This window comes from Durio zibethinus, chromosome 20 (assembly GCF_047325235.1).
Source record: "Durio zibethinus cultivar Kanyao isolate XHJ-2024 chromosome 20, ASM4732523v1, whole genome shotgun sequence".
In the NCBI taxonomy this organism is placed as follows: Eukaryota; Viridiplantae; Streptophyta; class Magnoliopsida; order Malvales; family Malvaceae; genus Durio; species Durio zibethinus.
In genome coordinates this window covers 7,501,861-7,567,415 of record NC_143181.1, presented here as the reverse complement: position 1 = coordinate 7,567,415, position 65,555 = coordinate 7,501,861, and the positions used below count along the sequence as shown (strand labels likewise).

The window sequence follows — 65,555 nt, the reverse complement described above, 5'->3', positions numbered from 1 at the left end:
TCTCCAAAATTAACTCACAAGATTCGTCACTGATTATGAGGATCAAAGTACTAATTATGAGGATTAGAGTGCTAGGTATAATTGAAGAATGAAGATGCATGGTTGGATTTGATTTTTCTTTATTTTCATCCATCAATCAACTGCTTTTGGCATGTAGCACTTATCATATCTAAATTGGATTTTATTTATTTATCTCTTTATGCTTGTAATGGTTACGTGTCCAATTTACCTAGTGAAAAAAACACTCATTAAGAATTTATTATTATATTATAACTTGTAATAAAATAGCCATATAATATCTCATTAAAATCTATATGGTGTCATATTAAAAAACATATATTAAAAACACATGTATATGTAAGCATTGGACCTACCCATTGATCAGAAGATCACACTCGAGGGCTCGAGTCTTTACAATAATTTTCAAGTTTAGATATAGTCCGTTGGAATATGTTATTATAAGATCATTATTTTTATTTAATTTTAAAATATATTTAATAATATGTTTTTAATATTTTAATAATAAATATAGTTAATTTCAACAGACGAATGAAATAAACTTTGAGAAGTATCAATCGAATAAGATTTGATTCAGCTAAATTCATGAACAAATTTAATATGTATGTATGTATATACGTGTGCACACATCATCTAAATTAAGTTAATTTACTTTTTATTTTTAATTAGATATATATTTTTTAAAAAAATATTAAGTTATACCAATAATTAAGTAGCAAACACGCAGCTGATTTTGTCAAAAACATTAAAAGATATCTCCACTTGGATTAATGCTGATCCAAAACAGAAAATAATTGAAATGAAAATGGTTTTTCTTGCTTAAACACCTAGTCACCCCAAAGTCCAAGCAATCTAAGTATGTTAATCTTTGTAAAGAAATCACACTTCTTGATAATTACTATATAATCTTTGGATTTATATTTAATATACTGTCAATATATATATATATATTTTATATACTGTCAGTTAATAAAATACTATCATTTTATTAATAAAATGATCAGATGATTTCATTTCATTAATGAATAAATTTTTAAAAAAATATTAATTTTTATATATTTATTTTAAGAATTAATATTTACTCATTAATAAAGAGATATCATCTAATTTATTAACAATATATAAATTTTATATATTGATAATATATCAAATATAAACTCATAATCTTCTCACCACATATTACTACTACTTTCCAAGCTGTATCTAGCTAGCTTTTGGGTATTTAATTCCTCTTATGATTTTTTGAATATTATATGAAGAAAAAATTATTAGCATCTCTTTGCTTGGCAGGTAAGCTAACATATATAGGAAAGATAATGTTCATTTAAATGAGAATTTTTGTCCTTGAAGTTATTAATATTTAAAATTTAAATTATTAAAATTAAAAATTTAATATTTTATCGATAATATCTATATTACTGTTGACATTTATATGTGAAATTGAAATGTATATAAATAAATACATAAAAAACAAAGCTCGCATGATTAATGTTAGGATATCAACTTGTCTGATATTTTTATGTTCAACCTTCTCAATGACATCATTTTCCATGTTCTCACTCATAAATAAAGTAACCAAATATGTAAAATGAAGAACCCCATGTTTCTTTTTGGGTGAAAATTTCATAAGCACGATTGATATACATGTTTAGGCAGAGATCAATTTGGAAGATGACACGTACGACCAATGACCAATCAAAAGGTGGCACGTAAGGTTTAAGTGGGATTTTTGGTTTCTCATTGAAAATACTTGTAATCCAATCATAAAATGATTCTTATGGTTATGGTATACTGAAATCCTTTCATCTATTTAAATCAAGCTTGAATTTTGTGGAAGCTGGCCAATGAGTGAATAAAGAAAAAGAATTAACCTTTTAAAAATAAAAAATTATTAGATATATTGATAATGATATTTTTTAATTTTATAAATAAAATTAAAATAATAAAATATATCTTTTATGTATTTAAAAAAATAATTAAAAAATAAAATATTTATCATCATCTTAACTTTATTTATAAATTAAAAAGCTTCACTATAAATATATTAAATGTCGTCTAACTCGATTTGATTAAAATATCAATTTAAACGTGTTCTATTAAATAATTAAAATTTAAAATAATTTTAATTTAAACAACTTAAAAAATTAATTTAAATTTAAATTAATTAAATTTTAAAATTCAATAATTTAAATTCGAAGTAATGTGAATTCAAATAACTTAGAATACCAAATATGAGTGATTTAATTGAAAAAAAACCAGAATATCCTTCAAACTGAAATAATCCAGCCGATTTGTTTAATTGACACCTCAAATGTATACTATATGGTATCTAAAAATCTAATAGTTTTGGATTGATCTGGTAATCTCCACATACATCGAGACAAACCAAACATATGGTTTGATTTGCCTTTAAAAAATATGATTGGCCAAAACCAAACTTGAGGTTTGATTGCAAAATCAATTTCAAACTAACTAAACCAAATTGAGCCATGCATGCTCCTAGCAAACGAATAAGGAGACAGAAAGGAAGGAATATATTATATGTAAAATATAGAAAGTCAATATTTCTTTAAAATGATATTAATGTAGCGGCATGTGGCATGCCCATATCCTTAGGCATTAATTCTTTACTTGATTTGTTTCTCTGTCAAATAAATTTGCGTCTACAACAAAAATCATGTAATGGAAATTTATCCACGTTGAGACAAATTGATTTTATTATGTATGGTTGCCTTGATTCCACGAAAGCCACGTCAAAGTTTTGAAAAAAAGATTTGGAAAAAATAAAGTGAGAAATACACCTCTTGCAATATAAATAAAAAATTAAAAATTTTTTTTGTTTGAAATCTCTTAATGTTTAATAATCATTTTAAATTTTAATTAATATAAAATTAAATCTAATCAAATCTCATAAAAAAAAATAAGTTCTTCCGACGCTTATTTTTTTTTATTTATAAAACTCAAAATTAAAACATTACTTAAAAAAAATTAAATTTCTTAATCACTTAAATAAGTCATTTGTTTAACGGACAATATTTTTTAATTTACAACAAGAGCATTCGAATACCTAAGTCATGATATTCAAATGCTATAGGTAAATTTTCGCATTAACTGTCCATCTCATAGCATTGGGATGTCCAAGATAAATTTTCAGACATTGATTTTAAATTTAATCATTCAAATTCCTTTGTTTATTTTTTGTTTCAAAGACTATTTATTAACTTTTAATCATCATTCTTCAGTATTTATACATACTACCTAATTATAAACTTTATTTTCATAGAAGTCATTCAAGAATATTTAAGAGAAATGAATTTATACAAACGTAAAATTTTTTAGTTTTACATATTTTTTAATGATTAATTTTAATAAATTTAAAAAATATGAAAACCAAGTAAAAAAATTAATTTTATCTTTTAAATTTATTAAAATCAATAATAAAAAAAATATGATTCTTTTTATGTAACTTAATCTCTTCCCTTCATTCTTTGCTAAAATATATACATATATATATATATATATAACAAAAAAAATATATATATTTATATATATATAACAGAAACAATAGTGGGAAAGTTTCTTGGGCCGTTCAATTTTTGGGCTCTTCATGAAATCTACTTTCTCATTGTATTTATAAATCAATTGTAATAAAATGATAGAGATTTCTAATCAGAGTTAAAATTGATAAAATTAAATGATTAAAAACTTAACTTATTGTAATAAAACGATAGAGATTTGGATTATTATTAAATTTTTGTTTGAAAATTTTTAAACTTTTTAGCGAATAACTTATTGTATTATACCAAAATTTGGTATCAAATTAAAGAAAATTCCACACTAAATTCATTGCAATAACAGGCAGACTCTTATATAATTTTTAGACTGATTGAGCAATTTGTTGGAAGTTGAGTTAGTTAGCAAACAAGCTGAAAAAAAAAAAAAAAAATCAGAAAGTGTCGAAGATAATTTTTCGAGACACGTTACTCAATTCAACAAAGCCATACCCTTTCTGTGGTATAGTTCTCAATCTTTGTTTGGTCATTGGTGTGTGCGTCATATTGTTTCTGGTTGAATCAAATATATACAAGTAGGTTAACTTAATTAGCTCTCGGGTTGTGCCAGGGTTCGATTTTGCTCTCAGATCTTTTTCAAATTTCCTCAAATAAAACAATAAAAAAAATGTAAGAAATTGTAAAAATTATAATGATTGAATTTTATAATCATGTCTCTCTGTCTCTCCCTTCTAATCTATTTGACAGTGGATTGAATTTTGTGTTTCGTGTGTTATGTTCCATTATCAAGGCCACCCCCATAAATGGATTTAGCTGATGTAGCTGTCACTAGCAATTGTTCTTTGCATTTCATTTCTATTACAATTAGGATAAAATCATTATCATATTTTTTCACACTTTACTTAGTCATGAATGGTTGGACTAGTTGGACATAAAATGTTCGACAATCCAACGTTGGCCTGTGTAAAAGTGGGTGTGCTTGGTGAAATGGAAGGGCCTCCCATTGTTACAAACAGAAATCTCAAAGGAATTTCTCTATGGAGATGCATGGAAAGAGAAAACATGGAGGAGAAATTTTCACTGTACAAGGAGCAAGCCAATTCCTTTTCAATTGTTTTTACCTACCAAAATCACACTAATGATAACAGCTATCCCTGAATTATGGTGACATGAACAAGATGGCCTGAAGTGATCAATATTCAGTGGAGTCAAACTCTGACCATTTTATTTCTACTTACAGCTAATGGTATAAATTATTTGATCTGATGATAGTATGATATTTCATCCACTGAAGAATTAGTGAAAACCTTGCAATTATACATTTGGATTGAAATTTGAAGACATAGCAAAGTTAATATACAAATACCTAGTTCTTCGGAATATAAAGAAGTTGGAATAAAGACAGAAGAGAAGCTACAAATAGCAGGGAAAAAAGAAAGAGATATGTTGGATGAATCCAGCGTGGTATTATCTTCCTGAGGATTCTCATTGCGAAATTTCATCATCAAAGGGCCAAAGCCACTTGCTGCAATTTCAGTCCCATCAATTACTGATGTGTAATGCACTCCAGTACAATTTCTTCTTTATTAGTATCTGCATTTTGTTCATTTGTTACCACTTTTCCATCTTCTCTCTTCTTCCCCCACAACACACTATAAAGACCTCCAACCAGCAGGACAACCCCACCAACACTGCAATATCAATGATATTCAAAAAAATATGGACCTTTCTCAATTTTTATATGCTAGCCGTTGCTGATATGAAATAAAATCAAATATTTGGAAAATGTCACCAAATGAACGGTCATGCTTTCATAATCACATGTTAATATGCATATATATATATATATATTAATTTAGACTAAATAATATTATTTGTGTGCACTTACATGTCTTCATACGTGTTGTATGCATGCATGCATGTACAAGAAAAAGAGAGAGTAATAGTATGCACCTTCCCCAGTGAAGGGTTTCCTTCCACAAGAATGCAGAGACGATTGCTGTTATTACAAGAGCTAATGGAGTGAAAATTGCTGTGAAAACTGGACCTTTCTTCTCTATAGTCCAGACTTGCAGCCAGTATGTTATGCCAGTGACAATTACACCCTGCCATGATCATTTTACAGTCAGCTAAAGAGGCTCATCTATACGATCAACCCTGTGTTTGCATAGATGTGTACGAGTTCATCAACGTAAATTCATGTATATATGTTGAAAAGGCCATGGTCTAGTGACAAAAGGATAGGCAGAGGCTCTGGGAGACCAAATTTCCGATCTAGATAAGCAACTATAATGTAGAATTTACTTTTGAAGGTATATGGAGGTAATATAATCACTATAGTTTGATTTGATAGGCTCAAATTAAAAGGATTTCCACCATCTAGTGCGACAAATTTGCACTGATAGGTTAAAGGACTTCTTTTCCAGGACATGCCATTGAAAGAGACTTGAAGAAATACTTGATTTTTCTACCTTTAGGGTGCTGGAAAAGGTAAATAACAATTGGTTCGATGACATTCAAGTTTATTCAATAAATTTAATGAAGCCTTCATGATTTTTATAGAGAAGAATTTGATCGTTGTTTCTCGTTTCTAAAGACTATGTTAATTTGATGGATTCAGTAATTATTTTCATATGCACATGAATACAAGTGATAATGCTTGAGATTAACATACACAATAGGCTACAGAGAGAAGATGAACATCCCATCCAAGCTTCCAGGCTGATGGATTTCTCTCTGCTGCAATGGCCCAAAATGTGGATTGTATGCAGCTAAAGAAGCATTGTAGAGCAGTAAGACGTATTTTGGCTGGATATTGCTTGACTATGCGACCCTAAGATCAAAAACATATTGTCAAAGGAAAAATAAGAAGGCATAGGAGAAAAAAAAACATGGGGGAGAAAAGGCATAATGAATGAAAAAGAGAGTATTGCTAATTCAGATCAACCTGTAACACAAGCCAAAAGGACCAAGCTGTATTGGCTGAAATCATGATAAGAGAACCTTTTATCCACTCTCCAACGGAGTAACTCTTAATCAGAGAGTCTGAAGTTTGCTTTTGAGTTGCTGGATACCAGTTCATGAAATTTATAGGTGGCCCCTTAACAAAAGCAAACACCAAGGCTCCAGATAGACTGATTACTGAACCTAACACCTTGGAGATTCCTGGCAGTCGTCTTATGGATATACTTTCCATCCTGAAATATTCAAAGTCAGTCCTGGAAGAGATCTTAAACATATTTTCTTCTTTGTCAGAAATAATATCTTGTTGTGCTGGCATGTTTTTTTCTTATTATACCTTAAGCAAACAGCAATGATAAAGGTAAGGACAGGAATGGTATTGGTGGTGGCAGCTGCAAATGTTGCAGTGGTGTAGTTGATTGCAACATAGTAGAGATTTAAACTCAAGGTGAGCCTGAATTTTCATTTATAAGGGACTGTTAGAAGATTCAAATATGCATCGATATTGAAATATAACATCAACTAAGATCCGGTTCACATACCCACATAAGGAAACTAAGAAGATCTTGCAGAGTAAATTGTATGATAGAGAGGTCTGCTTACTGCAAATCAGAAGTTTCCCAAACTATAAATAAGAAAAATGCGAGAGACTGAGGGTTAATGTAAGTATGAAATATTAGGTACTTCAAGTAACCTTTCAAGGAAGAAAGCAAATGGAGCTAAGGCGACAGTGGCAAAGGCTTGTCGGTATACCACGAAAACATAAGGGTTCATTCCTTTGGCAATTGCTGCTTTTGAAAACAGGGCCATGCCTGCATAGATACACTGCACAAAGAGCATAGAAATGTAAGGCTTTTGGTTCTCCATAGCCATTGCACCTCTAAGTAAACTCTTCATGTTTTGCAATGTCTCTTAAGCCTCTTTTTTGTGTGTATCTTCAATTGATAAGCTCTTCAATATATAGAGAAACCAAGCACTCAGCAGTCTCTCCTTGGCACTATTTTATTTTTTTCTATATTTTTTTCCTCCTAAATGTCAATTGTTATTTAGATTAAAGTGGAATGGGCTTTCTGCTTCAACCAACTACTAAAAATTTCTAAAAAAGTCATTTGAGCCTTATCACAGTGGCATGGAGGACCACTAGAAAAACACTTTTTGCCCTACGTTTCATGATTCAAAGGAGACAGGAGCAGGGGTTAGTGAACAGTAGATTGAAAACATACCTTTCCTTGGTATCTGCCATCAGCAATTCGAATGACTAGCATCTTATTTTTTTCGGGCAACATAAAATCTTGCTTAATAACAATTACGCATGTCTTTTACCTATAGAACTCCCCCCAAAACCTTGATTGGAGGTAACGGACTGTCATCCAAAGGCATATGACTAAAAGCACCAACACGTTTATTATTATTTGGAGCACCATAGATTTATGAATGTTTGTATTCTCAAATGAGCAGTTTTTTCCATTTTAATTAGTTTGAAACCCTCTCTAAGTCATATGCGTAGTTTCTCTAAGGAAAACAATACACCAACCAATCACATCATTATTAGTGCTAATAAGAACCACTAACAAGGTTGAGTGGACATGCACTAGACCAAAAATCAGGCCAACTCGGATTCTTGTAGCATAGTACAACATTCCATTACACAGAAAAGTCTACTGGAGATTAAAGTCTCCGGGGGGCAGATGTTGAGTTTTATTATGTCAGTGCAGAAATCAAGGAAATATGAAGTTAAATTTAGATAAACTGATAAAGTACTTTTACAATTGCAAGATCTGTTAAGATATGTTATTGCTTTTGCTTTTAGATCCTGTTCATAGGCTAGGCTATCCGTAATTGCTTATTGAAGGCTGCTCGGCAAGAACCGATTCCAATGGCTTTCGGAGATCCTTTTCCATGACAAGAGAAGCAAAGGACAGATTGCAAAGTTGAAACTGTGGTAATTGGTCATGCACCTTTGAGCTCAATGGATTTCTCTCAAATTTCAATGACAAAAATATTTCTCCTGAGTTTCTTTCAGGATAAGGCATACAAGCATTTGTTAACACAGAGTTCTCCCCACATGACATTTCTGACATATTCAACACATTCTTCAACTAGCAAGGTTGCAGCTTTTGAGTCTAGTTCAGAGTTCACCTTGGCATGACCTTGTCTGTTTTCACTATTTAGCTTCATGGAGTTGATCCTGCCGTGCCATACGTCTACTTCCAAGGCCCGTACCCCCCAAATCTCAGTAGTGATGCACCATAAAAGGTACAATATGATCCATAACTAGCTAATCTTGCTTGATAGCTGCCCACCATGAGACACCACGGAACAAGCAGCCTTGTTGCTATTGAAGAATAGAACAATCACTTAATCTGATTAATCATCACAAGCTTTATCCTGTTAGTTTTGAGTATATCTTACCACAGCGTGAACCATTGCAATATTTACTAGTCAACAGAAAAATCATGAATAAGAAACATGCTGTTTTCTGGTGAGTATGACTAGCTGATGCTTCCACGCATATCCTCTTCTAAAAAATGAGCATGTGACCTTATCGCAAAGAGACCATAAAGAGATTCCTGAAATGAAAGCTGGTTTCATGTCCTTTTCCAGAAATTAGACATGTGTTCTTTTAATTTGATAAAAGTAGAAACACAGAACAACTCTTTAAAGACAAGAATGGAACAACTTCATTAGAAACCACCAGCGAAATGGTAAAGCACGTCCCACCTTATGATTCTCGCCACTTGCTACAGCAACAACATTCTTGTCCTTGAAGTGTTTTCTAGGTTCCTAATAATAGTATTATCCATTGATCATTTTTAACAAATTCTTTAATGTGGAGAATCATTTGAGAATGCTGTGTCTGGAGACACTAAAGAGCTCAAAATTTATCAGTCTAAACTGTGGAATGAACGTCAAGATTGGTGAAAATCGACAACCTCCTTTAATAACTTGAATGGAAGACCAAACACCAATGTATGGTGGTCTAATCAATAGCATATACTTGAATCCAGGGGCAAATTTTGAGCCAGATTTTGTTTTTTAAAAAAATACATCACAAAGAATAAAAAGCTTGTCTGGTATCACATGGACATTTTAACGTGAAATATTTGAAGTTTTCTCAAACTATATGTTATTTCTATCTCTATGAAGTGTGATAGAAAGGTTCAATAATGGCATTTGAAAATAGAATTAAGCTCTCTTCCTCCAATAATGCAACTTCAACATTTCAATCCTTTCTCCATTTTTCTTTCCATTTCGAGTACTATTTCAACATGTTATGTTCTTCTTTTGCTTCATCAACTCTTCTTTTGATGAATTCACACTTTAGCATCTCTTTTGTGAGTGCATTTACCTTTAGAAGTTCTTGTAATAAACAGAAAAAGGTTGGAAATGAAATTCTTGTACTAAACTGATCTTTCTTAAGACCATATCAGATAAACTAATGTTTCATTTTTGAAAATTTTGAAGGTAATTATCATTACCGAACTGCAGTTCCTTGCTTTTGGCAGCTCAAACACTACTTATAGCCCTCTTATATTAAAATTCATTCAATCCTTACCTCAATAACCCAATGGACATCAATTCAGGGATAAAAGCAACCAACAATAGAACTAGTAATAGTCTGAATTCCCTGGAAGAAAGAAAATTAAAAACTCTTGAATTGTATATTAAGTAACTTAGACGTACAAGATGATATCATTCTGCAATAATATGTGTAGGGACAGTTTTGTGTAAAGAGATGTATGCTTGCCACAAAATACACGTGGATGAGAATTTTAGACAAATGTGGTGAAGAGTCAGTTTCAGGAACAACATTCCTTTGAAAGAACTAAGCACGTGTTCCTATTTCGATACTTTTGCTCGATAGCAACTCCCTTTTCAAGAGTGTTTACTTATCAGGCCTACCATTATTTTTTTTTCTTCAAAATGTCCTTAGAAATTGACTATCAATACAATCTTTAGACACCGAGGGATAAAGGGATTGCAGAGACATGGATTTGAATCCGAACCTATTAGATATCACCTTTTAAAATTGAATGACTGTATGGATAAACTGAACTACATTTTAGGTTCACCAATGTGCGACACAATTCATCCCCTAGTCCCAACTCCCAATCATCTCCACTCTGTCCAATAGAGCAGTTCTTAGACTTCATCAGATGATAAAGTACACCAGTGTCTCAATGTAGTGTGTTGAGACTTGAATCATTATTGGTCAGTGATTTGAGTTTTTCTTCTGAATGGACGGAAATGCATCGTGGGTTTTAGATGCAGAAGGAAAACAAACAATTAAAAAAATGAGAAGGAACTTGAAATTTGGTTCAACTCCATTGCGCAATGTTCCAGGATTGGGGTATCATGTTTAATCTTGGAGGACTGCAGGAAGTGCTTGCCAACGAGATATGATATGTCTCTGTCAAGTGTACAATCTCTGATCTAGCAAATTTACGTGGATACTGTTGGGAGTTTTTAGTGATGCAAAAGGTATAATGATCTTTTTCTTCGTTAGAGGCCCCTGACAGAAAATCAAAGGATATTTGGGACATTTGTATCGACATAATATATCAGGTTTACCTGATACATTTAATGTCATATCAGCTCGGCCGCATCATTATTGTCCCTCATTGACCCACTAACTCTCATCTATAAATATGAACATCCGGGTAGTATTATGATAGGTTCCTTTTTACCTTAATCTCTTATCTTTCTCCCTTTTTGACAAGGATTCAAATAGCGGTCGGATAGCGGTGTCGCGGCCGCTATTTCGCGGTCGCGCCACTATCCGCCACCGTTATTGGAGAAAAACGGGGGAGAATTTGAATTTCGTCTATAGCAGTTGAATCGCGGCCGTGAATTGCGATATAACGGTGAATAGCGGCAATAGCGGTCCGTTATTGCCCGCTATTACCGCTATTGCCACTATTCCTATTTTCATTCAAAAATTCAAAAAAAATATCATTTGATTTTCTTTAAAAACTTAAAATAAAAACAACAAGAAAGAAAATAAACATTAATTTACAAATTCAGCAAAAAAAACCCGCAAAACTTAAACTTTCAAAAAAATCAATTCTCTCAAGTTCAATTTCAATCAAAATCAAATATATGCAATTTAAAATAAACAATTAATTCAACACTCAATTTATCTTTTTTTTTTAATTTCCAAATTTGTCATGATTTTGTGTGTTTGGGATTAGATTGGGCTATGTTACATTAATAAAAGGAGGCAAGAGTTACTGAGACTTGAAATAAGAGACAAGAGATGAGAGTGAAACTTGAGATTTATAGAAGCAAGCAGATAGCACACACCACATAAAAAGAGAACTGAGAGATGGGGATGAGGATAAAGGTTTGGAGAAAAAAAATTATTGAATGCAAAGTGAAGGGATGAAAAGTTGTGTGGATCTATGCAATTTAGTCAAGAGACAGGAGAAATAGACTTGAGGTTATTATTGTTGAAAATCGTCCATAACATGGAGGCTGTCAAGTTTGATTTACTGTAAGGTCATAAAAAACGATTCTTTTGATTCATAAATAATAATGCTCTTACTTAATTTATGAATACCTAATCACTTATTATTTGATTTATACATAATATAGTTCGATAATAATTTGATGAATACGATAATTAAATAATTAAATATATTATTCGTTATGATTATTTATTTTTTACATATTTATTTATCTCTTTTTATTTTTTAATTATCATATAAATAATTTTTTAAATATGAATATTTTACTATAAATATATTTTTTTAAATAAATAAAACACATGATATGATATAAATTACTTTTAAAATTATAAAATAAGAGGTTTTATGATTAATAATTAAAATTATTATATTTTATAGCAAATTGAGCAAAATTTAAAAAAATTCACGACCGCAATAGCCGCAATGACCGCGAAGGTCTCCGTTATATCCGCAACCGTGACAAATGCGATGCGACCGAAAACGTGACCGCTACCGTAATTTAAATCCCTGCTTTTTGACCTATTTCACATTGATTTTTAACTTACGTGTCGAAATGCAAACGTAGATATAACACACTGCCTTTGTCTCTTACCACTTTTTCTATTCTCTTGTCCTTTCAAGAACAACCCTACATTAGAACTCAATATAGACATTTGATGCGTCAGGTAGGGGGCTTTTCCATTAATTAGTCAAGCATGAAACAATGCCTCATAAGAAGAGAACTTTGGAGGAAAGAGAGAAGGCTGTTCTGGCCGGAACAAAGACACTCAATAACTAGCATTCGGACCAACCTACCCCACAACAAGTTGGTTTCGACCATAGAGCAATTCTAGGCCCTGATCAAGCAGATACAAACTCTTAAACAGATGTTACAGACTATAGCCCCACCCTAGGCCGAGAAGCTGTGAAAAGGTAGCTGACTTTTGAAGAGATGAGAGCCTCTTTGGCCTCCAGAGAAGAAGAGCTTGACACCTCTACTCGCTATCATCCTAGTCCTAACTTAACATATGCCACAACCCAAAAAATCAAAACAAACTAACCCAAAGCCCTAGCCAAATAAGGACTTAGAAGCTCGGATACAGGCTATAAAAAAAGAGCTAGAGGTGAAGGCAGTGGTTTTTAAAGACGAGCTCAAATTTTTAAAGACCTTACCCTTCACTAAAGAGATCGATAGAGCAATACCTCTCAAAGGGTTCAAAATGCCAACCTTAGAAACTTATGATGGTACTTCTAATCTTTTTGATTATTTGAACTCTATAGAACTAACATAATGATGCAAGATGCAGATGAAACTTTGATGTGTAAGGGTTTCACCAAGACCCATAAGGGCGCAGCTCGATCCTGGTATAATAGTGTGAAACCAAGATCAATTACAACATTCAAAGACCTCAGCCACTCTTTTCTATCCAGATTTGTGAGTAGCCGAAAACTAAAAAGGATGACGTTAAGCTTGATGTCGATCCACCAAGGCCATAATGAATCCCTAAAAAATTATGTCACGCATTTTAACGTGGAAGCTTTACAAGTAAAAGAGCTAGAATAAACTACCGTTATAGCTACCTTGACAAGTGGACTCAATGATAGATAGTACCATCTAAAGCTGACCTTATATTAGAACTGCTTAAGACTTTGGTCAACTTCCTATTTGTAGCAAAAAGTTACATAAATGCTAAAGCTACAATGAGAAATAACCAAAGTAAAAGAGGCTTATCCCTTTTGTTTGATTGTAAAAAAGATAAATATTTCTATGATCCTCCTCCGAGAGGAATATGACATAAGGCCCAAAGCCCCAGTGGAAAAAAAAATTATACTACATTGAATACCTTTTGGGAAAAGATTTTGACGCAAATTGAGAAAAATTCAAAGCTCAAATGGTTGAAGCCATTGAAGCAGAATACGAGGAAGAATCCTACCAAAAGATGTGCCTTTCATAAAGATATAGGCCATAACACCTAAAACTATGTCGACCTAAAAAATGAGATCGAAGCTTTAATTACAATAGGTCAACTAAGAAAGTTTGTAGACCAAAGAAAATAATAGTAGAATAAATTATATTAGAGATAAGAAGGAAGGGCACCAGCAAGGGACAGGGAAGGCAGGCCAGGGACAAATAGAAGAGGGAAAGCTCAAAGAAATAAACAAAGACAAGAAGATGGCTGACCTAACAATAATAAAAAGAAAACTTTTGAGGAAGGAGAGAAGGTTGCTTTGGCCAAAACAGAGACACATAATAACCAGCATTCGGACCAACCTACCCCACAATAAGTTGGTTCGACCATAAAGCAATTCTAGGCCCTAATCAAGCAGATACAAACTCTTAAACAGATGTTACAGACTATAACCCCACCTTAGGCTGAGAAGCTATGAAAATGTAGCTAACCTATGAAGAGGTGAGAGCCTCTTTGGCCTCAAGAGAAGAAGAGCTTGACACATCTACTCGCTATCATCCTATCCTAACTTAACATATGCCACAACCCAAAAAATCAAAATAAACTAACCAAGAGCCCTAGCCAAATAAAGACTTAGAAGCTCGAATACATGCTATGAAAAAAGAGCTAGAGGTGAAGGCAGTGGTTTTTAAAGAGGAGCTCAAATTTTTGAAGACCTTGCCCTTCACTAAAGAGATCGATAGAGTAATACCTCTCAAAGGGTTCAAAATGCCAACCTTAGAAACTTATGACGGTACTTCTAATCTTTTTGATTATTTGAAACTTTATAGAACTAACATAATGATGTAGGATGCAAATAAAACTTTGATGTGTAAGGGTTTCACCAAGACCCATAAGGGCGCAGCTCGATCCTGGTATAATAGTGTGAAACCAAGATCAATTACAACATTTAAAGACCTCAGCCACTCTTTTCTGTCCAGATTTATGAGCAGCTGAAGATTAAAAAAGATGACATTAAGCTTGATGTCGATCCACCAAGGTCATAATGAATCCTTAAAAAATTATGTCACGCATTTTAACGTGAAAGCTTTACAAGTAAAAGAGCTAGAATAAATGATCGTTATAGCTACCTTGACAGGTGGACTCAATGATAGATAGTACCATCTAAAGCTGACCTTATATTAGAACTGCTTAAGACTTTGGTCGACTTTTTATTTGTAGCTAAAAATACATAAATGCTAAAACTACAATGAGAAATAACCAAAGTAAAAGAGGCTTATCCCCTCTGTTTGGTTGTAAAAAAGATAAATATTTCTATGATCCTTCTTCGAGAAGAATATGACATAAGGCCCAAAGCCCCAGTGGAGAAAAAAATTATACTACATTGAATACCTTTTGGGAAAAGATTTTGACGCAAATTGAGAAAAATCCAAAGCTCAAATGGTTGAAGCCATTGAAGTAGAATATGAGGAAGAATCCTACCAAAAGATGTACCTTTCATAAAAATATAGGCCATAACACTTAGAACTATGTCGACCTAAAAAATAAGATCAAAGCTTTAATTAGAATAGGTCAACTAAGAAAGTTTATAGACCAAAAAAAATAAGAGTAGAATAAATTAGATTATAGATAAGATCGAAAGGTGCCAATAAAAGACAGGGAAGGTAGGCCAGAGACAAATAGAAGAGGAAAAACTTGAAGAAATAAACAAAGATAAGAAGATGGCTGACCTAACAATAATAGGTTAATAGCTAGGGTAATTAATGTGATAACTAAGAAAGTTCAAACTCGACCAAAAGAAAGTTTAAACTAGGTACGATCAAGGCCATTGGCTCTTTAATAAAAAAAGAAAAAGATTGGAAATATGAGCTAATCTCTTTTAGCTCGGAGGATTTGTAATGAATCTAACATTTCTATAATGATGCTATAGTTATCACGATCATGGTATATAATTATGTGGTCAAGAGGATCCTATTTAAAAATGAGAGTTTAACCAAATTCATGTACTACACCATCATGAAAAAAATAAAAATTAAGAAAGATCAATTGCAACCGATTACCACAACTCTAGTAGGATTTGAGAACAAACAAGTATAAGTGAAAGGGACTATTAAACTATTGATCTTCCTAGGAACTGAATTGAGGATAATTCGATTATAGAATTCATGATAATAGACATCCTATCTGTCTACAATATGATATCAAGCTGATCTAACCAATATGTTATGTGGCTTTAGGCTTAGTTCCTCATTTGAAAGTAAATTTTTTTACACATTAAAAGGTTGGAGAGGTGAGGGGAAACTAGTCCATGGTGCAACAATGTTACATCATGATAATGAAATGAAGGACTGAAAAGCAGATTGGTAGCCTGCGTGAGACTAAGAATGTTGAAGAAGAAAAACAAGTAAAATAAACTAAATAAAATCAAGAAAATAGGACTATAAACTCACAATATACAATTGACCTAACAAAAATGTGCTATTAAGTCGCTCAAAGCTCTTAAACTTCAATAGCTCCAATAAAAAAATATATTTTGTTTCATTTTTTTAAACTTTTGAAATAATTTTGAAGGTGATCGGGCTCTTAAGTCGGCAAAAATATTTACAAGCCATTTGGACCGAGTTAACACGCCAGCCAAAACAAAAATTGAAATGGGAAACACATTCCATTCATTATATGTTCTAATCACTTATCAACAATATGCTGATTATCAAGTTGAGATCTATCTTCGTAAGAAATGGTCTTAACTTAACTAAACAAAAAAAAATAATTGACCAAAGACTTGACCCAAATGAAAATTGACCTAAGTCAACAAATGACCTTATGACTATGCCATTTTGGGAAAATATTTTAAAAAAATACATGCAGATCAAAATTAAACTTCAACACAAGAACAAGTAAATTGGTTTTTGAGAAATAATGCTAACTTATTTGCATGGACACTGTTCGATATGTTTGAGATTGATACCAAGGTAATGGTCTATAAGCTGCACATCAGCCTGAACATGAAGCTAGTTTGGCAAAAAAGACTTTTACCCTAAAAAGACAAAAGGCTATCAAAGAGGATGTTCACAAATTATTGCAAACATGCTTCATTATGGAGGTTTACTATCTTGAATGGATAGCCAATATGGTCATGGTTAAAAAGCATAATGAAAAATAAAAAATGTGTGTTGACTTTACCGACCTTAATAACACATGCCCAAAAGACTTTTTTTTCTCCCTAACATAGATATGCTAATGGATGACAATGTCGAGTATGGCTTCTTCAGCTTTATGGATGCCTACTCTGACTATAACCAAATCAAGATGTTAAAAAAAGATGAGAAAAAAATAGCTTTCATCATTGAGAATGGCCTTTATTGCTATAAGATAAAGCCCTTTGGCTTAAAAAATGTGGGAGTGATCTATCAAAGGTTAGCTAACAAAATCTTTAAAAATCATATTGATCATAACATGAAAGTATATGTGAACGACATGATAATCAAAAGTAAGAACTTTGCCAAGCACTTGAAAATCTTCAAAGAGACCTTTAACACTTTAAAAAATACAACATGAGGCTCAACTCGAGTAAGTGTACCTTTAGAGTCACGTCGGGCAAACTCCTTAATTATATGATCAATACAAGAGGGATAGAGATGAACCTAAAAAAGGCCCAGGCAAACTTGGATATTAAAAGCATCGATCTCAGTAAAAGATGTATAAAGGTTAACTGAAAGAATAACTGCCCTGAGTAGGTTCATGTTTGGATCGATTGAATGATATTTTCCATTTTTAAAAATTTTTAAAAATATCTCTAATTTCATGTAGCACCTCAATGTCAAAAAGCATTTGACAAACTCATAGGGTTCCTATCTTTTTTGCCCATCTTCTCTAAGTTTAGGTCTGGTGAAATCTTATATTTATATCTAACAACCATAGACTAGGCCATTAGCTTGGTCTTAATCCGTAAAAAAAAAGAGGCATAAAGATCAATTTATTTTGTAAGGTATTAATAAGATCGAAGATAAATTATCGCAAAATAAAAAAATTAACTTATACAGTCATCACGTTGGGTGGAAATTCAAGCCATATTTTCAAGCTTACACGGTACACATACTGATTGATCAACCATTAAAGCAATCTTACAGAAGCTAAAATTGTTAGGAAAACTAATTAAATGGATAATAGAGCTCACTAAATTTGACTTATATATACTTTTTAGGTTGGCCCAGAAGTCTTAAGTGTTGGCAAATTTCGTTAAAGAACTCGCGTTGGCCTATTATGATAACCATTCTAAAGAAAACAAAAATGCTATAGAAAAAAAAACTAGAAACTTTTTGTCTATAGGTCAGCTACAAGCAATGGTAATGGAGCTTTCCTAATTTTGATTAACTTGAAAGGATTATAATATCAATATACCCTGAAGTTTGGATTTAAGGTATCCAATAATAAGGTGAAATATGAAGCACTGATAGTCAGTTTAAGATTAGTAATCGAGTTGAATGTTTAGTATATCACCATATATAACGATTTTCAATTGGTGGTCGGTTAGATAAATGGTGAGTTTAAAGCTCGAGAAAAAAAAACTCTAGAGATATCTAGATAAGGCACTTGCCTTTATAGCCAGCTTTCAAAAAGTCAAGGTAAAAAAAATAACGAAGTTTGAAAATTCGATGACAAATGCTCGTCTACCTCTGAAATAACAATTGAGAATTTAGATCAAGTTCTAGTGGAAGAATTGGCATAAAAAAGCACTAAAAAGAAGCTCTTAGGATAGATCAAGGAAAAAAATTTTGGTGACCCTAATTGTTATATATTTGACTATAGAAGAATTGCCCAATGATAGAGTCTGAGCTAAAGTATTGATAAGAAAAGCTCTTCGGTATACGACGATAAATGAAAAGTTATACAAAAAATCTTTTAGTTTGTCTTATCTAAGATGTATGGATGACGAAGAAGAATATTACATCCTGAGAGAAATCCACAAAAAAAATATGGGAACCACCTCAAACCTCAGTCAATCACCTATAAAGTGTTTAGATAAGGTTATTACTGGCCCATTATCAGAAGGGATACGATCGACCTGATAAAAAATGTGACAAATACCAAAGGTTTACCCACATACAATATTTTTTATTTACCAAGCTCATTCTCATTATCAGCCTTTCGCCCATCATGTAATGAAAAATGGATGTCCTCGGACCATTCACCCTGGCCATAAGCTAAAGAAGATTTATCCTCATAGCAGTAGACTACTTTACAAAATGGCTAAAAGTTGAAGCTTTAGCCACTATGATAAAGACCAAGGTTGAAAAATTTATATGAAAGAACATAATCTACGAGTTCAACCTATTTCAATCTATAATTACGTATAATGAAAAATAATTTAAAAATTCAAAGTTCAAAGTAAGAGAATGTGTTATCGAGCAGAGCAATTGGTAAGCTATGGTATCTTATTTTTTACTGGCAAGGGAGTGCTAAGCGAAGGAGTTTGATTACTTAACCATTGTGGGGTTGATGACCTTATTTTTTTCACAAAGAGGGGACTTTGAGCTGGATATTTTTGCTCTGGGCCTTTTTAAGCCTGAGCTCGCATTGAAATATGAAAAAGTTGAAGTCTTTATTGGTAGTCATCTTTACAAAATCTAAATGTTAAATAAAAATCAAACAAAATAAAGATCCTAAAAGGTTACCTCACATTTACCTTAGTGTTTTATCTCATTTATTATTTCGAGAGAGGTCAACTTATGGACATCTATGATGAGCTCTCTTTATGGGTATACTCCATGATTTTATTTCGATTTGATAGTTCTAAGACAAAGAGAGTAATTGGCATGCTTATAAATTAGCTGGGCTAATTTATTACTTTCCAAGCCTTGACCTCGACCTTGGCCTTGGCCTTGGCCTCGGCCTCAATCTCATCACCTTTATTTGGTTTTTGTTTCTAAAGGCAAAAGAAAAATAGCTTTCAGTTTTTGATAGAGCTCAGGCAATCAATGAATAGTTTCTTATTAGGACGAGTTATGATGTAATATCACATTTTATTGTTGGGGTACTTTTTAATAAAAAATTTTCCTAAATAGAATAAGATCAAGAAAATTATTTATATGTTGACAAAAAATGATAAAACCTATTATATACCATATAGAATGGGGGTGAGCTAAGTGATGGTTAAATTATAAGAATTAAAAATTAAAACAAATAAACAATGAAGTGAAAACCTTAGACCAACCATAAAAGAATCCCAATATACTCAGAACTGATGTGGCTCTAGTTTATCGATAACCCAATCTGAGGAGTTCAGCATCAATATGCCATACCTTTCTTTGAAAAATGAAAGTTTGTTACCAAAACATGGACGTGATAAGATGAACACATGTTATAATAGTTTTCAGGATTAGCCCAACATTTTCGTTCCCTTATCACATTTTTAAGGGTTATATTGAGGTTGCAAAAAGTATATGTAAGAACCTTGGCTAACTTATCCTACCTCGAGGAACTACTTTCATTGTCATCATGTTCCCATTAGTGGCACCCTTATTCTCCTGCTCTTTTTCGAAACCTTTCTCCTTGTTAGAGTTTTAATCGTCAAAAGACTTAGACACTTGAGCAGAAATAAGATTATGAGATAGTGTAGTGGTCGAGAACAACACAATTTCAAGGAAAAATAACAAAAAAGAGACTCTTTGATGTAAGAAGTAATGTCAACAAAAGTTAACCCAGGAAAAATGAAGAAACAACAAGGCATTTATGGGTTGAAGAGCAAAATAAGAAGAAAACTGATGAAACTAAACCTCAAAAGGAAAAATAGTCAAAAATGAAGAAAGGTCAACCATAAAAGATGGACTAACTTGGGAAATAAGGAAAATAAGTGGATTCTTTTATTCAAAATCTATCTGAGCACATAGCTCTTTTTTGTTTGGAACACGTTCTCCTCTTGCCTGAGCATTCTCATCATTTCATTATTGCCTCTTTTTAGACATGACGTTGAGCTAGTAGATCGTCCTTTGAAATCTTAACCTCCGATGACTGATGAACTATGTCATCATCGTCTTCCCTAAGTTAACCTCTTTTAGGCTCAACCTTAAAGCTACCGACCTCCTTAGAACTAAAATTAAAATACATGATGAATAAAGAATGTACAAAAAAAAATAAAAAAAGTTGGTGAAAAAAAGAGAATTATAAGGTTGAAAAGAAGAAAAGCTTTTGAGGTAAAAAAATCTAGATTAAATGGAAAGCAAAAAAATTGAAAAGTAAAAAATGTAAGCCCTAATAACCTTTTATATTGTCGTGATTCAGATTAGACAAGCGGTCTAGATTATGCCACGTGTTAGAGTGCCATAGGAAGAGGTTTTTTTACCTTTTTGTTCTAAATTTTACCACCTAAACTACCTCTCTCCTAATTTAATGTGATCTTAACCCCTAGATCCAATCAAGCAGATTAGATCGAATAACTCCTCAAACAAAACCAGCATAGTGAATCGGTAACTGATTCATCACCAGAACTTAAAAAAAGGGACTTGAATCTAAACTTTCAAAAAAACATCTAAGTCCCACATTAACTAGACGAGCTCCCATCCTAATCTTAGATTATCCCAGACAAATGAGATTTTGATAACCTTCAAATCAGCTGTGCACTCAAGCTAAAGCATGCATGCAGGATCAAACACTCATTAGGATGGCTCACACCACCTTACTTCGGTCTATAAGAAAATGCCAATTTTATTGATGTAGATCTCTATGTCAACGTTGGCCATAGGAGATCGGATATCTCTTTTCCCTTTTTTAAGTTGGTCAACTTATGTGAAATGAATTAATAGCATGCCCAATAGATTGATATTCAGATTGCATGGTGGAAGGACAGAATATTGAAAGCATATAGTTGTCTAAAAGGCACAATGGCCTTTTTTTTCATTAGAGGCCTTTAGCAAACAATCGGGGGTATTTTAAACATTTGTGCCTACCTAACACGCTCAATGTCACATTAGCTTAGCTACGTCATTATTATCCCTTATTGACCCATTACCTCTCATCTACAAATATAGGTATTTAAGCAATATTATGATAGGTTTTTTCTTATCTTAATCTCTTATCTTTTTTGCTTTTTGACCTCTTTCACTTTAATTTTTGATTTATGCGTTGGAATGCAAACGCAAAGAACATTTATTGTCTTTGCCTCTCACCACTATCTTCTATTGTCTTATCCTTCTAAAAATGACCCCACATCAGAGTTTGGCATAAACAAAACCTTTTATTAGTGTCAATCTTGTAATAAGATTATGACAGATTATTAATCTCCCTTGATATTTTAAACTCTTTTTAGAATTAGGGAATGGTCCTTGCCAATGTTGTAACAGGGATCAATGTTTTTCAACATGTCATATATGATCAAGACATGAGATAAAGTCACTAAAAAGGAGTAGTCTTATATTGTCCATTACATCCTTATCCAACTCTCAAGTTTACAAAGCCAAGTTTCCTTATAATTAGATGATATAACTTAGAATGTCTCAAAATCGAATACTTTAAATTCCATTATATATAATGCAATCAGTAATGTTGATTTATGTTTGAAAAATTTGAAAGATATACTTAAATTAAAATTTTATGTAACTTAATTTGATTAAGAAAATCAATAATTCATACTTCTCCAATTCAAACTTAAAATATTCAAGACTTAACTTAAAATTTTGAATTTAAAAAACTTAAATTTAAATTGTTTTGATTTTAAAATTCAATAATTTAAACTCAAGATGATTGAGTTCAAATAATTTAAGTGTCAAATCTAAATGAACCTTGAAATGTAAGAAAAAACAATCAAATCTAATGTTAAGTTTGTTTAACGAAAATTCATTTTTAAAAAATTTAGTAATATTTGATATTAATATAGAATATTAATATTAAAGACATAAAATAATACTATTTACTATTAAAATATTATTTATTTTAATATTTTAAAAATGTTTAAATAATAATATTATATTTTTCTTTTATTATAAAATATATAAAATAGTAATATTTATTAAAAATGATTTATACTATTAAAATAATAATATTTTTATTTTGAAAAATTTATTATTAAATGATAAAAAGTATTATTTATATTTATTATTACAATAGTAATATAAAATAGTTGTCATTTAATATTAATAATACAATATATTTTAAATTTAAAAATATTAGTAAATGATTCAAAATAACCACATTATTAAAAATTATTATGAAAATAATAATATTGTCAAATAAAATTATTAAATAGTATTCTTTTTTAAATTAATAAAAATAATATGTTTTATATTATTAATATTTACTTATTTTTAAAATAATAATTTGTTACTATTTATTATTAAAATGTGAAAAGTATTTATGTTGATAATATTCAAAATAGAAACATTTTGTATTAATATTTTCAATAATTAAAAATTTTAAAAAAATTATTAATGTAAAAATATTTTGAATAAATTAAGTTAAGTTCAAACTCAAAAAATGCAACTAAGCTTACGGAGTTGACAAGTAATCCATGAATAACTTTTTTTTTTTTGAAATTTCCATCCCCATTTAAAAAAAAAACAATTTGAAAAAAATTCTTATTTTCTATTGATTAATAATATTTTTTATTGAATAGTTAATTTTTTTCTTTTTAAATAAAAAAAATAATAAAAAATATATAAATCATTTTTTTAAAATTAATTTTTTAAGAAACAAACGTAGTTTAAAATAATTTAAATTTTTTCCAATTTAAAATAATTTAATTCAAAGTGATATGGATAGTCATATATGTATAAAATAAAGAAAGGTTTACAATATATTATTATTCAAATATATTGAAAAACTTTCTTTTTTTCAATTTTAAATATTTAAGATGACCATGGCAACCTCTAAATTTCTAGTTTATTTACTTTCTAAAAAGACAACAAATTTTGTACAGTGGAGAAACAATCATTTCGATGAAATTAACGGGCTTAAAGCTGAAACTAGCTTGCTAGAAGCTAAAGATAATTGGGCTTCTCGTAGAAGTAAAAATCTTTTGTTTTTCTTTTGGACAGAATTGGGATTGTGAAATTCAAACCAAAGCCTAGCTAGGTAGTTTTGGGCTCATAGATGTTCCTAATGTGCGTAATTTTCTTCAGCTTACTTGCCTTAAAAAGTCCAATGGGTTCCGAGAATTCAAGTGTTTCTTTTTCTGTTCTTTTTTTCCAAAAGAGCTACAGATAAATCATTGTGAAAAAGAGTCTGCTTAAATTAAAAATAGTCATGGTCATGCCATTTGAGTATTAATGCATGTATGCTGGATATATTGTTCCAGGTGGTGGGCTCGAAAAGATTTAGACGCGTACTATTTATTAAAATTTTTTAAAAAATCATGGTTATAGCTATCCAGGTGACCATGCTTACTAGAAAAAAAAAATTTACTAGAAATTCACTATGCAGTGAAGTAGATAAACATGAAATTATATAAATCAGAGATATGGCAGCAGCTTGGACTAACCCATTGTCATATACCACAAAATGCAAGCAAATGGTTGCAGAGCTTTAGATGGATTCTTGACTCATTGAGGTTGACAAAGAACTGTGATCTATCACATACAATTTCCCGTTATAGCTTGATGCCGACAACCAAATGTCTGATCAGGACATGGCCAGTGTGCAGTGGGCAGTGCCTCGATCAATACTGTGATTCTTCAATTTATTACTGCTTTCTCCCTTTGCGATATTCGCCCCTTCCACGTGCTTCTCTGCTCCCAGTTTTTCACCTTTTTAATCACATGAAAAATCTACTTGTTGATTATCAAATCATGATTCACGATGTTAATTAATTAGACCAATTGTTAAATTGTACAAGTAATTTCAAACAGAGTTCTAGCCTTTGTTGGAGGGTCATAATCAAGGGATCTCAACCTTTTGCCTTTTTATTATTTTTATATTTAAAATTATTTAAAATTTAATATTTTATCAATATATCATACGATTGTTTTCGATAATTTATTTTTTAATACCATCATTAGGTATCATTTTCGGGTTGTCAACCCTGAGCTCTTTCTCTAAAGATTTTAAGTACACACTATTTCATATTAAATTAACACATTAATATTTTTCTCTCCAAGTACTCCACAAAATGATCTAATCTGATTGAGAACAAAAATTATCAATCGACCAAAAATTCTCCATGTTTGTCTAGCTTCTTCTGAAATATATGATTCTGATCACGTTAACAACTTGTAATCAGATCATCAATAACATTAAAATTAACAAAAAAGAGATAGAATAAACTCGTGGGTTGCTTAGCTAGTGCCAGGTAATTTGGAAGGTTAAACCACATGGATGACATATGATGGGAGTCCCATATTCACATGCCCTTTCTGCTAAGCAACCTTCTCATTCTTTCTCCTCTTTTGAGATGTTACTTCCCAGAATAATGGGCTTTACTCAGTGAGAGAGATCAGACAGCTATAACTCCGCCATGTCACCGGGTTGGACGGTGCCTGATTATTGTTTTTATATTTTTCTTCTTTAACAAATTGGTATAACATTAATTTTTAACATGTTCTTAACATTTTTTTTATTATTTTTTTTTTGCAAACCGCCTGCCACACTCTGTACAGCTCGGTTTCAACTTTGTAACAAGCAATAATAATTAGATTAGAAACTTGAAAAATGTTCTGTACACATCTTTTGTTTTTCAATTATTTATAGCAAATTATGAACTACAAAAGGTGAAACCATGCAAAGTTTCGAATAAAAACTATGATACAGTACACCACGAGGGTTTTTTTTTTTTTTTTTGTCTGCCAAGATTCTTTGCTTAAGTTATAGCACAGAGAAACCCAGATTGTTGGCTGTTGTTTCTGTCAGCTGAAATTGATAATAAAAAATAGATTTCATAATATGCCAACCGTCAAGTGGATTATTGAAAGAGTATATATTTATTGTTAATTAATTAATTTGCTTGTTGATGAAGTATGCAGAAAATTTTTTTTTTGAGTACTGCTTGGAATCCTATGTTTAAGGAAACTAAGATCTCAATCTAAATAACTTCCTGGATCTGTTTGGCATCCAAATTGCTTTATTCTCTCACAGACAAAATCTTCTAAACATCACATGAAATTCTTCTGCAACTCTATTTTGCAATTGTAGCTTTCTGTGCTTTATGTTTCTTACAAGAAAAACTATCAGTTTCTTGGTGCTATGTGATGAATAAATACAACCAAAGATGGGGAAATTTTTAATGGTGGGAAAGTGGGGGAACCAGGGCATCTCCATTAATCCAACTGCTAGAGAGAAGTTTTGTGCCAGCAAAGCACACGAGGGCGGGTTGGGGGGGCATAAAACAAACCAGTAAAAGTACTGTTGTTTTGGACAAGGCAAAGACAAGCAAAAATACATACTAACATAAACAAAATGTGATAGGTCTTCTCATAAATCAATTACGTGCCCTTCACCCCCTCCCCATAATAGCAATTACACGGTGCCCCATTTCTCCTTGATGTTTACCTACCTTTCTTCCTTCACCTCACCTCCTCTTATTCATTTTCAATTTTTTTTTTTTGTACAAAGCAGGCTTGGTTATAGTTTGAAGATTAAAGAAAAGATTGTAGCTGCTAAAATTTAAATTTTAAATATATTAAATGTAATTTTATAAAATTAATTGTATAAATCAATTAAATTAAAATTCAATTTTTATTTTTAATATTTTTACTTTCTTTTCCCTAATTTAACTCATCTTTTATTTTTATTTTTACTTAAATTAGATTATCCTTTTAATATTATTCCAAGACACATGCTCATGTTATTTTTTTTATTTGAAAAAGAGAAAAATTAAATCTATCTTAAGAATATAATCGTCATCAATTATTAAATCAAATGTTTAAATACGATATGTAAGTATACTCATATTGTTAAAACAATAAATACGTGATTTTTCAACAATTCCGAATTTTAATGGACAGAATTGTTCTAAATGGATAGAAAAAAGAAATCCAAACAAGTCGAGTTCTCTAAGAAAAAAAAATCACTCTTAAGAGTTGTGCGAAATTAATTATGAACAATGACATTGTAAGTATTTGACCTACTCGGAGATAGACCTGTCACGCTTTTTCCCTTACACATGTTATGATCATCTACTCTCAATCAATACGTTATATGTGTATTAATTATATGTTATAGTTTTTCATTCTATGAATTCAGTTTGATAATTTATTTTTGAGTCAGTGAAGAACTAGTTGTACTTGTATGCTATAACTCATTTATTGCCAATTCAGAAAAATATGTACTGCCAATTTGATCCTAAAAATGCCACTACAAACATTTTGAACTTTAACCTTGTTTTTTTTTCGACTGTTCTATTAAAATTATATCTTTAATATCACTTCTTTACATTATTAATAGAACTTTGATAGATTTGTTATATGTTATAATTTTTGGTAAATAGTAAAATGCATCATGTGATTTGAAATAAATTTATCTCTTAAAATATAAAATTTAACACTTAACTACTTTGTATTTTTTTTCTTAGAATTTTCTTAAAGCCATTTCAAATAAAATGGCTAGAATATTCCTTATTTCATATAATATTAATAATAATTAATCTAAAAAAACTTGAAATTTTTAAAAAATAATTCATAAAAATGAATTTCATCTAAACTTTCTTCACATAAATCCACCAATAAGAAACATATGATATTTTTATTCCTAACTATTAACTCAATTGATATGAATATGATATATAAGAAATTTAAAAATATAATAAAAATCTTTTATATGTATGCATGCATACAAGCAATATAGATGAAAATATAATCGTTGATGAAGAAGATTAATAAAAATAATTTCAACTGGGTGTATTAAAACCCTATTAAATTAATGTATTTATACAGTGACACATATTCTATTTATAAAATTAAAAAATTATATTGATGGTGTACCAATATTAACTCTTAACTATAATTCATAATATATTAAATAAAAGAATAAATATTCACGTGCAAAAGACCTTGACAACAAATACTAAAACTTTACGCAAATGCAACAATCATATTCTCAAATTATAAAATAAATCTATTAGGGTGGAGGTGATGATTTTTTTTTTTTTTTTTTTTTGCATTGCGTGTATGAATAAGCTATTAATCCCACCATAATGTTGTGGTTATAATGTCCTATTGATTATTGGGTCCACTTTCTTGCATTATATGCTGCCTGTTTATCTTTGTCACTTAATTTCTTCTATCAATAATTGAGTAATTGAGTTGATAGCATTATCATCCAACTCTCCTTATTCCCTAGAAGAGAACAAGTTGATTATTTAAATTTCTCCTTTTAATAAGTAGAAGATTATCCTTCCATTTCATTGAACCTCTTTGTGGGGTCATCTTGAGCCATAAAAAAAAATTAGTTCAAAAAAGAAATCTCATTGACACATATACTTTACTTAGCTTTGTAGAAAATTGAAGATTAGAATTGAAAATCAAATTTCTACGCCTAACTTTATGTATGATACATTTGATAATTAATTATATTATTTTCTTATTACATAGTCCATTTTATTCAAATAGCACTTTCTAGTCTTAATACTTGCTTGTTAATTATCATTAATAATTTATCCATAGTAATATATAAAGAGAATGGTTGAGCTCATGTTGTAAACTAAAAAGATGCCACTTCTAGTGAATAAAATTAAAACCGAATAAAAGAATTCGGAGTTTAGGTCGAATGGTTTATGCAGCTACTCTTAAGAGGTAGTATCCAATTATTCTAGAGTTAAGTTTATTGTTGATTTGATTTATTTTTCAATAACAAATTTTCACATGCGATTTAGAAGAACCTATCTAATTCTTCCATGTAAGTATGTCTTTTTTATTAGAGATTATAGGTATTGAAATTTAAATAAAAAAGTAATCAACTAATACTTGTTAAAAATAAATATAAATCAATTTATTTAAGTTTTAGGTTAAGATCTAAATATTTTCTTTTTTACCAACATAACATGTGCGTCCAAATCTTATATACTAAAATATTATAAAGATACTAAAAAATTCCCTATATTATTAATCATTTTTGTATAGATAACCACTTGAATTAATGAAATACTTCAATTTGAAACCCCCCCCCCCACCCCGAAATAAAAAAAAAAGGAAAATCAAGCAGTCTACAGTGGTGGTAGAAATGAATAGATACAAGCCATGTTGATGACGGATTAGAGTAATATCTAACAAAGTGAACAAAGCCAGACATGATATGGTCCCATAATTCTAATAATTCATGAATCATGAGGAATTAATTACACAATATATCATAGCCAACGAAATTTCAATACTATTTATTAGGGTAGGTCACAGCCTAACTACATTGGTCACTAATTATTTCAACTTCATAAATGGCTTTGGCCTAATAAAATGACCTTCATCTAACTAGTTTAATTTCTACATTCTGGATCAAATTCAGATAAGTTTAATGCCCAATTTTTTTAAAAAAATTTTAATTTAGATAACTTTGAAGGCAAGATTTGTCAAACCATGAATTGTCTTAATTTTTTTTAAATCATGGTTTCGACGCTTTGCCTCACGGTATGTTGAAAATTTATGGCCTTGATATTAATAATCACAAGGGTTAATTGGTTTAGAGTTCGTTGCACAGTTAGTGCTTTTTAAATTTCACAATGTTTAAAAATTATTATGTATATATTTTTTTTTTTATTTTTTAACATATATTTTAAAAGTATATGTAACAATCTTTTACCTTAGCTGCCGTGGAGTTTTTATTTTCTATTGATGGCATATGAGATAATTTGAATTGTTTATAGAAAATTTATTTCACTTAGATTCCACCAGCAAGATTAGAGAATTGACACAAATCATTTTAAGATACATTAAAAATTTTGAAAAAAAAAACTAATATAATTAAAAAAATACACGTGACAGATTTTTTGCATTGTTTGTAAAATTTAAAAATTCCATTAACAATGTATAAAGAATAAACTTTTTGATAATTTGTAAAACTTGAGATTATAATTTTAAGATTTTAAGTTCAAATAGTAAGGAGAGAGAGGTAGAATTTATGAGATTGGAAAGAACAAATCATCATGGTACAAGGAAGTGTGGTGGATTGATAATTCATTTATCTCAAGATTAAATTTACGAGATTGAAGAGAATTAAAATAAATTGGATAAAAATAATTAAAAAATCTCTAAAATTTATCATTTTATTTAAATAAATTCTTATACTTTTATTTAATCAAATAAACTCTTAAATTTTAATTTATATCCAAATAAGCACTTAATTTTTAATTTATACCTAAATAAGCCCTTAACATGAATCAATTTTTTGTTTGAAAGATTTATTTAGATACAAATCATAGAGGTTTATTTGAGTACAATGAAAATATTAAAATATAAAAATTTATTTTAAAAAATAAAATAATTCAAGAATTTTTTAAATATTTTAATCAATAAAATGATATAAAAAAAAAGTGTAGTGGACAGATAATTTACGGTCTCCAGATCAAATTTATAAAATAGGAGAGGACAAAAATAAAGTGGCACATAGAAGTCTAGTGGGTCTCGTTACCCAGGTTTCGTGATCGAAATTTGACTCTAATAAAGGGTTTATTTACTCTGTTTCATAAGAGGAAAATAAGAAATGAAAAGAAAAATAAATAGGTTTGCACCCTTTTGTCCTTCAAATCTAATTTTTCTAAATTGAAAGGAAAAGTCTTTCTACTTAAATTATTATTATTTTTTTTATATTTTACCCTTAATCACTTTATTTTTCTCTATTTTTCATCTTTCCTACCAAATGTGAAAAAGAAAAAAAAAATTCTCTTCTCTTTTATTTTTTCTTTTGTGATCTTTTTCTTTTCTCTTAATTTTCTTTCTTGTCAAACATAATATTAATGTTTATATTTTTAATTAAATATAAGAATGAAAAATTAAAGAGAATTACATCTCATTATGTAATCGAGAATCATAAAAAAAAAAAAAAACCAAAAAAAAAAATAACGGGGCAATTTCGGGAACTTGAATGAACAACCAAAGTTGGAAAGAAAAAGTGAATTGTGGAATCGAAGCAATGTAATGTTAATTAGTGATCACCTGATGCAATAAAATACTAGTTGAACAATTAGGTTGCATGATTGATTAGAGGGACAATGGGATACATGATAAGGGCTGTATGTAATTTCAACCTCAAGTGTAGCCAACGGGCATTCGAATTCAAAACGCCCCAAAAAGCAAAGCTGACCTACATGGCCCAGCTTATTATCCCCATTGTCGCTATCTGCAGCTGTTGCCGTTGCCGTTGATAAATTTTCCATTACTTTATGTACTATATAATAATACAAATATACTTAATTTTTCTTTTTTTTTTTTATAAAAAATTATTTACCGTATGCATTTCTCAGTAATTTTTTTCAAATTTTAATTTGCTCTTGAGTCTTTTACTTTTATATTTTTTTAAATAAAAAAATTACATACATAAACTTTTTAAATTCTTAATTTTTAAATGTTAATTTTAATATTATGTCAACCGATCAAAAGATCCGGTGGCTCGCGTGTCTCTCTCTCTCTCTCTCTCTCTGTATATATTATATATAATAAAAACCCAAGTAACACTAGTAAAAGCAAAAAATAACTGAAGATTCCATACGGATTAAACATTAGAAAAAAAAAAGAAAAAAGTTCTTGTTTGCAAATTGTTTTTTTTTTTTTTTTTTGGGGGGGGGGGGGGGGGAGGGTTGAGATTGACAGGCAGATCCCCACCAAAAATATCAAATAAATAAATTCACATACAACTATCTTACATAAAACCCCTTGATAATATTCACCTTTCTCTTGTTATACTATTCTTTTTTTTCAGCTGTAATTGCTAAGAGAGAGTCCTATGCTGGGGGACTCAAGTATGGTAGAAAGCTCCGCCGACGTTGCGGCAGCGCCTGGAATTCATGAAGGAAATGAAATTGGCATGGTTGGCTCAAATTCAGGTGAAGAAGATAAGGGTAGGGTTGATGAAGGTGACCGGAGTTTTGGAGGAAATCGATGGCCTAGGCAAGAGACTTTGGCCTTATTGAAGATACGTTCCGACATGGATGCTGTTTTCCGTGACTCAAGTCTTAAGGGTCATTTATGGGAAGAGGTTTCCAGGTGAGCAAAAAAATCCTTCTTAGTTTTGTTTTTGCTTCATTGAATGGATAATTTAAGCTATCTAGGTCAGCTGATCATGCATGCAGATCACCTGATTTAGATTTTCAAACTGAATTTTGGTTCATATCTTCATACTAGAATGATTTTTCTTGATTCTGGGAAAGTGGGATTGGCTCAGTTCTCAGTTTCATGGAATTCAGTGTTTAAAATCTGGGGTTTGAATTCATCTTTTCTTGTCAAACCCCTTTTTCCAAGCATTTAAAATTTAAAGTTTTACAGGTTAATCCCATCTGTTGATAGTTGTGGTTCTTTTAGAGATGGTTGGTTTTGGCTTTTGTCCATTTTAGTGAAATTCAAAAAAGAATGGTCATCAGCCTAATAAATGTCTACATATACTTCCAACATGGGTTGTGAGTTTCCCATGTGGCCTTGTTTGGTTAGGTTTTTTTTTTTCTAATCTTTTTTGTCTTACTTTCTATGTTCTTCTTGTTCTTTTGATGTTTATTAATGTCGCAAAGTGCTTTTAAACTTTATTCTGTTGCCGGATTTGAGATAAAATTTAAACAAAAATGGAGCTGTTTTGCAACTGTATTTACCAGGAAACTAGCTGAGCTTGGTTATCATCGAAGTGCCAAGAAATGCAAGGAGAAATTCGAGAATGTTTGTAAGTATCACAAGAGAACCAAAGATGGCCGAACAGGCAAGGCAGATGGCAAGACTTATCGCTTCTTTGATCAATTAGAAGCTCTTGAAAATCTTCATTCACTCCGATCACGTTCGCCTCCAAAACCTCAAACTCCAACACCAACATCGGCGGCAATGCCTTGGAGTTGTAATCCTCCTTCTACATCCAATGCTCATGTCCCATCAGCAATAATAAACCCTACCAATGTACCTCAAACCAATGCCACACCATCCATAAACCCTACTATTTCCAAACAAACAGTTCCCATACATTCGATAAATCCTACTTCGAATAATATGCAATCTTCCTTTCATAACATTTCATCGAATCTTTTCTCCACTTCTACCTCTTCTTCAACAGCATCCGACGACGGTTCAGATGAAGGGAGCAGTAAGAATAAGAGGAAATGGAAGGAGTTTTTCAGGAGGCTGACGAAGGAGGTGATTGAGAAACAAGAGGAGTTGCAAAACAAGTTCTTGCAAACCATTGAGAAATGTGAACAGGAAAGAATGACACGGGAAGAAGCTTGGAGAATTCAAGAAATGACACGGATCAACAGAGAGCATGAGATTTTAGTTCAGGAAAGATCCACGGCAGCAGCAAAAGATGCTGCAGTAATTGCATTCTTACAGAAGGTATCGGGACAGCAACCAAACACGGTGCAAGTGCAACAGCAAGCAAATCCTCAACCACCACCTCCACCACTACCTCCACCAGCACCGCTATCTCTGCCGCCTCCTTTGCAGCAGTCGCAACCCCAAACGCAAACTCAAGCCTTGAATTTTGAAACCTCGAAAATGACTAATGGAGGGAATAATGTGGTTTCATCAAGTCCATCACGATGGCCAAAAGTTGAAGTTCAAGCTCTTATAAAGCTTAGAACTAGTCTTGACACTAAGTATCAAGACAATGGACCAAAGGCTCCTCTATGGGAGGAGATCTCAGCCGCAATGAGAAAGCTTGGATATAATCGAAACGCAAAGAGATGCAAAGAAAAATGGGAAAACATTAACAAGTACTACAAGAAAGTAAAAGAAAGCAACAAAAGAAGGCCTGAAGATTCCAAGACATGCCCATATTTTCACCAGCTGGATGCTATTTACAAAGAAAAAATCAGCAAAAACGAGAATTCACTTAGTTCTTCGTACGGAGTTAAACCTGACAGCACTATGGTGCCACTGATGGTTCGACCGGAACAGCAATGGCCTCCGCAGGAAGGAATGAGCCAGCAGGCCGCCGAGGCAGCCATGATAGAAGAAGCTGAAAAGGAAAATGTGGATCAGGTTCAAGATGATGAAGAAGATGGGGATAGTGAAGAGGAATATGAAGGGAATGATTTTGAGTTAGTAGCAAACAGAACTGCTCCAATTGGCACTGCCGAGTAAGACAACAAAAAGGGAAGCTTCTAATCAAAATTTACATCAAGTGAGGCATCGACAAGGTGGTTTTACTATAGTATTTACCATGGTAAACCAAAAGCAAACAGACATATAAGCCAGTAAAAAAAGTTTATCATCAAACACTTGAATTACGTTTTTGGCTGAGAAGTGAGAAGATGGATCCAGTTGGTTTGAAGAAGGAAAAGTGAGTCAGATTCTGATGAATTCAGCAGGAAATAGTGGTGGTGAATTGGATTAATAGCCATGCACATGGGGTGTATTTTATAGTGGGGTTAAATGTTTTCTTTTTCTTTATTACTATAGTTTATTATTTATTTGTTAAAATAAATATATTAAAAGTGTGGAAAGTGTATACAGAGTTGAGGGGGGGGGGGGGGGAGCAATGTTTTCAAAGTATAAAATAAAAAGCCAACTGTTTCTTTGTATCCTTCTTTCTGTTCATAGTGGAATTTAATTTCTACATAATTTAAAAAGAAAAATGAAAAAAAAAAAACCTTAGTGCTGTATCTTTCTTTCTTTCGGTTATAATTACTGTAAATGTGTAAATGGAAGATACGGCTTTTAGTGTTTGTTTTTGAGTGAATGCACAGAATAATTGCCAGATTTCACCATTAGAAATACAACGAACAAGTGAAGAGCATTTGCAAATGTATTATTAACATTTGAAAGCTATAGATTTTGTGTGTGTGATTCTTCACCCTAGCTGGGTGGCCATTTCTTTTGAGTGTCTGCACATTAGCTTCGAATCTTCCGAATGCAACATATTGCATATGCCACTATAAAAGATCAGTTAATTACTTGACCCATGTGATGGGTGAAAACTACTTCATTGATTTCCATAGAAACCCCATATTTTTTGTACTTACATTATTTACTTTAATTTAATTTAATTTTTACTTTCAATTTTGCCTTCTTCAAATTCTTTAAATTTCATAGAATATAACATCACTTTATTTTTAGTTTTAAAGGGTAATTTAATAAAAAAATTATCATTAATTAATCTTACATTATCCTCAATCAAACATAAAATCTTACGTTTAGATCAAATAAACCAAATACGAGAAAATAAGATCACTTAAAATATGCAAGATAATCTTATAATTGGAGAATCAAATTACCAAAGATAATATGATTTCCCATAAACAAATATCCCTTAGACATTCATACAATTGAGTAGATTCCATATATGAATTTTTAAATGTTAAAAAAAAAAAACTAATTGGAAAAAAAAAGGTCAAATGGCTGCCTAGCTAGAATTAATAGGATACCAATAAAAATGGTACAATATATAATATAAAAATATACTTGAAATATAAAAAGAATGGTAAACCATGGTGTACATCTTAATTCCTTGAAGTGAAATTTTGGTTGGAGAAATCAAAATGGTGAAAAAAAAAGGGAAAACTCAATGGGACTTTAAAATTATGGATCCTGACAATTTTTTTGTGATGATAAAGATCGGAGTGAGATTAAAACAACACCGAACAAACAAAGACACATGGGAGAAAGGAAGAGCTTGTAATATCATGCTAGGCGTAGAGGTGCTCGGGTTGGGTTGAATTTGATTTTAATTTATATAATTATAAAAATTTGATTAGATTCGATATTTTATATCTTAATTTTTTTAAAGTTTAATTTAAGTTGAAAAACTAAATTTTAAGTCATCCATTAAATTTAATTTATATAATAAAAATTTTTTTAAAAAAATAAAATATTAAAATAAAAATTCATTTATATACTTATTAATTATAATATTTTAATTACATATTTTATTCAAACTAAATCCAAATTTTATTTTTTAAAATTCTAACCTAAAATTTTAGTTAAATTAAAAATTATGTTTAAATTTATTTAAGGAATCTTAATTTTTTATTCGAACCTGCTTAAAAATTAAGCGGACAGCTTGACCCATCAACGGCTATACCAAGAGTCTAAAGATGTGAATTAGTTATAGCCTTTCAATTAAGAGGGCCCTTTCCACAGCATGACCTAAACCTAACCCTTGAAGTCCGAGTCGGGGTCCTACAAGAAGAATCTTCTAAGTGACCTTCAATTATAATGTATGAGATTATTAATTCGGCGCTTTGTGTTGACTTTCCCCATAGTCATTATCTTGATTTCTACTACTGTTATAAAATTAATCAATTGTCTCATCATCTCATCAGAAAGTTGAAACATTTTGTAATGCTATATATACATGGAATCCAAAATTTCTTACCAAATTTGATGAATTGCCTACTCTTTTTAATTTCCTCTGATCTAATCCTTTTGTTATTGGTCAATTTCCTCTTGACTTAAAATTTATTTAGATAGAAAATAAGATTGATTCTGATAAAATTAAAAATAATAATAAAAAGATATTATAATTGTAATTATGATTTAAAAAATTATTATAATAATAATTAAAAAATTTTATAAAAAAATTATCCAAACCTCGCTTAACGGCTTCATTTGCTTTGCCCATTTTGCCGGGAATCCAAGATAGTGCATCCCACATTAAAATTAGGGTGATCGAGGCCCACATATTTTGAGTGGTCACGCTTTATTTTGAAGAGGAAATAGATATTCTGCTTTACAATTATTTTTTCGAAAGTAAAAAATAAAAAATAAAAGCACGTAAATAATTTAGTCGATTAAAATTCATCTTCTTTAATAAAAAAATTTTAAGTTTAAATTTTATTTATGATTATTTATTAAAATTATTTTAAATATATAATTTATAATTATTTATTTTAAATTATTAAATATAAAATATTTTATTTTAATTTAAAAAATTAAATAATCTATTTATTTCGAATTTTTTTACCATAAAAAAAAAAATAAATAAAAGCTCCTGCCGTTGCTATCTGTAACCGAGGCACACCATTCTATCTTAATTTCTAGCTTCCTCATTGGCCCTTAGTAATTTCTTGCGCATCAGGGATAAGCTTTTGAAACTCAAAGTCACCTCCACCAAATACCCACCGACCGACAACTGAGAAATTCTAATGGCACGGGTCCTAATTTTGCTGATATGATTTTTATTGAATTTATTGCATTTAATTAATTAATGCCTAAAAATCACAAAGTTGGCTAAATTGCATCATGTTTTGCTAGAAAAACTTTAGCAGATAGACAACTAAAACTAGATATTTTTGTTTTATAATATTCATAGTTGTCACACATTAATTAAATCAATTATATAATTACTAATAGTAATTTGGTCGCTACAAGTGATCCATTGAAAGAGACTTATCTGGTTATCCATACTTTCCAATCATTCAACAATATATAAATAAGATAGGCTCATTCACATTTCTTAGGTGGTGCTAACGTCTATAATATCCCTTGATATATATATTTTTATTGGTAAGATGAAATTTACATTTTTCTAAACGAAAATATCAAAATTAAGATTTCGAAAAACATACCGACATTTAAAATAATCTAATAGATGGGGCAAATAAAGAAAAATTAGTTATTTTAATCTTACTTTCAGACAATTATTTACGGATATAATTGTGCGACTCGAATCAAATATGTTTTCTTTATTTACAAGAGAGGTTTGATAAAAAAAAAATGATAAATAAATAACATATTTGATACTTATCTAGATATTTTTCTTTTGAAAGTCTCATGGCTATGATCTCATATTGAGCTTTCAGCTTTAAGAGAGAATATGGATCCAACAACATCAAAGTTTTTCCAAGTTCGGAAAATTTAATTGGATTTCTTTGTAACCAAATTGGATGGCGGTTCGATTACTTATAATTAATTAATCAGTTAGTGGTTATCGTCTCAGATCAAAATTTGCCATTTCACGCGGATAAGGAGATGTACGTGTCATTATAGAGTGTGGAAGACAGCAAGATTAATTTAAGATTAAACAATATTTTTCAAAAATAAAAAGGAAAAATGAAAAGAAAATTAAAAGGGAAAAAGATGGTTGGGGGTTAGTCAATTTAATTATTTCGTTAAGTAAGAACCTATGTTTCAGAATTGAATAAGTTGTATCATGAAAATTATAGAAAGTGGCCCTAATTGATTAAAATGTATTGCTCTATGCAAAAAATTGATTTTGAATTCCTTATTTTTCAATAAAAAGAAATTGAACATGGCAACTGAATTTGTCTATTAACTTTATAGTATAAAATAAGCAATCCTGTTCGTATTTTTTGGGGCATGGATTGCATTGGAGATTGGACCACTAAAATTTGTAGCTCAGTGCGCCACAATTTTTGTATTGGACATACAATAATGGAGCTTACGGCATGGAACCAAAGCACAATAAGCCAATAACCAACAATATACATTTAATCTTTTGGTCTGAATAATTAGATTCGAGTTAAAGCAATCCCAACTTTCACCCCAATTTTTTTTTTTTTTTAAAATTGCATTTTTAATCATTTTCTCTTACATATATATATATATAATTTTGGTACATATTTTCGGGAAGCCAATATCTTCAAAAAATGACAGAAGATTTTTTTAATTTGATAATAATGTAATGGGCATAATAAGATATAAATTTGAACTGAGAAAATATTGTTGATTAACAAGTTAGCTAGTATTTATCAAAACCTGGTTCAATAGAAAAAAAAAAAAAAGAAGAGAATCGGGTTTGATTGAGTTTGATATTCAAAAACTAAGTTAATTAACTCTATGAAGTATAAAATACAATAATTTAGCCAGAATTTTTTTTTTTTAAATTGAACTTATCTTTGGTTGTATTAACAATAATTCTAACATTTTCCAATCTAAGGTTTTTAGGTGAGGCTTCAATAATTAGAGTCTGAAAATTTACCTTGAAAGTCTCATGTTAATTTAAATTTTAAGGTGGAGTTTATAAAACTTGAAGTAACTTTAAAAAGGAAAAAGAGAAAAAAAAACACCAAGTTTGATATTCAAAGACCAAGTTAATTACTCACAAAACCAAAATTTGATGCTATATGGTATGTTTATATGATATAGAATATATTTTCATGTTATATATATATATATATATATATCAATGTATGTGTAATATTACAATATTTTGCCCTAATATAATATGCAAATAAAATTCTTTGAATCGTCTCTAATTTATTGATTTAGTGGTCAAAAAACCTTAAAGAAGACATAAACACTAAGATTCGACTCCAACCTTCCCTCTTCTTTTTGTTGTAGGGTTTTTTTTTTTTTTTTTAAATAAAAAAAAAATTCTTTGAGTCGAATAAACTTGAAAATTAAAATCATTATCTAACGTAACCTTAAAAGCTTTATTTGACAAAATTTTAAAGTTTTTTCTTCTGTATTCAAACAAGTTGAAAATTTTCAATTATTTCTTTTATTTAACTTTATACTTTCCGTTTTATTTTCTTTATTCAAGAACCAAATAAAGCTTAATTATTATTTATGTTAAAATTAATATTTATGACAATGGCTTTAGCTAGCTAGGCTCCTATTTGTGATTGGACATTTTACCATTTGCTTAAACTCAAATCCAAGGATCTCAAATAAAAAATAAGGAACTCTACTAATCATAAACTTGATTAGTATTAAGATATTAATTGTGTACATTGTTCTTTAATTAGAAAATTTTGCAATGCACCAAGCTGTTAACAACCATCAACTTCATCTCCCCACCATCAGTAACCAACTGTATTTTATTCATTTATTTATTTCCTCATATGTGTGCTTTGTATGTGTGCTTGCTAAGTCCAAAGAAAATATAAATGAAATTTTTTATTTTTTATATTTAATATATGAAATGGGAGTCAGGGAGAAGTTTTTATTTTAAAAAAGATAACTCAATTGCTATTTTTTTTTTTTATTTAGAAACAAGGGATTCTTGAACTTTTTTCATTACATTCTATTTTCGGATTAAGGCGATCGGGTTTGTAAACACCATTTATTTTTATTTTTATTTTTATTATTTTTTTTTCTTTTTCTTCTTTTCTTTCTTTTTTTCTCGTTTCTGCGTTTGTCTTCTTCTTCCTTTCTTTTTTCTTCTTCTTCATCCTTATCTGATTTAAATCTAGTGCATTAAATGCACAATCCCTAAAGTCCAAAATCACTGTCGCTAGCTGTCGACGGTGGACCGACAAGCCGTCAATCACGAACGACAGACGTGATTTTTCAGTTGAAAAATCAGATTTGAATCCCAGAAGATCTGGGATTTGAATCCCAACAAGCTCTATAAATAGAGCTTGTTATCTGCAAACCAAGGGGGAGGCAGAACGAAAGAAAAAAATGACAAAAAAAAAAAGATTTTGTCGAAAAAAAAATCTACAGAAACACAAAAAAAAAAAAAGCAAAATCACAGTCCCTAAGCAGGGAAACCCAGCGCCAGAAAAGCCACCCATAAAAAAAATAAAGAAATCAGTAGATTCTATAAAAAAAAAACAAAAAAGGAAAAGAGACCAAAACTTTGAGCCCCGATTTATGTCGATCGGAGTTGTTTCCGGTGAAAAGAAGATCGGATCCGGGAAGATCGCGTCGAAGAGAACCACCAGAAGAATTTTGACATCTTTCGATGACCGAAAACCACCGACAGTGACTATCGGCGGCAAGCCAGACGGCGGCCGACGTGGTAGTCCGGCAACCGACCGACGAGCTCACCCTAGAGCTTTCTTCCCTTTTTTTTCTGAAAAACCGAAAAAATGAGCAAAAAAATTTTTTTTTCATTTATTTATAGAAATCATTGAAAGCAAAACGATGTTGTTTTGAGCATAGGATCAAAACAACGCCGTTTCGACCAAGGAGGATCCGTGCATCGACCCGTGACCCGACCCGAGGTCCGTGCACTCGACCCGACGACTTGTTTCCTTTATTAGCCCCTGACCGGTCTGACTGGACCGAAACTGAACCGTCCAGATCGAACAAAATCGGTACTGAACCACCCAGACTGAACCGAACTGTCGGGCGAACAACTGAATCGAACTGCACGTTGACCGGATCGTTGACCTGTCTGATTCAGGTAAAATTTTTTTTTGAATTTTTTTTATTTTTTATATATTATTTTATTAATATTTATGCATATTAAAATATTTATATTTGTTAGATTAAATGATGAAATTGTGGTTAAATTTTTTTTATATAATTATGTTAATTTTTAGAATAAACTTTAAAAACAATAATATAAAAATAAATTTAATAATAATACTAAAGTAATAAAAAATGAAAGAAAAGAAAATTTTTCTCTGACGATGAGATTCAAAGGTATTCCGAGTAGTGATGCCTAGAAATCTTTAGGTGAGAAGATTTTTTTTAAATACTACCAGTGTATTGGAGTATTTATAAAAAAATTTTCAATATAGTAAAGATTTTATTTTTTTTAAATAATAAATAAAAAAGGATTATAAATTAAAAACATATGTAATAAAAATATGAAGGAAAGAAATTTAATCCAATGATGGGATTCTAAAAGTATTCTGAGTAGAGATGCTTTAAGAAATCTCTAGGTAAGAAGATTTTTTGTAAAATATTACCAGCGTATTAGAATATTTATAGAAAATCTTCAATATAATTAAATTCTTTTTTTTTCAAAATTTTAATTAAAATTAAAAAAATTAATAAAACAATTAATAAAATTTTTGAAAAAGAATAAAATGTGTCCATCAACATGTTATTATTTGCATTGCGTACATGACATAATTTTTTACGAAAAATAAATTTAGACCTCTCAAAGATAAGATTCTAAAAGTATTTCGAGTAGAGATGCTTTAAGAAATCTCTAGGTGAGAAAGAGTTCTTTTAATGTTACCAATGTACTGGAACATTTTAAGAATTATTTCAATAAAAAGACTTTAATTTATTTTTCTCGAGAATAAATTTTTTTAACATGACATTTTCTTACGAAAAATAAATTCGAGCCTCCAAAGATGAGATTCTAAAAGTATTCTGAGTAGAGATGCTTTAAGAAATCTCTAGGTGAGAAATAGTTCTTTTAATGTTACCAACGTACTGGAACATTTTAAGAATTATTTCAATAAAAAGGTTTTGATTTATTTTTCTCGAGAATATTTTTTTTAATAAGTAAAAAATCAAGAAAATTATTTTTCGAATACTGAATATAAGATTGTTTTTATCAAAATCAAAGGATAACACGTTGTTAATTGGTACCGTTTTTAACGGGCGTTGTGGGGGTGCTAATCCTTTCCCACGCGTAACTGACTCTCGAACTCAAACTGTTTCGCAGACCGTAAAATTATGTTTTTAATAAATTTTAATTAATTTTAAGATTTCATTAAAAGGATATGTTTTAATAGGTGACCAATCGCACCTAGCCAAAAAAGATTGGTGGCGACTCCATTATTTTTTATTTTGTTTCCAAATTCGTCGGACGAATACAAAATCGTTACGACAGCTTGGCGACTCAATTGTGGACGCCTTTTGTTTTCGAGAGTCAGGCCAAAATTAACTACTTGTTATCCTCAAATTGTGATTTAAATAGTCTTAATCAATTTCTTAATTTTTTTATTTTTCACTTTTAGTAAAAAAAAGGTCAAAAATAAAAAATAAAAAAATAAAAAAAACAAAACAAGTCAAAAATAAAAAGTAAAAAATTCACACATATTTCTTCTACTATGCCTTTTATGTTTTATTTTTCTTTGTATATTGCTCTCAATAAATTAAGATATATTTGCACACAATGGCACGATGCATCTCATACATGAGCTCTATACCCGAGCTCCGTCCTTTATAGGAGGAAGTAAAGTACCTATGCTCTCGTGAGGTGATAACCTCCGCAATGGCAAGCGAAATGCTTTCACTCGAATTGAACCCTTTTCGTTCGTAGCCTGTAATGGATGAGGATCGGGGTGCCTTACTAGTCCATCATGGACGACACTGAGGAACAATTTGGGAACCTTTAGAACCTGTCAATCCAAACCCAACATATAATAAGCCTAAAAAACCAGCCTTATGTAGAGCTCCGTCCACCTTCTTGTAGGAAATACTTAAGAATAAAAGTTGTGTATAATACGAAACAAAACAAAACAAACAAAAAATCTCAAGCAAAAAAAAAACACTAAAAAAAAATAAAAAAATATTTTCTTTTCTTAAACCACATCATCACACTAACTCAATTTTGTTTCTTTTTTTTTTTTTTTGCATTAATCATATCATATAGTTTTGCATCGAGATATTTGCTCTAGGACATATTTCTCCCAAGAAGTTTTCATGGATCCCATAGAACTACAGATTTGCTCATCCTCAGTCAGTGTGCTATGTGAAGTACATGTTTGGTTGAAAGTCATGTTCGTAAAAAAGAGAAAAAAAAACACTTCGAAGTACTAAATGAAAAAGAATCACTTCACCAAATGATCCAAGGGTTAGAGATACAACTACAAGATCACAAGAGCCATATTTCATAATGATAGATGAGTGGCATAGAAGGGAAAAAGACTGGATCTTCACATGTGATTAAGAAAAAGATGCCTACATGAAATGAAAGGCAGAAAGCTTAGGGAGGTAACAATACATAGAGCACTTGACTAATCAAGTTTGCAAAGTAGTGAAGAAAGCATGGGAGATGGTTGAAAAGGTAAAAGCATTAAGAAGAGAAGTCAATCCTATAGGAGAATATGGACAGCGCCTAGTGAACTTTTTAGATAAGGCGAAGGACCATTATAAGCAAGTCAAATGCTTTTATGGATATAACTCTAGGATGATAAATCCTATGTAATAAAAGTTATATGGGATCAATAAAAATTTTTAATGTTGAAATTCGTCCAAAAATAAATATCTTCCACTTGCATTCATGCATCATATACATCATTTTTCATAAAATAAGTAAAAAATAAAATTTTTAACTCATAGCATTCTAATTTTTTTTCTTCTTCAAAATAAAAACTTTGTGGTAATAAAAGTTCAAGAATAGCTCGCCCATCAAAAATTTTAGCCCAACCTACTCATCATTCATACAATACCAAGACACAGACAAGAATCATGGAGTAAGAACAGGCCGGTTGATTTGAGAGAATTGAGAAAGCTCAAGAAGAACTAAGAGGGGATCTTAGCACAATAATAGATATGCTCAAAAAACTTGACAAGGGAAAAGTAGTGGAAGAAAATCCTAGCTTTCAAGAACAATAGCCAGATATGGTAGATCCTATCTATCCTCTAGGGTTTGAGCCACTACTGAACCAACCTTCACAAAGAACTAGAGTACCAATTCCTACTCCCGGTGGATATCTTAATCCTTATCCAGAAATGACATCCACACTTGCTCCAGGATAATTTCAAAATTTTGTTAATCCCATCATGATGGAAAAAGCACCTGAGCCAATCTTAGTTTTTGATTTGGATGATCCCAAAGAAAGAGAAAAGTTAGGGATGCAGACACCTAAAAAGGTAGAAGATATCAGTGCCCAGGAGAAGATGAAGTTATTGGAACAAAAGCTTAGGGCTGTAGAGGGAATGAATTTTTATGGCTCCACAGATGCGACTGACCTTTGTTTAGTTTCAGATGTGATCATTTTACCTAAATTTAAGATCCCAAAATTTGAAAAATATAATGGCATAAAATATCCAATGACCCACATCACCATGTATTGTCGAAAGATGACAGCATATGCTTGAGATGAGAAGTTGTTAATGCATATATTTCAAGATAGTCTTACAGGTTCTGCAGTTAGATGGTATGTTCAATTAGATAGAACTCGTATTCATTCTTGGCAAGAGCTTACAAAGGCATTCCTTACACAATATCGACATGTCATGGATATGGTTCCAGATCGTCTATCTTTACAAAGTATGAAAAAAAAATAACTGAAAACTTCAAAGAGTATGCATAAAGATGGAGAGACATGGCTACACAAGTCCAACCTCCTCTCATCGAGAAAGAGATAACTGTTTTATTTGTGAATACTCTGAAGGCACTATACTATGAGAGATTGATAGGCAATACAACCAAAAACCTTACAGATATGGTGATATCAGGTGAGATCATTGAAAATGTCATAAAGAATGGTAAGCTCGATATAGGAGAGATAAGTGGAGCAAGAAAAAGTGAAGCTTCTAAAAAGAAAGAGAATGAAGCTTAAATAGTGAACTATATGGGGTAGCAATTCAAAGGTTTCACACCTTATCCTACACCAGTCTACCAAACCCATTACCCTTCTGTAAACCATGTTACATCCATCCCTCATTTATATCAACCATACCAGTCATTACCACAACCAACTTATCCACCCCCTTTTCAACTATCCTTTCAAACACCCACCTATAATCATCCTGCTGCACCTATCAGACCAGGATGGAGACCTAGTCCTAATATTGGTTTGAAAGCCCTGAGAAATACCCAAGAAAAAATCACTTTCGATCCCATTTCTATGACATACACAGACTTGTATCCTCGATTTATTGATAAATATTTACTTGTTCCTGTTATCGTTGAACCCTTGAAACTTTCGTTTCCCAAATGGTATGACCCCAATGCACATTGTGATTATCATTATAGGAATCCAAGTCATTTCACTGAAAATTGTACTACTTTAAAACGTAAAGTGCAAGGGTTAATCAATGAAGGAGTATTGAATTTTGATACCAACCAACAAGGGACTCCAAATGTCAATGGAAATCCTCTACCAAATCATACTAGACCATCAATAAATGCTTTAATTGATGGGTAGAGAAGCCACATGAAGGAAAAAATAAATGAAGTTAAGACTCCGATGGCTAGGGTGTTCAAAGTCTTGGTCAAAGCTGACATGTTGAAGCCAATAGAACCTCAAAATTACTCTAAAGCAATTAGCTCAACTAAAAGCTACAATTATCACGGAGGTGTTCTGAGGCATTCTATAAAAAATTATCACCAATTTCGTCAAGAGGTGCAAAAATTGATGGATGAGGGTTGAATAGAATTTTACCAAGAAAGAGAAGAGTTAGTGAAAGTTGAAGTGTCTACCATTGATTCAAAGAATAAGTTTGGGCGTAGACCAGTAACTATCTATTATGATGAAAAGTCAACATTGAAGCAAAAAAAGTTGCTCTCCCGATCGGTGGTGACAATTAAAGTTTCTGGCCCTTTTTCATATCAGAATGATAAAGCAGTACCTTGAAAGTATGATTATGATGTCGTAGTCAACCCAGATATTGCCAACATAATGGGTGTAGGAGGCATAACTCAAAGTGGAAAGTGTTATACCCCAGAAGCTCTAGAAAAAGCTAAAAAAGAGAAAACCAAGGTAAAAAAAGAAAATAAAAATCAGAGTGGTCTTGACGTAGCCCTAGAAAAAGAATATCAAAAGCTAGTATCTGAAAGTGAAGCAAGTGAATTTTTAAAGTTAATAAAACATAGTGAGTATAGCGTGGTAGAACAGCTTAACAAGATACCAGCTAAAATTTCGTTATTGTCATTATTGCTCGTTTAGAGTCACACCGTAATACTTTGCTGAAGGTGCTAAATCAAGCATATGTGTCTCATAATGCTTCTGTTGAATATGTGAAACAGTTTGTTGGTAATCTGACGATTTCAAACTATATCTCTTTTAATGATGAAGAGATTTCTCTTGAAAGAAGAGGAAGTACCAAGGCTCTTCATATTACTGTGAAATGTAAAAGTCATATAATGGCTAAGGTTTGGATTGATAATGGCTCATCCATCAATGTTATACCTGTGACTACTCTGATAAAACTTCTTGTTGATGGATCTTATATGAAACCTAGTCATATGATAGTGAGAGCCTTTGATAAAACCAGAAGAGAGGTGTTAAAAGATATAAAAGTGTCATTACAGATTGGTCCATGCATTTTCAATGTGAAATTTCAAGTTATGGACATCTCTCCTTCATACAGTTATTTATTGGGTAGACCATGGATCCATATGGCAGGTGCTATCTCATCCTCATTACATCAGAAAGTTAAATTCATTGTTGAAAGAAAGCTAACATGTGTGGCAGGAGAAGAAGATTTATTAGTAACTCAACCGATAAACACTTCTTATGTGGAATCAGTAGATGAAGCTCTAGAATACTCTTATAGATCCTTCGAGATTGCCAATGCAACATATATAGCTGGAAGATCTAAATTGTATTCACCACACTTATCTACGACTACTAAAATGGTAGTCAAATAGCTTACCAAGATGGGATGGCGACCTAAAATTGAACTTAGGAAGAACCTGTAAGGAATCACGAAGCCATCGATCATATATGAAAAGAGAGACATGTTTGGCTTGGGATATAAGCCAACAAGAGGGGACAGAGTAAGAATGGTGAATGAGAAAAGAGATAAGAAGATAGCTAATCTTAAGGGATATGAGCTGAAGTCAGAGCTTATAGTCATTCCACACCTTTATGATTTTTTTCACTTGGGAGGATACATTTATCCAAATTTACCGAGAGCCTCAAGTGCAGGATTTATGGAAAAAATTTTAGAGCTAGCCATTCAAATAATGGATGATGGAGAAAAGAAGAGTCGAAGTGAAGAGCTGTTTGTGTACCCTTATCCTTCAGATTTTGAGCTGGATAATTAGAAAGTTACAGAGTTGCCTATTGTTTTTAAAACTTTGGAAAAGTAATGTGAAACTTTAAATCCCTAATTACTTTCTACAAGTATTAGGAGATCTTTTATGGTGTGTTTATGTTTGTCATTTTAATAAAAGACTTAGAAGATGCATCCATATTTTTTCTATTATTTTCATCTTTATTTTGCTTTTCATTCTTTTCTTTCTATCATTTTTTTGCCATTCTATTTTTTGTGTGCCAATATTCTCTTCATCCTACCCCTTTGCAAGGTCCCAAACAATGAACACGAAGATAATTATGGTAATAATCTCGGATTTGATTTTGAAAACTTAATTCATATTGATGAACTTGATAATAAAGAAGATTCAGATAACTACACACTACCTCTTGATTTGTTAAAATTAATAGAACATGAAGATAAGCCAATTGAACCCCATCAGAAAATCATCGGATTAGTGAATTTGAGAGATGGTGAAACAAAAAAGAGGTTAAAGTTGGTATATCTCTTTTACCAACTGAAAGACAAAAGCTAAAAGAGCTGCTACGAGAATATGTAGATGTGTTCACGTGGACTTACCAGGATATACCAAGACTCAGCACTGATATTATAGAGCACAAGTTACCTTTAAAATCAAGATGTAAGTCGATGCAGCAAAAGCTAAGGCGCATGAAACCGAGATGTTTTTGAAAATTAAAGAAGAAGTGAAGAAGCAATTCGATGTTGGATTTTTAAAAGTGGTAAAATATCTTGAATGGGTAGCCAACATAGTGCCAGTTCCTAAGAAAGATGAAAAAGTGATAATGTGTGTCAATTATCGAGACTTGAATAGGGCAAGCCCTAAGGATAACTTTCCTCTTCCTCACATTGATACTCTAGTGGATAATACTGCTAGGCATTCTACATTCTTCTTTATGGATGGTTTTTCAGGCTATAATCAGATCAAGATGGCTCGAGATGATATGGAAAAAACTACATTTGTGACCATGTGGGGAACATTCTGTTACAAAGTCATGTCTTTTGGGTTGAAAAATGCTGGTGCCACTTATCAAAGAGCAATGGTAACTCTCTTTCATGACATGATGCACAAAGAGATAGAAGTGTATGTGGATGATATAATCGTAAAATCTCGTAAAAGAGAAAATCATATAGTTAATCTCAAAAAGTTGTTTGACAAGTTAAAAAGATTTTAGCTGAAGTTGAATCCTGCTAAATGTACATTTGGTGTCAAGTCAGAAAAACTATTAGGCTTTGTGGTTAGTGAAAAAGGAATTGAAGTTGATCCAGATAAGATACAAGCCATCCAAAACTTATCTCCTCCTTATACCTCAAAAGAAGTGCGAGGTTTCTTAGGAAGATTAAATTATATTACTCGCTTCATCTCTCAACTCACTTATAAGTGTGATCCTATTTTCAAGCTTTTCAAAAAACATGATCCTGGAGAATGAAATGATGAATGCCAAGAAGCTTTTGATAAGATCAAAGAATACTTATCAAATTCACCTGTGTTGGTGCCACTAATGCCAGGAAAACCTTTGATTTTGTACTTGACAGTGCATGAAAATTCAATGAGATGTGTGCTGAGACAAAAAGATGAAACTGATAAGAGAGAATGAGTAATTTACTACTTGAGTAAGAAATTCACTGATTATGAGTCCAAGTATTCACCATTAGAGAAGATGTGTTGTGCATTAACTTGGACAGCTCGAAGGCTTAGACAATACATGCTTTATCACACTACTTGGCTCATAGCAAAGCTTAATCCTATTAAGTATATCTTCGAAAAGCCTTCATTGACAGGAAGAATAGCACGATGGCAAGTTATGCTTTCAGAATATGATATCATTTATGTGACTCAAAAGGCTATTAAAGGGAGTGCAATAGCTGAATTTCTTGCTGATCCTGTAATCGAAGATTATGAGCCAATGAAATTAAAATTTCCTGATGAAGATGTGATGGCCATTGAAGAAAATGAACCTGTTGAAAAATCATGGAAGATGTATTATGATGGAGCTGCTAATGCTTTGGGTCATGGTATTGTGGCAATTTTGATATCTCCTGATGGACATTATTACCCCATCACAGCCAGGTTAAATTTTAATTGCACAAACAATGTGGCTGAATATGAGGCCTGTGTTATGGGTTTACAAGCAACAATTGAAAAGAAAATTAAAGTGTTAGATGTGTTTGGAGATTTTACTTTAGTCATGTATCAGTTACGAGGTGAATGGGAGACAAAAGACTCTAAGTTGATTCAGTACCATAAATACATCTCTGAGTTAGTCAAGCAATTTAAAGAAGTTCAGTTTGAGCATCTACCCAGAAAGAAAAACCAAATTGCTGATGCATTGGCTACTCTAGCTGCAATGATTAAAATAGATGTAAATACTGAAATCTAACCCATCAAGTTGGATGTAAAAGATGTACCAACACATTGCTAAGGTGTTGAAAAAGAAGTTGATGGGAAGCCATGGTATTATGATATCATGCAATACATTAAAAGCCAGCAATACCCAAAACATGTAACTGAAAATGATAAGAGGACTATCAGAAGATTGGCTATGAGTTTCTTCATTGATGGAGACATCCTTTATAAAAGAGGTCGAGATCAAGTGCTCTTAAGATGTGTAAATGCAGCTGAAGCAAAGAAGATTATTGAAGAAGTACATGATGGAGTTTGTGGGCCACATACAAATGGTCATATGATGGTCAGACAAATTATGAGGGCTGACTATTATTGGTTGACAATAAAGAGCGACTGTATTGATTATGCTAGGAGATGTCACAAATGTTAGATTTATACTGACAAGATTCATGCTCCACCATCAACATTACACGTTCTAGCTCCTCTGTGACCATTCTCTATGTGGGGCATGGATGTCATTGGTCCCATCACTCCAAAAGCTTCGAATAGGCATAGATTCATTTTTGTGATGATTGATTACTTCAGCAAATGGGTAGAAGTTGTATCATATGCTAGCATGACCCAATCTGTGGTATGTAAGTTCATAAAAAGAGAGATAATATACAGATGTGGGCTTTCAGAAACAATTATTTTTGATAATGCCAAAAATTTAAACAATAAAATGATGAGTGAAGTATGCACTCAATTCAAGATTCGCCATCGTAATTTGGCACCATATCATCCGAAAATGAATGGGGCAGTGGAGGCTGCGAATAAAAATATCAAAAGAATCCTAGAGAAAATGACTGAAACTTATAAAGATTGGCATGAGAAGTTACCTTTTGCTTTGTATGCTTATAAAACATCAGTCCGAACATCTACTGGGGCTACACCGTTCTCTTTGGTATATGGAATGGAAGCTGTGCTACCGATCGAAGTGGAAATTTCCTCACTAAGAGTTCTGATGGAGGTAGAGTTAGAGAAAGTAGAATGGGTTTGGAATCACTACGAGCAGTTAAACCTCATTGAAGAAAAAAGATTGTCAGCACTTTGTCATGGTCAATTATATCAAAAGAGGATGATGAGAGCACATGATAAGAAAATTCGTTCCCGTTGATTTAGGGAAGGAGACTTAGTGCTAAAAAGAATTCTTCCAAATCAACATGATAATCGAGAGAAATGGACACCAAATTGAGAAGGCCCGTATGTGGTGAAAAAGGCCTTTTCTGGTGGGGCATTAATTTTGGCAGAAATGAACGGAGGTGATTTACCTACTCCAATAAATTCAAATGTTGTGAAAAAATATTTTACTTAAAAAAAATGATGACTTATCCAAGTTGAAAACCTGAAAAGGCGACTTGAATGTGAAGCAGAAGCATCATCAATAAAAGATCCCATAATGCAAGGGCAAGTGTAGTTTGATGAACTCTGAATGATTAAAAAAGTCATCTGATTTAGTTTTAGAGAAAGAATCTGAGAATATTTTGTTTATGATTATCTTGTGATCATTCTTTTGACGCTTTTATTTCAACTCAAACACTTTGACATACACTTGTTATCAGCCATATGAAATACATTATCTTTCCTTTGAAAATAATGCCTATCCATTCCTTTATCCTTATCTGATATTTTTTGTTCATCGTACAAGTGAATAAGAGAAATGTGTAATTGCATTTTATTTGTCTTGAACTTAAAATGATGAAAAGAAAAACAAACATGAAAGATCTCAACATTACTTTTAAAGTTGACAAAGGTAAATAAAAAAGGATGAGAAAAACATGACAAGACATTAATGTTGCAGACTTTTGAAGAAAAAAAATATTGTGGTTAGATGTTGAGAACAGATTGGTCATATGAGAATTCTGATAAAAGAAGCCAAAAGTGAGAGATTTCGAGAACCTTTTTATTACAATGAATGATTTTGATTGCATTACATGCATTGCATTATGAGCACTCAGTACATACATCCATGATAAGTTGTAACAAAGATAGAAATTTTCCATTTCTTAATGAAAAATAAGATTTTGATAAAGACAATAATCAAACAAAAGAATTCAAGAGAGGAAATTTACTTGTTCAAAGATGAAAACTTAAATTTGAAAACAGATGAGATTTTAAAATTGTTGAGCCTCTGTTGAGAGAAGCTTTTTCAAGAGATTTTAAAGTTGTTGAGCCTCTGTTGAGAGGAGTATTTCTAGATGAGATTTTTAAAGTTGTTAATCCTCTGTTGAGAGGAACTTTTTCAAGAGATTTTAAAATTGTTGAGCCTCTGCTGAGAGGAGCTTTTCCAAGATGAGAATTTTAAAGTTGTTAAGCCTCTGCTGAGAGAAGCTTTTTCGGATGAGATTTTTAAAGTTGTTGAGCCTCTGCTGAGAGGAGCTTTTCCAGATGAGATTTTTAAAGTTATTGAGCCTCTGTTGAGAGGCGCTTTTTTAAGAGATTTTAAAGTTGTTGAGCTTCTGCTGAGAGGAGCTTTTCCAAGATGAGAATTTTAAAGTTGTTGAGCCTCTGCTGAGAGGAGCTTTTTCAGATGAGATTTTCAAAGTTATTGAGCCTCTGCTGAGAGGAGCCTTTTCATGAAATTTTAAAGTTGTTGAGCCTCTGTTGAGAGGAGCTTTTTCAAGAGATTTTAAAGTTGTTGAGCCTCTGCTGAGAGGAGCTTTTCCAGATGAGATTTTTAAAGTTGTTGAGCCTTTGTTGAGAAGAGCTTTTTCAAGAGATTTTAAAGTTGTTGAGCCTCTGTTGGGAGGAGTTTTTTCAAGAGATTTTAAAGTTGTTGAGCCTCTGTTGAAAGGAGCTTTTTTAAGAGAATTTTAAAGTTGTTGAGCCTCTGCTGAGAGGAGCATTTCCAAGAGATTTTTTAAAGTTATTGAGCCTCTGCTGAGAGGAGCCCTTTTCAAGAGAATTTTAAAGCTGTTGAGTCTCTGCTGAGAGGAGCCCTTTTCCAAGAGATTTTTTAAAGTTATTGAGCCTCTGCTGAGAGGAGCCCTTTTCAAGAGAATTTTAAAGCTGTTGAGTCTCTGCTGAGAGGAGCCCTTTTCAAGAGATTTTAAAGTTGTTGAGCCTTTGTTGAGAGGAGTTTTTTCAAGAGAATTTTTAAAGTTGTTGAGCCTCTGTTGAGAGTAGCCTTTTCATGAGATTTTAAAGTTGTTGAGCCTCTACTGAGAGGAGCTTTTCTAAGATGAGAATTTTAAAGTTGTTGAGCCTCTGCTGAGAGGAATTTTTCTAAGATGAGATTTTTAAAGTTGTTGAGCCTCTGTTAAGAGGAGCTTTTTAAACTTTCAAAAATATCAATTGAACCTCTGTTAAGAGGAGCCCTTTTCTATCGATCAGTAGATTTTGTCAGTAGATTTTGTCAGTAGATTTTGTCAAAAAAAAAAAAAAGAGATCGAAACTTTGAGCCCCGATTTATGTCGATCGGGGCTGTTTTCGGTGAAAAGAAGATCGAATCCGAAAAGATCACGTTGAAGAGAACCACCAAAGAATTTTGACATCTTTCAGTGATCGAAAACCACCGGCAGCGATTGTCGGCGGTAAGCTAAACGACGACCGGTGCGATAGTTTGGTGACCGGCCAACGAGCTCACCCCAGAGCTCTCTTTTCTTTTTTTTCTAAAAAATCGAAAGAATAAGGAAAAAAATTTTCAGTTATTTATAGAAATCATTAAAAGCAAAACGACGTCGTTTTGAGCATAGGATCAAAACAATTCCGTTTCGACCAAAGAGGATCCGTGCGTCGACCCGTGACTCGACCTGGGATCCACGCACCTGACCCGACGACCCGCTTCCTTTATCAGCCCCTGACCGGTCTGACTGGATCGGAACCGGACCACACAGATCGAATTGAACCGGTACTAAACCACCCAGATCGAGCTGAACCATCGGGTGAACCGTTGAACCGAACCGCGCGTTGATCGGATCGTTGACTGGTCCAGTTTAGGTAAAAAAAAAATTTTTTTGAATTTTTTTGAATTTTTATATATTATTTTATTAATATTTATGCATATTAAAATATTTATATTTGTTAGATTAAATGATGAAATTGTGGTTAAATTTTTTTTTATATAGTTATGTTAATTTTTAGAATAAACTTTAAAAGCAATAATATAAAAATAAATTTAATAATAATACTAAAGTAATAAAAAATGAAAGAAAAGAAAATTTTTATTCGATGATGAGATTCAAAGGTATTTTGAATAGTGATGCCTACGAAATCTTTAGGTGAGAAGATTTTTTTAAAATACTACCAGTGTATTGGAGTATTTATAAAAAAATTTTCAATACAGTAAAGATTTTTTTTTTAAGTAATAAATAAAAATTAGTTAATAAATTAAAAATATATGTAATAAAAATAGGAAGGAAAGAAATTTAATCCAATGATGAGATTCTAAAAGTATTCCGAGTAGAGATGCTTTAAGAAATCTATAGGTAAGAAGATTTTTTGTAAAATATTACCAGCGTATTGGAATATTTATGGAAAATCTTCAATATAATTAAATTTTTTTTCTTGAAAATTTTAATTAAAATTAAAAAAATTAATAAAACAATTAATAAAATTTTCGAAAAAGAATAAAATGTGTGCATCAACGTGTTATTATTTGCATTGCATACATGACATAATTTTTTACGAAAAGTAAATTTAGAACTCCCAAAGATGAGATTCTAAAAGTATTCCGAATAGAGATGCTTTAAAAAATCTCTAGATGAGAAAGAGTTCTTTTAATGTTACCAACGTACTGGAACATTTTAAGAATTATTTCAATAAAAAGGTTTTAATTTATTTTTCTCGAGAATAAATTTTTTTAACATGACATTTTCTTACGAAAAATAAATTCGAGCCTCCAAAGATGAGATTCTAAAAGTATTCTGAGTAGAGATGCTTTAAGAAACCTTTAGGTGAGAAAGAGTTCTTTTAATTTTACCAACGTACTGGAATATTTTAAGAATTATTTCAATAAAAAGGTTTTGATTTATTTTTCTCGAGAATAATTTTTTTTAATAAATAAAAAATCAAGGAAATTATTTTTTGAATACTGAAAATAAGACTGTTTTTATCAAAATCAAAGGATAACACGTTGTTAATTGGTACCGTTTTTAACGGGCATTGTGGGGGTGCTAATCCTTCCCCACGCGTAACCGACTCCTGAACCCAGACTATTTCGTAGATCGTAAAATTATGTTTTTAATAAATTTTAATTAATTTTAAGATTTCATTAAAAGGATATGTTTTAATAGGTTACCAATCGCACCTAACTAAAAAAGATTGGTGGTGACTCCGTTATTTTTTATTTTGTTTCCAAATTCATCGGGTAGACACAAAACCGTTACGACAGGGTTTATTTACACCGACCCTAAATATTAATATTTGAAATTTTAGTTGAAATCAAATTCAAATTGTTTTTTTAATGATATTATAAGTCAAAATTATAATTAAATATTACATCATATAAAAATATTAAATTAAATTAAATAAAAAAAATCAACCGAAAAAGGATAATGAGATTTTATGAAATGGGAATAAATTTCACTTTACGAGTAAATCTCTTTCTTTTCGGTATTACTGAGTAAATCTCTTTTATATAAACCTTTTTTGTAACTTAAAATTCAATGAACTTCTCTTCGAAGGGACACCTTAATAATGAGAACATGAGACTCCAATTATTAGAGATAGAATATATGATATGGGAAAGGTCTAACGTGCTTTCATGTAAGCCAATGAAAATTAATTAGTGTCCACACACACACACACATATATTTATATCGAAATTCAATTATGAAATTTCTTTCAGTACGAAAAACTTTCTAAGACTTAACAATTAATCTAAAATCCAATTGTTATTGTTTTATATAAATAACAATAAATTATATTTCAGTTAAATATAAAAATATCTCTTATATTATATATGTTTTTTATCAATTTGATATTTAAAAAAAATAAAATTATCAATCTAATGCTTAAACTTTTATTCTGTCATTCACTACAATATTAAGGACTGATGCTGTTAGTTAATTTGTTGATATAACATGAATAGTTACTAAGATACTAATACATATCAAAAGTCCAATTGGTATCATCTCATCAATTGTCATATTAGTACTAAAGGAAAATTGTTTTTTAAAATTTTAAAAATTCTACAAAATTTTAAAAAAATCTAAAATATTTTTAAAAAATTATAAAAATGAAATATTTTTAAAAATTGTAAAAATTAAAAAATTATGAGAACTTAAAAAAATCAAAAAATAAAAATTTATTAAAATTAAAAAAATCCTTAAAAATTTAAAATTTTGAAGAAAATCTAAAATTTTTTAAAAAAATTTGAAAATTGAAAAATCCAATTTTTTAAAAAAATTTGAACTATTCTAAAAATTGTAAAAATTTAAAAAATTTTCTGCAAAATAAAAAATAAAAGAACTTTAAAATTTAATAAAAAATAAAAAAATAGAAAATTTTTTTTATAAAATTTACAATTTTTTTTAAAATTTTTATATTTTTTAAAAAATTTTCAATTTTTTTTATTTTAATTTTTGTATGTTTTTGTGACTCTTTTTTTGAATTTTAATAAAATTTTATTTTTATTGAAATTATCATTTTTTGAATTTTTAGAATTTTTTGGAATTTTTTTTGGTATTTTTATTAAAATTTTGAGATTTTTTATTTTTTGAGTTTTTATATATTTTTTTAATTTTTTAAATATTTAAATATTTTAATTTTTATAATTTTTAAAATATTAAAATTGTTTCCAAATTTTATAATTTTTTTAAAAATTTTCTTTTAATGCTAATATGATAATTGATAATGTGATATTGACTGAACTTTTTTTTTACTCATATAAGCATTTTATTGAATATTTATGTTCCCTTAACAAGTTAACTAATCGTGTTGGCTTTAAATACCAAAATGAATGACGAAATAAAAGTTAAAATATTAAATTAAAAATTTATTTCTTTATATATTAAACAAAGAAAAAAATATAATATAGTGATTATTTTTATGTTTAACTCTTCATATTTATACTAATATTAAAACTTTAAACTGAGTTGGATTTACGTATTAAATGGCATCAACTAAGTTGAAGAATTAATAAAAAGATAAATAATAAAAAATATATAGTATTAATAAGATTATAATTTTTTTTTGAAGTAAAGAAAGAATATGTATTTTAAAATTCACTTCAACCTACTTTTTCACTTTTAAAAAAGTTGAATGTTAGTTATCCATTTTTTCTCTCTTTATCACATTTTAAGATAATTATAAATTTTTTTTTGTTCTTTTATTTTTTTATCTATGTAATCTAATTTTTAGTGTTAGCTATAGCAACATGTTTAATAATAATTGAGGCAGGTCATAGCTTGATTAATGCACCTTTTGTTTTTTTTTTTTTTTTTTTGAGATTTTAATTTATCTTTCAATTTTTATTCCTATCTACATAATTCATTTGAACCGAAAATTAGGTACATGGATTTTCAAACTTCCCAAAATTTCTAAGATTTTAATCTTCTTTTTGCTTTATTAATAGAGCCATGAAAATTTGCCTAAGAGGGAGGAAATTGAAAAAAAAAAAGCCCTGTAAAAAAAATAAAAAAATCTTTGTCATAACCTCTAGATCTGAGGATGTATCGCTAGACATTGACTTAAGGAGTCACCACAAATATTTTTTATATAGGTGCGATTAGCCACCTAACTGAATTTGTCATTTTTAGAAAGGAATCCTAAGTTTGGCTTAGGTATCTTTAAAAGGTAGATTCAATGTCTACGAAATCAAAACTAAATTTGAGAGCATGATTACGTATGAGAAAAGGTTATAGCACCCTCACAACGCCTATCGAAGGATGATACCAGCTCAATTTTGTGTTATCCATTAAGCTTTAAAAATTTTACTAAGTGAATAATTATTGAAAATGATTCTTAATTGACTCCAATACTTTTGGCAAAAAATTAACAAAATTTTTTCACCTCAAGAGTATATAAGAAAATTACTATTTCTTTTGCGGAGACTCCGTCTTCGGATTATTTAACATTAAAAGTTAAAAAAAAAAAAAAGAGAAAGGAATGATTATTCGATTTTTGATATAGATCTCTGTTTTTTTTTGTTTTATAAGAAAAAAAACTCATGTTTTTATACAAAAAAATTGATACTTTCAACTTTTACTAAAAAATATATTTTTTTAAAATTTTATTTTCATGAAAAATTGGTACTTCCAACTTTTCCTCATAAATGTTTTTTTTTTAACAATTTTATTTTCAAGAAAAATTGATACTTTCAACTTTTCCATAAAAATGTTTTTTTTTTTTAATTTTCAAAGAAAATTGATACTTTCAACTTTTCCTTAAAAATATATATTTTTTTAAATTGATACTTTCAATTTTTTCTCAAAATATTTTTTGAAAATTTTTGTTTTCAAGAAAAATTAATACTTTCAACTTTTCCTTAAAAATATATTTTTAAAAATTTTTATTTTTAAGAAAAATTGATGCTTTCAACTTTTTCTCAAAAATATATTTTTTTGAAAATTTTATTTTTGGAAAATCATTAAAAAATAAAAGAATGCTTATTTAAATAAATAATTTCAATTTAATCAATAAATAAATAAACAAAAAAATAATAATAATAATATTAATATTAATAGTAGTAATAGTAAATAAATAAATAAATGAAAAAAAATTCTTGACGCGGTTCAGCTCAACGGTTGAAACGTCTCGACTGGAGGCATAAAAGTGGCTAGAAGGTGCAGCTCAGAGGATTCAACTTGGCTGAAGGTTTCGTTGAAACACGGGTCGACCAAAAACGAATTGCGCTCGAGTCGGGTTGGACTGAATAGAAATGCACGGATCCTGGAGATCTCTTAACGCCTAAAACGACATTGTTTTACAATAGTATAAAAGATTGCATTCGATCTTTTTTCACCAGATTTCTCCTCCCTCTTCTTTCTCTTCCCTTTCTCTTCTTTCTCTCTCTAGGATTCAAGAACATCAATTGAATCCTTCATCAAATTCTGGGATTTTCATCAGAATCTGGGTAGGGTCGTCGAAATCTGGTCGAAAGTTCACCAGTTTTTGGAAAATGGATGTCAAAAACTGAAAGCTTGGGTGAAAACTTTGAATTTCATCGAAAAGTCACCGAAAAATTCAAATCTCATCTAAAAATTGCTCGAAATATGGAAATTTTCTAGAAATTTTCTAGAAAAAAATGCAAGAAATTTTGAAAATTTTTTTTAAAAATTTTAGAACTGCCTTTGCTCTTTTAAATACTTTTTGCTTCTATTTTCTCTCTGTTTGCTTTTTGTGTGTTCTTTACTTTTGATCAATAAGTATTTATAGGATTAGTCATAGAGTTTCTGATTAATCTAGATTCCTTCTTTGATTAGGTTTCTGGATTATCCACAAAACATCAAATTCATCATAGAGTCTTTGAATCCAAATCCACCTATGACTCTACCAACCTTAGTCATAGCCAGATTCATTTTTTTATTTTTAATTATTTTTAATTATCCTAATCACCATCATTATCTTTTAATAAGAATAAAAAATAAAAAATAAAAAAAATAAATAATCACGATAAATCCTAGAAAAACAATAATAAAATAAATAATATAAATAAATCATAACCAATAAATCAATACACAAATGAGTTGGTTTAACCCCTTTGGACCGGTCCAATTGATTTAGGTCTGGACTAAATTGAGTGTCTATAGTTGCTCTTCTTTACGCATTTTCTGTGCAATAGAAATTACGCAAAGATGTAGACACCCCATTTATGCTGACACATTTTTTTTTTTTTTTAAAAAGACACTCGAAACATCCCTAAGCAGAGGTTTACAACTTTTTAGAGAATGAACAAAAACTCCTCTAAACATAGACTCAACGATTTTTTGAAAAATAAACAAAGCTTCTCTAATCAGAGGCTTAACAACTTTTTGAAAAATAAACAAAGTTCCTCTAATCAAAGGCTCAATGACTTTTTCAAAAATAAACAAGGCTCCTATAATCAGATGCTCAACAACTTTTAAAAAATAAACCAAACTCCTCTAATAAGAAGCCCAACGACTTTGAAAAAATAAACAAAGCTTCTCTAATTAGAGGCTTAAAAACTTTTTGGAAAAATAAACAAATTAGAGGCTCAACAACTTTTTAGAAAAATAAAGAAAGCTTTTCTAATCAGAGGCTTAACGACTTTGGAAAAATAAACAAAATTCCTCTAATAAGAGGCTCAACAACTTTGAAAAAATAAAAGACTCTTTGACAATCATATCCAGAAGAGTCATAGATTGTATATGAAGGAATTTTAAGAGATTATGCTCGAAGGCCTTAGAAATCATTCCAAATACTGAGAAGTATCCTCTTCAAAGGATTAGAATCTTACCTCATAAACTTCTTCTCAAACGAGAATTTGAAAATTTTACATCGAAAAGTCTTCACATCTGTCTTCTTCATGTGAGATCCCGGAATACTCTTGTTTATTGAATTTATGTACTAGATTTTTTTAAATGCAGTATATGCTATACACTAGGCATTTAGAAATGCAATGCATGCTATACAAATGCTGATTAATTATGGTACTCAAGTTTCTCAAGCTCTTTTTTTGGGCCCTGAACCCTTTAATCTTCAAATATTAAGACCAAATCAATGTAACTCTCAATCATCTATCTCATTTAATTCTCATATTCTCTTTGCAAGAAATCTCTTTCCAAATTCAATGTCCTTGTTAGGAACTGAACATTTCAAATTTGCCTTTATCACTCTCCACCTTTCAATGTAATGTAGAAATCTTTCATGCTATTATTCATTTGTCAATCATTATTTCAATCTCAAAATGTAAGAATGCATTTGCACATTTCTTCCAGTATAAGGTATTAAAAAGGAAAAAGTAAGAATGGTTGAGAAATAACCAAAAAAAAGAGAAACTCAAAGAATGAAGTGGAATATCTTTTATTAACAAAATGATAGCAAACTTTGGCCAATGTGGAAAGAAAAGAATTACAATGATGGTTATGGGGAGACAATGCCTAAAAATAAACAATCGGACAATCATGATAACATATATTGAAATCTTTTAAAAAAATTCAACTACTCGATGCACTTAACAACTTAGAGCTCTTTAGAACATGCTAACCTCTTTACTAATGAATTTTAGATTCGATGTTGTATTCTCCTTATTTAAGTTACCTTTTCAGGTTTTCAACTTAAATAACCCCCTTTTGAGTCAAACTACCCTTTTGGGGTTTTCAACTTGAGTCATTCTTTTTATTTATTTTTTTGTTTTTTTTTCAAGCATAGTACTTTTTTATAACATCGAAATTAATAGGATAAGGTAAATCATTTCCATTCATCTCAGCCAATATCAACGCTTCACCTGAGAAAGCTTGTTTCATCACATATGGCCATTCCCAATTCATAGTCCACTTTTCTCTATTATCATGTTGGTTTGGAAGAATTCTTTTCAAGACCAACTCTTCCTCTCAAGAATAACGAGGTCGAACCTTTTTGCATGAGCCTTCATCATTCTTCTTTGATATAGATGACCATGGCATAACATTATCAATTTTTTTTTTTTATGAAATTTAACTGTTCATAGCACTCTTGAATCCATTCAGCCTCTTCCTGTTTAACTTCTTTTAGAACCCTCAAGGATAAGATTTTCACTTTCAATGGCAGTACAACTTTCATTCCATAAACCAAAGAAAATGGAGTTACCCTAGTAAAGGTACGTATCGATGTTCAATATGCATGCAACATAAATGACAACTTTTCATGTCAATCTTTATAAGTCTCGATCATCTTTTCAAAAATTTATTTTATATTCTTATTAGCTGCCTCTACTGTCCCATTCATTTTTGAAAGGTATGGCTCGAATTATGATGTTTGATCTTATACTGGGTACATATTTCTTGCATCATTTCACTATTTAGTTTTTTGACATTATCTGAAATGATTTTCTTTAAAAGTTTATATCTGTAAATGATCTCTTTTTTTATAAACTTACAAACTACAAATTGTGTTATATTTCCAAATGATGCTGCCTCCACCCATTTTGTGAAATAATCTATCATCATGAAAATGAACCTATGCCCTACATCGAGAATGGCCAAAGTGGTGCCAAAACATACAAAACAGATGGTGGAGCATGGATATTGTCTGCATAGATCTAGCATTTATGATATTTTCAAGCATAGTCAACGTAATCACTCTTCATTGTTAACCAATAGTATCTTATTCTCATTATCTATCTTGCCATCATGTGTTCATTGGCATGTGCCCCACATATTCCATCATGTACCTCTTCAATGATTTTCTCACCTCAGCTTTATTTACGCATCTCAGCAATACTTGATCCTGATTTTTTTTGTATAGAACATCTCCATCCAAGAAAAAGCTCATAGTTAATATTAAAAAAACTCTTTTATTATTCTTCGTTGCTTGGATCGGGTATTACTGGTTTTTAATGTACTGTAATATATCATAAAACCAAAGTTTCCCTTTCTCTTCCTCTTCTACATTGAAACAGTGAGTTGACATATCTTTGACATCTAGCTTGATGGGCTGAATGTCAGCATTATCATTAATTCGAACCATTGTTCCTTTAGCAGTCAAGGCATCAGCAATCAAATTCTTCTCTCGAGGTAAATAATCAAATTGAATATCTTTGAACTATTTGATCAACTCTAGAATATACTTACGATATAGAATAAGTTTTGAGTTTCTCATCTCTTATTCTTTTTTCAATTGATATATAACTAGAGCTGAGTCTCTAAATACTTTTAATGCTTTAACTTTTCTAGCTATAGCAGCTTATAAACCCATGATACATGCCTCATATTCACTAATGTTATTTATGCAATTGAAATTCAACCTTGCTATTATAGGATAGTATTGTTCTTCTGGAGAAATCAAGATTGCTTCAATCCCATGTCCTAAGGCATTGGTAGCTCCATCAAAATACATCTTCAAACACTTTTCTTCATGCTCTTCCTTTTTTAATTGAGAAACAATCATTAGATTTTCATTGAAAAACTCTAATCTCATTGGTTCATAGTTTTTGGTAGCATAATCTATGAGAAACTCAGTTATAGTATTTTCTTTTACTGTCTTTTGACTTACATATATAATATCATACACCGAGAGCATTACTTGCCACCTAGCAATTCTCTTAGACAAAGAAAGCTTCTCGAAGATACATTTAATTGGATCCAGTTTTGCTATAAGCCAAGTGGTGTGATAGAGCATGTATTGTCTAAGCCTTTTGGCAGTCCAAACTAATGCATAACACATTTTTTCCAAAGAAGAATACTTGGACTTATATTCTGTGAATTTTTTACTCAGATAATAAATAGCTTTCTCTTTTCGACTATATTCATCTTACTGCCCCAGCACACATCCATTGAATTCTCACACATCGTCAAGTATAAAATTAGGGATCTTCTTGAAACATGTGGTACCAATACTGAAGGATTTGACAAGTATTGCTTAATTTTATCAAAAGCTATTTGGCATTTCTCATTTCATTCTACAAGGTTATTCTTACGGAGAAGCTTAAAAATGAGATCACATTTATAGGTAAGTTAAGATATGAACCGCGAAATGTAGTTTAATCTCTCCAAAAAATCATAAACTTCTTTTGGTGTACTCGAAGGTGACAAATTTTGAATGACCCGTATTTTGTTTGGATCGACTTCAATCCTTCTTTCACTAATCACAAAGCCTAGCAACTTCTTTGATTTTGTCTCGAAGGTGCACTTGGTTGGGTTTAACTTGATTTGGAATTTTTTCAACCTCTCAAATAGCTTTTTAAGGTTTGTGACATGATATTCATTTTCACGAGATTTCGCAATCATATCATCCACATACACCTCAATCTTTTTGTACATCATGTCATGGAAGACCGTCACCATGGCTATCTGATACGTTGTCCCAGTATTTTTTAGACCAAAAAGCATGACTTTATAGTAAAACGTTTCCCACGTAGTCACAAAAGTGATTTTTTCCATGTTTTCTTTAGCCATTTTTATATGATTATATCTTGAGAATCCATCCATAAAGGATAACATCAAATGTTTGACCGAGTTGTCTACCAGTGTGTCAATATGAGGTAAAGAAAATTATCCTTTAGGCTAGTCTTATTTAAATCACGATAATCCATGCACATTCATGCCTTTTCATCTTTCTTGAGGACTGATATTATGTTGGCTACCTATTCTGGATACTTAGCTACTTGTAAAAAACTTACATTAAACTACTTCTTTACCTCTTCTTTAATCTTTAGCAACATTTCAAGCTTCATTCGCTTCAATTTTTACTGGATTGGCTTACACTCTGGTTTTAGGGACAGTCTGTGCTCTACTATCTCCCTACTAAGCCCTGACATATCCTAATAAAAGCAAACAAACACATCTATGAATTCCAAAAGTAGATTTTCCAAACGTTGCATATCTCCCAATGAAAGTGAAGTATCAATTTTAACCTCTTTCTTATTCTCTTCATCTCCTAGATTCACCAAGTCAGTTATCTCTTGATAAGGCTCAATTGGCTTACTTTCCTACTCAATCAATCTCATTAGGTCTAGAGGTATAACATACTCTTCAGAATCATCTTAATTGTCAAGTTCATCAGTGTTAATTGAACTTTCAAAATTAACCTCTTGATCATTATCATAATTATCTTCTTGTTCATTTAAAAACCTGAAATTGAATAAAATGAGATATGTTGACAAGATGTATTTAGAAAAACAAAAAAATGACAATAATGAGGGCACAAGAAAAAATGAATGAAAGCACATCATTTCTAATCTTTATTAAAATAATAAAAGATATATGGCCTAAATAAGAAAGATCACCCTAATGCCTTAGGCAATAGCTATTGGGGATGTACAATTACATTGAATTAGTCTCAAGGGTAAAAAGTATTTCAATGATACTCCAATTGTTCAGCTCATAATCTAACGGACAAAGGCAGACCCATCCTTTTCGTTTAAGCCCCTTTTCATCTTCAATAGCATGGATGGATAATTGAGCGAATGTCTCTTTCACACTTTGTTCAAAATCTCATTTTGCATTTAGGTATATAAATCCTCAAAGCTTGAAAGTCTCGTACAAGTGTGAAATGATCATTAGTCTTGTTCCTTTACCTGCTTGTCTTCTCTTGATCTTTTATTCTTTTGCTTCATAGAATAGGCCTAGTCTTTCACTATTGTTCACCACTGTTGAGGGCTCTTTTATTCCTTGTAAATTTTTGCCCAACTCTACTCCAAGATACTAGCCCTTATTAATGACTTGACTTGACATTATCTTTGAAAATTATTAATTTTTAGGTCCTTTTCCCACAAAATTAACTAGTTCAAAAGATCGATGGAACATTTCATCACTTCTTCAACAGTTTTCACATGTAGAGTATTCAAAGGTTGGGTTACTAGCATGTCTTTCTCTCCAAATACCACTACCAATCGACCTTTTATATTAAACTTGATTTTTTGGTATAGGGTAAAGGGCATAACACTTGCTATGTGAATCTATGGCTTTTCTAATAGACAGCTGTAAGATGGAGAGATATCCATCACTTGAAACTTTATATTAAAAGTGCACAGCCTAATTTGCAAGGGCATTTTGATATCTCTCAAGATTTTTCATCTGATCCTATCAAAAGCTTGCACGACCATTTGACTGTCCTTCATATGAAAGTAGTCGATA

At 30.8% G+C, this 65,555-nt stretch overlaps 2 protein-coding genes across 2 annotated transcripts; one reads left to right on the top strand and one right to left on the bottom strand.

The window, feature by feature from the left end:
* Positions 1 to 4,932: 4,932 nt before the first annotated feature.
* On the bottom strand, positions 4,933 to 7,442 carry UMAMIT22 (nodulin MtN21 /EamA-like transporter family protein). The gene is made up of 7 exons (XM_022916627.2): positions 7,186 to 7,442; positions 7,034 to 7,093; positions 6,829 to 6,945; positions 6,478 to 6,727; positions 6,205 to 6,363; positions 5,484 to 5,635; positions 4,933 to 5,221 (listed from the first exon to the last, which is right to left on the bottom strand). The coding sequence occupies exons 1-7, from the start codon at positions 7,386 to 7,388 to the stop codon at positions 5,077 to 5,079; spliced, it is 1,086 nt and encodes a 361-aa protein (XP_022772362.1). The 5' UTR covers positions 7,389 to 7,442; the 3' UTR covers positions 4,933 to 5,076.
* Positions 7,443 to 31,431: 23,989 nt separating this feature from the next.
* LOC111315713 (trihelix transcription factor DF1-like) lies at positions 31,432 to 34,554 on the top strand. Its single transcript, XM_022917656.2, has 2 exons — positions 31,432 to 31,961; positions 32,561 to 34,554. The coding sequence occupies exons 1-2, from the start codon at positions 31,702 to 31,704 to the stop codon at positions 34,029 to 34,031; spliced, it is 1,731 nt and encodes a 576-aa protein (XP_022773391.2). The 5' UTR covers positions 31,432 to 31,701; the 3' UTR covers positions 34,032 to 34,554.
* Positions 34,555 to 65,555: the final 31,001 nt, after the last annotated feature.

What these genes read in the sequence shown, in the direction of transcription:
- UMAMIT22 (XM_022916627.2), bottom strand. Translation starts at nt 7,388, where the DNA reads ATGAAGAGTTTACTTAGAGGTGCAATGGCTATGGAGAACCAAAAGCCT. An exon ending in TTCTCTCTGTAGCCTATTGT is followed by an intron (nt 5,636 to 6,204) that starts GTATGTTAATCT and finishes TGATCATGGCAG; the next exon opens with GGTGTAATTGTCACTGGCAT. An exon ending in GAAACCCTTCACTGGGGAAG is followed by an intron (nt 5,222 to 5,483) that starts GTGCATACTATT and finishes TTGATATTGCAG; the next exon opens with TGTTGGTGGGGTTGTCCTGC.
- LOC111315713 (XM_022917656.2), top strand. Translation starts at nt 31,702, where the DNA reads ATGCTGGGGGACTCAAGTATGGTAGAAAGCTCCGCCGACGTTGCGGCA. An exon ending in TTATGGGAAGAGGTTTCCAG is followed by an intron (nt 31,962 to 32,560) that starts GTGAGCAAAAAA and finishes TGTATTTACCAG; the next exon opens with GAAACTAGCTGAGCTTGGTT.